The sequence below is a fragment of the Amblyomma maculatum genome, unplaced genomic scaffold (genome assembly GCF_055883805.1).
Source record: "Amblyomma maculatum isolate TAMU_Amacu unplaced genomic scaffold, ASM5588380v1 scaffold_34, whole genome shotgun sequence".
Taxonomy (NCBI): Eukaryota; Metazoa; Arthropoda; class Arachnida; order Ixodida; family Ixodidae; genus Amblyomma; species Amblyomma maculatum.
The window spans coordinates 911,148-983,236 of record NW_028146759.1 but is presented as its reverse complement, the minus strand read 5'-3'; the positions used below and the strand labels follow the sequence as shown (position 1 = coordinate 983,236).

The 72,089-nt window shown below is 46.2% G+C and overlaps 1 long non-coding RNA gene across 1 annotated transcript; it reads right to left on the bottom strand.

Moving 5' to 3' along the window:
- Positions 1–25,913: 25,913 nt before the first annotated feature.
- Positions 25,914–52,126, bottom strand: LOC146170858 (uncharacterized). The gene is made up of 2 exons (XR_014703093.1): positions 51,901–52,126; positions 25,914–27,262 (listed from the first exon to the last, which is right to left on the bottom strand). It is a non-coding gene; the product is annotated as an uncharacterized LOC146170858 (long non-coding RNA).
- Positions 52,127–72,089: the final 19,963 nt, after the last annotated feature.

Below are 72,089 nucleotides of genomic sequence, written 5' to 3'. Positions count from 1 at the left end.
CCGCATGTAAAGAGAATATCATAGACTACTCCTTCTGCGCATGGCACAAAACGCAGCTCATGTTTTACTTGACATCCTTTGCTAGTTTTTTGTTTTTGTTCTTTGCGTCTCCTATCCACCATAGCACAAATTTTCTACAGCCTATTGGGAGCCGAAAATAACACTTTAACCGCATATCTATTGCCAACTTGTTTGAGCCTGTGGGATAGCTTGTGCACGTAAGGTATTACAGCATAATTCTTTTTATTTTTAGTTCTTGTGCCCGATAGGTTCCGCCTACCAAATGACTAACTTTTACAGAACTTTATTGCATGCCAATATTATCACTTCCTTTGGGAAGCCTGCTAACCTTAATCTCCGAACCTGCTGATTGAAACTGCTGTCGATAGTGTGGACACGGGATTTTGTGATAGCCGAACCCAACACGACACAGCTATACTATATTCGAATGTGCTCAATTGTAATTTAATATTGGCTTTTCTGACATCTGTTGAAATGACCAGCATACATGGTCCCTTTTTTCTTCTAGTCTCATATCCAAGAACTGGAGCTGATTTCTTTCCGGTGTTTCATAGGTAAATTTACGACCAAACCCATTAGGGGTAAAGATATTTAAAACTTTTTCCACTTGCGTCTTTAGATCACAGCCTCCAACAAAAGCCAAATAATCGTCTACATATCTGAAGACTTGTTTTATGTCTTTGCCTAAACAGTTTTTGATAGCTTTGTCCACATAAGAAAGAAATATATTTCTTAGTACAGGTGCTACTTTTGATCCAATGCACACCCCCGTTTTTTGAATATACAAAATGCCATCCCATTCAAGAAAAGTGGATTTTAGATAAAAAGACACAAGCTCCAAAAAAGATCCTACAGAGACACCGCACTTCGAAATGAATGCCTCTTCATCATTGTCTTCTTCTATACACTTCTAGCAAATTGGAGGAGCCGATCATGGGGTAATGAATAGTACAAATCCTGTACATCTATACTAAACATCCCACACACACCTGGGTTACAGCATTTTAAATATTCTACCACTGCAACTGAATTTTGCACAAGAATCAGATCTTCTACAGAAAGTGAACATAAACAGCTTTGTAAACACTTTGAAACATCATCAATCAATCAATCAATTTTTATTTTCACCGAAACAAAAAATGCATGGCGAAAAAAGGGGGTGGGAGAAAAAAGCTGCACAATAGCAGCTTGACAAAGCTCCAACCACCCTGACAACAATGACAGCACTGTAACATTTCATCAGTGTACTAGGATCTGTACAAAACGAAAGTAAAAAGAAACATCTAGTTACACTAATGCTATTTTATAAATAACTGCTTTATGTCCCTTTTGTTAAGTTTCGTAGTGTATATGTCTTGCTTCGCAAAGTCATTGAGTGTGTGGGGGAGTGTGTATTCAACGCGTTGGCGGCCATAACCTGTGCCCGTGACGGGAACTTTCCATGGTAGTTTATGGCGATAAGGGTATAGGTATTCTTGCTTATGGAGATTGGCGAGTGAGAGGAATGTATCTAAATTGCCCTGCATTGCTGCAGTGTACTTGTATATGCTATCCGCTTTCATTATTTTGTGCTTGTAGAATAGAGGTTTAGTATGTTCGTTGAATGGAACACTTTCTATCGCCCTAACAGCCTTTTTTGTAGTAAGGTTAGTTTGTTTAAATTATGCGCACTAGTGTTTCCCCACACCAGTGCGCAGTAACTGAGCACGGAATGGAATAAGGAATTATATAAAAGCTGTTTAATTTTGGCAGGAAATAAATGTCGATTTCAATTGAGAATGCCAACTACCTTTCGCGCTTTTGAGCAAAGATGATTGACATGGTCGTTCCAATGCATGTGTTCAGAGAAAATAACGCTAAGTGTTTCCACAGATGTCTCTCTATCAATTATATATGGACCAATGATGATGGTTTCAGGCATTTTCAGACATGTACTGGGTGCGCGGAACAATACACATTTTGTTTTTGATTCATTTAATAAGAGGTTGTTTTTCTCAGTCCAATCCTGCAGCCGAAAACAAACTGAGCTTGAGAGTGCTAGAATATCGGTCACATTTTTTCCACTAAAAATATGTTACAATCATCAGCGTAGATGCCAAATTTGGACACATTATCTATTAGCACTATATCATTTATATAGAATAGAAAAAGGACTGGACCAAGAATGCTGCCCTGAGGCACACCACTTTGTATGGATCGTAATTGTGGCTTATGGTCCTTAATTTCAACGAACTGTGAGCGTAAGGATAAGTATGAACGAATTAGTCGAGTGCACTTGCCAAGGAAACCATATTTTTCTATCTTGTCTAACAGATTGTGATTAACACGATCAAAGGCTTTGCTGAAATCAATATAGATTCCCAAAGTCATTAGTTTCTTTTCTATGTTTTCCAAGATGATGTCTTTTTGGGTGAGCAAAGCATTTTCTGTGGAATGCTTTTTCCTGAATCCAAACTGACATTCAGTCAACAGACTGTGTTTTTGAGAAAAATTATCCATTCGAATGTTAATTGTTTTTTCTAGCCCTTTAGAAAATATTGGTAAAATGGATATTGGACGGTAGTTATTTATATTATTTCTGTCACCTCACTTATGAATTACGATAAGGCGCGCCAGTTGCATGTCCGTTGAGGACACACTATGCTGAGAGTGCTGAATTAAATATATGGGCTAACACAGGTGCAATGTGATCAATTACATATTTAATAGGCCTTATCTCTAAACCATCTGCGTCTGTGCTACGACTATGTTAAGGCTTTGGAACACAGTACTGACTTCGCTAGCACAGGTTGGCTGAAGAAATATGCTGTTATGATTTATCTGTATTTGCGTTGTTGATCCGCTATGCCCGATGTTTTCACCTATTTTGACAAAGAAATCTTTAAAACAGTCCGCAAGTTCGGTTCCATGTATGACTTTGTCGCTTATGACAAGGCTATCAATGCGCATGGTGCTCGTTGGGTTTAGTAATTTGTTTAGTTTCTTCCATACTAACACGATCAAAGGCTTTGCTGAAATCAATATAGATTCCCAAAGTGATTAGTTTCTTTTCTATGTTTTCCAAGATGATGTCTTTTTGGGTAAGCAAAGCATTTTCTGTGGAATGCTTTTTAATTTTAAAAGCTGTTTAATTTTTTAATTTTTTTTTTTAAAAGCTGTTTAATTTTGGCAGGAAATAAATGTCGATTTCAATTGAGAATGCCAACTACCTTTCGCGCTTTTAATTTTTTTTTTTTAATTTTTTAATTTTTTTTTTAAAAGCTGATTAATTTTGGCAGGAAATAAATGTCGATTTCAATTGAGAATGCCAACTTGTCCTCAACTGTCGTTCTACCGTAGACAGTCATCGTCAAAAATACGGTGGTAGTAGTACTTTGATTTCTCTTTTTCGGTGTTTAGTTTATTACGAAACGCTTTGTATTCCAGCCACTTTACCGGATCGCGTGTTTGTAAGAACCGCTGATAAAGTTTGTTCTTCTGGTTTATTTTCTGCATCAACTCCCGTATAATCCATGGGTTCCTAGCATTTCTAGGCTGACAATAAGGTTTCAGTGGGAACCAACCAGCATCTATTGCTTGGAATCTGGCTAAAGATACTTTATATGCTGTATTCGTGTCTGAAATAACAAAAATATCTGTCCAGTGAGTCTGTCTAATCATTTTCTTGAAATATTCCTAAGCTTCAGGTGATATGGAGCGATACATGCACGCTTGTGTCTGTTTGCAGGTGGGCTCTTTGCGCTGTACGAACAAAAATATGGGGAGGTGGTCGCTAATGTCGCAGGTTACAGCTCCTGACTTCACAATCATATCAGATGAGTTTGTATTGAATAAGTCCAGCAACGATGACGATGATGAAGTGATTCGTGTTGGTACGGAAAAGACATTATAAAAACCATTGCACTTCAGTAGTGATTGAAATTAATTTCCATGTGTAGGCGTTTCTGATAGATCTATGGTAAAATCCCCTCCAATTGTTAATGTATATGCAGAGTCATTTGTGTAAGAAAGAAAACGTTCAAAGAACTCGAAGAATTAGCGAATATTACCGGCAGGAGGGCGGTAAACTACTGCAAACAAATTTTTATCCTTTTTCATGCTAAGTATTTCATAGTATTCTATGACAAGACTATATTCATTTAGAATTTAACAATGCGATAATGTAAGTATCGACACGCCGCCTCCTCTCCTATATTTCCGATTTAAAAAGAAATGGTGATATTCAGGTAGCACAAAATAGTCAGACTTTTGGTTTTACCACGTCTCCTTAAAAAAAAGGACATCAAAGTTGCAATGACAAGATTTTAGCAATGCAGATATGTCATCCTTTTTTGACTCGATTGATCTTGCATTTAAATGGAGCAGTTTAAGACACTTCGATATGTTATTTTGTCTTATAAGTTCAGCGACGTCTTCGGGAGAAGTAAAAGCACTGGCCATTTCTGATATGTACATCGATAATCAACAGAGGACCCTCTTAAGCAGAAACATCACTTTTGCCATGTTGAAACATGTTGCCATGTTCCCCGTTCGGTAACAATGCAACGGAAAGGAATACCAGATTTATGTGTTTGTGCTGAAAAAATATATCTAGAACATTTCTTTCTGCTTTTATGATCGATGAACGTAGGCCTTCCAAATTTTTATCTTCCGCCATCTTTAACGCTTCGCGCTTCTACTTAAGCGCATTAGCGCGCGCAGGTTTGAAGTTCTTCACAATGAAATTATGTGCCTTTTCACTGAAACGTTTCTCAGGTAAAATAACAAAATATCCTTCTTTATCTGAAACGAGGACGCGCAATTGTTCAGATGTCAAGAAATTGACCAAGGTCGCGAAACCTGGCCTTTTTTCGGACCCCCCTTCAGTCCCCTTCAAGGCATTCACACACTCCACAACGCACCTCGATTGTTCTTCTTTCCGGGCTCGGTATGAGATGGTCCTCCCGAGAGATAGCTTCTCTTCTTTTGTCAGTGACGGTTCTACACAAAACTTCGGTCCTTGTTTGAGAATCCTCTGAAACGTTTTCGGTACGGGCTGTTCTCCTAAGACCAGAAGCTTTCCCTCGGTGCACGGCGACACTCTCTTGAAGGCCAACCATGGCCGGGCGGAGTACCACAGGAACTCGGTGTGTCTTTTCGCTCATTCGCACCACTCTCGGAAACACCGCACTCGATGCTTGTCTCTCCCACATGCCGCCCAGAGGCAGTCCTTGTAAAACCGATGCTGTGTCCACCACTCTGACGAGAGAATCCGGCAAATTCTGCGACTGTGGCCTCTAGATGGAAGGAGGCTACCGCACAACATCTGAACCTCGACAGGGCAAAGTGAGCGCCTAGCGTGCCACGAAGCCATCCTTGCTTTAAATGCACACTTAGCTATTAGGGAGGCCAGGGCAGCCTGGCTTCTCTTATTACAGTTCAGCACATTCGAAGATAGTCAAGTGCGGCATAGCTGTGTCGTGTTTGGGTTCGGCTATCACAAAATCCTGAGTCCACACTATCGACAGCTGTTTCAATCAGCAGGTTCGGAGATTAAGGTTAGCAGGCTTCCCAAAGGAAGTGATAATACTGGCCTGCAACAAGTAAAAATGAAAAGAATTATGCGGTAATACCGTATGTTCACAAGCTATCCCACCGGCTCAAACAAGTTGGCAATAGATATGGGGTTAAGGTGTTGATTTCGGCTCCCAATAGGATATGGAAAATTTGTGCTATGATGGTTAGGAGACGCCAAGAACAAAAACAAAAAACTAGCAAAGGATGTCAAGTAAAACATGAGCTGCGTTCTGTGCCATGCGCAGAAGGAGGAGTCTATGATATTCCCATTACATGCGGGAAGAGGTATATAGGGCAGACGGGGAAATGCATCAATACGCGCCTGTGCCAGCAGAAAACGTCTTTGAAAGGAGTTCCCTCATCCAACTTAGCACTACACTACAGAGGTTGTAATCTTAATGATCCCGATTCATCGAAGGTGTCGAAAAAAGAATGCACTCGTCTCCTTGTTAAAGCTAAGATTATTTTCAGGAATCAAAACAAATTGACCAGAGAACTCAGTGAAACCTATCACATCCATAAAAATAGTGACACGTGCGTTAACAAACCTTCAGTAATTATCAATGATTGTGAACTGTCATATTTGGATCCATAGCTGTATGTTTTGGTTTTTTGGTGGGAAGGGATAGCGCATGCGCTTCTGGTTGTCATGTGAGAATATATTTCCGTGTATGTTTCATTAAACCTTCAGTTGTTAGTCCGAGCGCTTGTCTTGCCTTCTCTTCTTGTTCCTTGTCCCCTGTTGCCGCGCCGGAAAAATTTCGAAGCTGAACCAATTAGCTCAAATCTCTGTGTTACTATAAAAAACCAGATGTTGGACATATATTTAGCCATCAAAAAAGCCGGCATACCTACTATGCTGGTCTTCCTATTGAATGGCTGTTCTATAGTGGCAACCCAACCGTATTTGTCGGCTATAGTGATATTTGCTGTCAGATGTTCACTGGCGTCTAATATTTTCATGCACCCACTTTTATTGGCACCGAAATATTTATAGCCAAGCCTACCACTGGCATGAATAATGCCAGAATCGGGATATATTTATTGCTTTCATGTCTTCTTGCCAATCCATTGCTTGGAGGCATTCTAATGCAGTCTAAGGCATTCTGTGTGCAAGCCATTGAAAAAATGCACCGAATGCAAGTAAACTAGAAATATATATTGCGAATGAGATTATTTTACTTAGTATTGAAGAGCGTGCATATGGTCCAGATGCTAGTGTAAGATCATGCGCGGAGGTTGTGACCAGTGCCAGGCTCACTGGAAGACCCAGTGGGAATATTGGGGAAGCAGCATCGTATCTAGGTCGCTGGTGAGTGTGTGTTTCCGAAAAGCGGCGAGTGTATTGTCGCAGAGCAGGGCAAGGGGCTAAATAATGGGCAGTTTCAGATGCCGTCTGAAAAAGCAACTGAACCAGATTTCTTTTTCAACCTATCCTGCAGTTGATTCCGCCGGCTGTCCATTTGATGCCCTGTATTTCAGGGATGTTGATGTCGTCCTTCTAATTAATACGACATCTGCAGAAACAAAGAAAAAATGAAGACAGGTACACTTTTTGCTGGGCTCCGAGCGCGTAGCTACCGTGTCACAAGCTCACAGCTCCGTCAGAAAGATCTCAGCAGCAGTCTACTTGTCACAACCTTTGCAGGCCCGGTAATATATGCTTATTCCTTTTCTTTCGCAGCGAAATTTCTAAGTTTGTAGTACCACTACAAGGGATTTTTTTGGCGTTTCAGTCCAGCACCGCAGAGGAAATGATAGAGCTATGGGAAGTGCGTAGTTCGGTATAAGCATCAATGAATGTTCTTGCAAAAAATGACCTCTTGTGCTGCATATAAAACTCATGCGTGTGCGACATTAATCAACATGTTCAATGGTAAATTCCTGCATTATTTCTGCTAATGCAAAAGCGGAGAGCTTTCTGGCTCTATAGCAACCATATCAAATTTAACGTCCGGCAACCGCAGACAATCTGTGATAACAAAAGGGAGGATATGCTGACGTAGTTTCTTGCAGGTGCATGGCAAAGCTCATGCGCAGCAACGAAATGTATGCCCATAAAACACGTTAACAGATTCTGTGAGGAAAAATTACGGCGTTGTTTCATGTAAATGGGGTACACTGAGTCAACTTGACTGCTAAGATGCATCGGACGACTGTTAGGCTTTAAAGAGGAGAAATGGCGCTAACGGAACGTACTATACGCTGGCCAGTAAAAAAAGCAGAATTGTAATTAGCTGGAGTGAAGTATTACCAGCAGTACACAAATACACGCAATGGTATTTTATATAAATCATCACCTGCTACCACTCGAAAGAGCCTCCTATTAATTAAAAGATAGTGTTCTTTCCCGCCGTGCTTCATCACAACAGCGATACTGATGATACTCAAGGTGTTTAATTGCACTCGCCGGAATAATGCACAACGTAATGGCAAGTGGTGATGACTCTGAGAGCAGAATTCAAGATCAGATGGACATCTCAAGCAAAAGAAGTGAAACGTTCATGCAGTAATGGATCAGTCTAAAAATTGCTTGTCATAAAACATGGAGTTAGAGGTAACAACATTCTATACACATACCCAGCATGCAGCCAGTCTTGATATGTCAAGGGTTCTGCACACATTCCTGCTTGTCAGCCGGTCAAGGTTAGGCAAGTAAGGAAGGCTAAACAAAGTCATTCGCTTAGCCAAAAGTATCCGAGGCAATACACCTGGTGCCAAATTATACAAACCAAAGCCGTTTACCATGTGAGCACATTAAATGCATATAAACAAGGAAATTCACACAAAAAAAAACTGACTAAAATGCAGACCTTTGCCAGGCATGAATAAAGACAAAGCAACGAATGATTTGGTAATGCATGATACTCCCTCAGTCTTGAATGCAATAATGCATACCTAGGCAATTTTCTATGTCCATAAATTGTAGTAGTACCTGAGCATACACGACATTGTTGAAACAGGTTGGTGTTGAGGGCAGTGCAAAGGGCGTCTTCTATTACCAAACCTTCAATTCTTTTCTTTCGCCCGAACATTGCTCGGTTTGAGACATAAAAGAAAGGTCTCCGTTTCGCTATTTGTCTTGATCTTCTTTGTGTGTGTGTGTGTGTGTGTGTGTGTGTGTGTGTGTGTGTGTGTGTGTGTGTGTGTGTGTGTGTGTGTGTGTGTGTGTGTGTGTGTGTGTGTGTGTGTGTGTGTGTGTGTGTGTGTGTGTGTGTGTGTGTGTGTGTGTGTGTGTGTGTGTGTGTGTGTGTGTGTGTGCGCGCGTGCGTGTGTGTGTGTGTTTGTTCATTTCACGTGCATTTAAACATGCTCAAGAAACAGTAGCACTTCGTTGATAGCAGTCTGCCTAACTTTGCGACTTGTCCTGCCTCTTGGTTCGGTATGCTTCATCACTAACTTGACCAGGCACACAAATTGACAGTGTGACAGAGCAAGGCCCACATTTTAACTTGCAACCTCGAACCAGAGTGCTTCCACCTGCTTTGGCCTGCACTGCTGGAGCTGTACACCATGTAACTCTAACTCCGCGCTACAACACTTTTTCCTTGGTTTTAAGCAATCAGCATTTAATAAAACTGTTAAAAAAACTGGCTAGGTTTCAAGCATGAAATGTCTGAACTGATTGAATTTAACCTATGTTCCACTTGTATTATGCACTTGCGGTGATTCTAACAAGCCCTGGTATTTGAACTCCTTACGAAGAATTTCTCAAACGAAAAAGAGGCTTTTTCTCGAAGCTAAAAGGACCGCGTTGGCGTACGGATCTAACAAATATTTTGCGTGCTTATAGGAATATACACGGCTTCTAAGATGTACAAAGAGAATTTTTTTCCACAGTGATCTCTATGGCATCCTACATTTTAACTCAAAGAAATTCTGGGGCTGTTATCACCCAAATTGAGGAACTCATACTGCATTACTCTTTTAAATGCGGATGGTTCACAGGTGGCTCCGGAACTTCAATCCGACGTAATGAGTTCTTATTTTACATCAGTCTTCACCCATGAGCATGCTTGGAATACACCAAATCTACAAAGTTTTAACTCCCCTCATATGGCCCCTATCGACATTACTATAGCTGGCATCTGTGCTCTGGTTGACAAACTAAAGTATTGCAGTGCCGCAGGGCCTGGCAACATCACTGCAAAATTATTAAAAGCTACAAAAAATATATCTTGTCATTTTCTAAAAATAATATTCGACCAGTCTATTTCTAATGGTTCAACGCAGTGACTGGAAATTGAACAAAATTGTTCCTGTGTTCAAGGCAGGTAACCGGAGCGACCTATCCACTCATGGTCCTATCTCATTAACCTGATTTCCATGTAAATTTCTGGAGCATATTATATACTCACAAATTGCGTCCCAGCTGAATTCTAACTCCTTCTTTTTCAGAAATCAGCATGGCTTTCGTCGCGGTTATTCATGTGAATCGCAATTATTCGAGTTTATCACGGACCTTCACCTAAATCTTGATTCTTTGTTCCAAACTGATGTTGTCTATCTAGACTTTTCAAAACCGTTCGACCGTGTTCCTCATCAACATCTTATGTCGCAACTTTCAGGTCTTCATCTTCATCCACTTGTTTTAGACTAGATTCACAACTTCCTCACGGCTCGATCCCAGTTCACCGTAATAAGCGATCTTCCTTCTAATACTACTTGTGTAACTTCCGATGTACCGCAAGGGTCTGTGTTGGGACCGCTGCTCTTCCTAATTTTTATTGATGACGTTCCCTCCAATATCTCGTCCGCCATGCGCCCCATCGCTGACGACTGCATTATGTACCGAGTATAATTACTAAGGACAATCAATCTGCCCTCCAGAATAATCTAAAGCTAATTGAAAACTGGTGCACATTGTGATTAATGAAACCTAATTCTAGGAAGTGCAGCTATATGCAAATTTCAAGGAAGCGCTCGACCTTTATTTACTCTTGCTGTTTGTTTTCTGAAGAGTTATCGCACCTAGCATCTTATCGTTACTTTTGCATCAATGTTAATAGCAAGCTCACTTGGGCAGACCATATCACAAAAATCACGCCCGACGCTTCACGCACACTTGGTTTTATTAGATGACCCTTTTCAACTTCCCCTCCTAAGATACGAAAATTAGCGTATGAAACATTTGTTAGCAGTAAGCTTGAATATGCATCCGCTATTCGGGATCCCCATTAGTCCTACCTAATAATCATGCTGGAAACGAGAACCGTGCAGTGCGCTTCATATTGTCAACTTACGATTTTCATTCCAGCGTAAGTTCAAGTAAATCATCACTTGGCCTCTCTTCTTTAACTCTCAGACGCAAAGTTGGGCACGTGTGTTTATTTCATAAGTTCTCCTATCTCCATGGTTCCCTCTTCAACTCCTCCTACTCGTACATCACGCCACCTGTTTAATTTCAATAGCGTCCAAAGACTTCATGATTCCACTAATGCTTTTAATAAGTCTTTCTTCCCAACCGCAATTGAAGAATGAAACCTGCTGCCCGAACCAATCACTAACGAGACTGACGTGACTAAGTTTAGGGCAATGTTGTTAAATTACCTTCTGGACTGACATGTTCTTTTGCTTCAATTTATGTTCATGTAAATTCTTTTCTTATCTTGACATTTTCTGTTACCCGCTGTGTTCTCACCCTGCTACCTGAACCTCTCGGCAATGTGATGCTCTTGGTATTAAGGCGATATTTACAACCCTTGTTCATGACTAGCGCATTATTTGCTTTTTTTATACTTTGTGTTATCGTGTAGTATTCATATTGACATTTGCGCTGTACCTATATTTTACGTACGCTCCCACCTTATGTATTATCACAACAGGGGCCCTTAAGCGTTAATAAATGATGGTGAGGATGAGGCACAATCTTACAGCTGCACTTGCCTTCCTGCCTGATCCCATTTTGCAGCAACAATACAAACGTTACATAATAATCGACAACTTGTAACTACCAACTGCGCATTCTTGCCCCATAGTGCTGACATGCTAACAAAATGACTTGGTGTATACTAGGATTTCCACAGTACATAAGCTTTACTGACTTGGTTTCTGATAGCGGCCTTTCAAGAGTATTTCCTTCAAATTTTTTTTAAGCCAGGGTCTGCTGTTTGGGTGTAGTATTCTGAATGCAGAATGTCCCTATGTGAAGGTATCCACAGTAGAGCTTCCAGTAAGATATCCATAATGCTGGCAACCAGAGGATCAAACTCAGATATCCCCTGCCCTATAGTAGCCGAGCGCCCTATACAACAAGCTTACAGCATGCCTTGGGGTTCAGGACTATGGGGGGATATACAATGTCTGAAAGCATCTGAAAGCACTAAAAGAGAATGAGCCACTGTTGTCATCGGTGTCATACTGTTTTCGTGATCGGGCTGATCAGTCTTGTCATTGACACCATTTCCATCCCATGAACTGTAACAGCTGTTCTGAGCAAGGACACTGTGATTTAGGATGAATTAATGCATTCATTGGAGGGCTTCCGTACAAGCTACCGTTTCGAAAACTTTTAACCACATGAGTCCCAACCCAATTAACATGCGCACAACACATTCATTATCCAGAATGTACCATTTTGAGATCATACAAGATTATTGCTTAGGAGTTCCATTCATATATATGGTAAACTAAGTGAATTGCAATAATAATACAGAGCACAGCGTAATTTCGAGTCGCTGTCTTTAAATGGCATTACTTGCACTAAACGGCTCCGCGTTCTCCATAGAACACTCCGCAACAATGCACTGTAGCTGATCTATAATTTGGATCGCACATACTATATGAATTAAATTGTGAGAGGGCAGTGCCGCAGAAGAATTGCGTTGCATACATAGTTGCGCCGCGAAAGGCTAAGAAACTGCTCCTCAAATATGCTTAGTTTCTTGCATTTATCGAAATTGTATGTTCGTCCCGCATTATATCCCAGCAGCCGCGAAAAACGGCTTAACTAAATACACACGTTACGACTGTCTGTAATTTGTGTATCGCTCGATCAAACGATGTCCCCTCGACGGCGGCTTGCCCAGTAACGGGACAATGTTTGCACCTCACTTAATGATTTAGAAAGGTCCTAACGTACACTAGCTGGCTATTCCCGCATACATCCATGTTGTCAGCGTAAGAGACTGGCATTTCTCAAATCTCGCTTCCACAAAAACTCGGTTAGAGCCGAAAAGCACGCGATTTAGTGACTGGTGCTCACCTTAGACCCACCAACAGCTGCAAGGTCGCTGTTTGCTGCGTTGTGGGTCTCGTTCATCGTTGCTGGTAGGCCGACGCCAAATGAACCCCACTGCCCCAGCTTGAGGCAGACGACGATTATGCATGACGCCATATACATTTTGGACGCGTAACTGTTGCCACGGTATCCGAGAATGAAGGAACTGTCGTCGCTTGGCGGTGATGATGACGTCAGCGTCTTCTCTCATTTGGGCTGGAAACGGAATGTCGCATCCGGGAGTGTGCGCACCTGGCACCAGAAGGCAAACTAGATTCCGGGTGAAACATCCTTGTCCTAAAAAGGGCAGAAGGCCCCATTCTAATTCCCGAAAGTTCAGCGATGCAGCGGCGCTAGCGCGAAAGGGAAAGGAGAGGCGCGGCCGCTCGATGGAAGCGCACTAGGTGCGGCTATAGTGCCTAGAATATATTGGCTAGTGTGCCGACCGAGGCCTCCCGGGTGGCACCATGAGCGATGAATACCGGCGGCCGCCGCCAGGAGCGCTGCAAACTGGGTGGGTACCAGCCGCGCTGTTTGCTGCCTACCGCGCTGTCACATCTTCGGCAAGAGGGCTGCTTGCACTGCATTTCAGCTCTCATTAACTCGCAACAGACCTCAGCTATAACTGAAGCCGCTGACTACAAGTTTCAAGGTGGGTGTTTTGTCTTGGACTGGAGGCGGCACACGTAATTAACGCTTCTTGCTGGCGAAGGCTTCTGCGAAGTTTGAGCATCTTAGTCCCGGACATCCCCTGCTCACAACGGGAAACGCTGAATTTCTATTCTAACAACAATTAAAGCATAGGCATTTATTTCTCTGGAACAAAGTGAAATGCTTCATTTTTATTGACATATGTTTTTTTTCGGCGCGCTGTACACTTGCTGGCAAGTAAACACGTACGCGCAGTTTTATTTACATATTGTATATGCCAACAACACAGGAAACAGTCACGCAACACTCCTCTTATGTATATGTAATAACAAACACAGGCACGTGATATGTTTCAGAATTGCATGAACCATTGTATAATGTTAACGTCTTGAAAATAACGATGCTAAAATAACCATCTTCTACAGGCTTCTGTTTCGCACCCCAGTTATGTAACCCCCCTTACATAATACTCCAATCGGAGCCCGTGAGGTATTTGAATAAAAAAGTAAATAAAAAAAACAGCAGAACACAAACGAGGAACCTTTACTTACAGCGGCTAAGGTACATCGCGGCCTGCGATTGCACAAGGTTTTGCTGAAGTCACCATCTTTTGAATAAAGAAGCTGACGAAGCTTTCTTTTTTTTTTTTTTTTTTTCTCAGATACACAATATGCACGAGACGCGGCCGGTTCATCGCGATGAAGCTCGTTGATAATGCCGCGCTTACGGTGAAACATGTGCCTAATATATAACAGCATCCATATGACATATGTGTAGCGCAAAAGGACAATCGAGGCACACAGAAAAGGTACACAACACAGGTGCAGTCTGTAGAGCCTGATTGTGTACACTCTTCGTGCTACACACTGCCATGGAGTACCGTTACTGACTCGCCCAGGTTTCCATCCTTGTGAATATAACTGCATGCTCTAAAAATGTTTCTCGCCAACAAAAGCAGTTGCCGTTTACCTTCCGTCATTTCTATCGATGCTTCGTTCCCATTGTACAGAATGCGTACTTACGTAGCATCAGATAGCGCAGTAATACGTACGCTCCTTGTTCTAGCGGTAGCCCCGTTTGCCAAAAAAGCAAGTCTTCTCTGTGCAGCACCGCTTTCTCTTTGGCATTTTTCTCTGCAGTTTAGTGAGAGGTACTGGGGAAACAACAATCGGGAACCGCGCTACACTACAGGCGACACAGTAAAAAAAGAAGGGATACAGGCGATCACAGAACGCGCGCACAAAACTAGAAAAAAAAAACGATCCAATCGTCGCCGAGCAGGTAGAAGTGCGGAACGACTCTCATGAGCAAACACCTACACCGTAAATAAACTACTGCACCTTCGTGAAAGCAAAAGACGCGCAGAAGTAGGTTTAACACGCACGCACAACACCAACAGATTGCCGTATTCTGAAGCGAGAAAACTGCGTCGCCTGCTCAGGCGGTACCCTCCGACAAGCAGCACCCTCTGCCGCTAACGATTGGCTTTCATTGCAAATAGCACCATCCTCGCCCATAGGGAAGCGCGGGCGCTGGTCACACTAGCCAGTTTATTCTAGGCACTGTAGTGCGGCCTGCTGCGTCGCCCGAAACCGGCGGGAGGCGCCTACTTCCCATCGCCGCCGCCGCGGCGCCACCGGTCGGACCGCCGCCGGGGCGCCACCGCTCGGAGACAGCCGCGCGCTGCCGCGCGCAGAGAGCTGCGCCTGGTTGCGCTTTGAGTGAGGCGTTGGCGTGGTAGGAGCCTGTTATTTTAAGGATATAAGAGCTCCACTTCATACAATTTGGCAACACGAATTCGTATATACTGTCATGTCTAGTGTGAGCAAGTCAGCACTTAGCGCTTGCTCGGCAAGGATGTATACTGGAGTGTACCCCGAAAAACTTAATGTGATAATTCAAGGCCACTCGATTGGAGTGCTCACATTACCGTGATGTTTCATTCAGATCAAGTTGTTTGTCAAATGAAAATGTCACCCGGCTGTGAACAATTCTGTTCAGCTGCCGTGGTAGCCTAATTAATAACCACCTAAATCACTATGTCGCGAATTCCGTATGTCATTTCACGTAATTTACTCATTCCTGCATACAGCTTTTATACACGAACTGATGTCAACCTGCTAGAAACTACTAGCGCTATCCAATAAAAAGAAATCGTACTGTGAGCAACCTCTGTGAAATTGCGACAGGTAACCAAGCAATGTTACGGTGAAAATATGAAGGTGTTTATTAGGTAAAATCTAGATGATAACATGGTATAGTCGACTTAGATTGAGATCTTAAACTTTGTACGCCAAAACGCTATCCGTCATGGCTTCCCGAATTTTGCATGACCTGTCAAAGTAAGCGCGCTTCATAGTGCCGGTCTGTCTCAAGGTGCTACGTATATGCGCAGAAAGCTTTTATTACTATTTTTTGGCTGCTCGCAAACCCATATAATTTTGCTGGTTTGTAATTTTAAATGGAAGAGCGCGCATCGAGTGTTCCTGTTGTGAAACTAATCCTTACTTGCGATCACAAGAATGTTCACGCTTCAGAGCGCAACTGCAGGAGATTCAGTGAGCAGCCGAGTACGCTTAATAAATGGCCACGCACACAAAAAAGGAAGAAAATTACCATCCGCAGACGGAAAACCTTTCTTTAGAGAGGTTTATGCCATAGCCATAAACGTCGCTCCACTGTTGAGTTGACATTTCCAGCCCAGCTCGCTATCAGTGGATGCAACAAGTTAACGATATCTTGCATAGCTCCTCAGCATGGGCACGACCATTATTTTCATAGATTAGCTGCAGGTATTGTGTACAGTGAGAAAACAATGCTTAAATCAAAAGTTTACTCAGCTTGCTACTTCGCCGGACCTCTTCACACTTCATTATCGTGTCAATGAAAGTGCTCGTAAGCTGAGAAAGCTTAATTTCTTCCTTTGCGGGGTACTTCAAGCCTCCATTGTCCTTGGTTTTCATTAACTTGTAACTGGCCAGTTGGCTCATATTTCCTACAACAGGCTCTTGCACAACTGACATGCCACTTCAAAACCATTACCAATGATCGCATAAATTAGGCAACAACTTGGTAGTGATAAACAAAACTGGGGGTTCTTAAGTCTCCTTGCGGAGCCTCGTTAGTGTACCCGCACTTTGCTACCTGCTTATTCACCGCATCCCTTAATTACTTCCTCTGTCGCATTTCATTATAACACAGCCTTAAGCCACCACGCATTATATATATGAAATAACACCCTACACATAAGTATATAAAGCACCCCTTTAGCGAAGCTGTAAAACGTGCCCTATAGGAGTATAGTGTTCCTGACTTGGGATCTAAAGGTCCCACTTTCAATTCCCATTTCACCCTTACATCTTATTGACTTTCTCTGGATTGGCACCTCCTGCCACTGAAGATGTCATGTGTTCTCATTGAGCCAAAGGTGTCTGGCCATATCACAAGCAAAAGTGCCTCTTGCCAGAGAGGTATTTTTCCGACTTTCCGCCGACAGAGCGGGCGCCGGATTTTCTGTGGAACGGGGCTTTTCAGTTTATCGCATCAAACATCGGCTCAAACAGTCTCAAGAGTATAAACAAATGATGTATGCACAGGCTACTTTGCTTGCAAGGCCACTCAGACTAGCGGCAAAATTTAGAACAAATTGTATGCTTATATGAAAATAACAACCATCGTACCTCTTTTTGATATGTCCTGGCAACATAATCTGCGAGAAAAGGTTCTGGTGCTACCTTATCGTGTTCATCTACTTCACACATCGTTAATAATCCTAGTTCACTGGCCACCTCCCTGGTAACTAGGTAAATAGGTTAAACAACATGACGGGAACACAGGAAAAGAGGACGACACAACTAGCGCAGTTGTGCCGCCTTCTCCTGTGATCCCGTTACGTTGTTTGCGCTGTTAACCTATAATTAATCACCAATGAGTCCAATCTGCTGCCCCTTGTAGCAAATTCAACGGCAGCTGGTAGAGGATTATGCTTCAGCATCTAGACTTTTTAACCTCAGAGCCGCTTTCATTCAAGGAAGCGAGTGCATTTCCACTCCTCGCTGCTGCCTTTACCTGAAGAGAGCTCAACAGATAAAATCAGAGGGTCTCTTAGATGTCTCTTAAGCAAAGGACGGTGAAAGCCTACCCTTCTCCTATCGTTTCCCTCTCATCGTTTGCCACAGTTGCAGTCATTTCAACTCGTCGTTTGATATATTGATCTTTTCCCAGTCATGATAAGTCTGCCTGCGTAGTCATTGTAGTCCTTCCACTCATAACTAATCAGGTTACTTATTTAGAATCAGTAGCGGTCATTTCAAGTCATCGTTTGACATATTGGTCATTTCGTAGTCATTAGTAGTAATGATGAGTCATGCCTAGCTATTATAGTCATTACCACACACCGCTAAGCATTTTTACTCATTTCTAATCAGTTGCAGTCATTACATGTCGTAGTTTGACATACCATTACAAATCATTTTAGCCATTATTAATCATTATTACTCATACCATTAGTATACCTCTATCAATGTCTATAGATTTTATTGATTACCTATAACCATCAATCATTTTCGTTCTTAGCTTCTCTCCTAGCATGTCCGCCTTTTGCGCCTGACACACCAGCACACAGATGCGACACACAGATTACAGGCACATCTTCTGCGCACAGATTTTCACTCCATGAGCCTAGAACGGCTTTCGCCTTAAAAAACAAACGCGTCCCACCTCAACGTTAACGTGCTTGCACACGTGCACACAAAAAAGTTTGCGTTGAACACACATATGCAAGGTGAACGCGTCCAGAAAGGAAGCAAATCGCGCGCTCAGAGCCGGTGATCCCGGCGGCGACGTGTCTCCGAACAGTGGCGCCCTCACCAGAAATAGCGGGCGCAACTGTAAACTCTCCAAAGACGCGCTTGCCCATTGACGGCGGCGCGACGCAGCAGGCCGCACCCAGTGCGCTTCCATCGAGCGGCCGTGGGAGAGGTAACGCATTTGCATTCTTCTCGCAAACCTACCTAATAGGCATGCTAATAAGCAACGAGCGAACGTAACTCCGGCGCCGACCGGAGCGCCTCTCGCGGCGAGGAGCGCACGCGCTGCAGGATACACATGCCGTCGCGCTACAATCCGCCTGCGGCGATAATGCTGCTGCATCCTTCGTTAGCAAAGGCAGTCGATTTTAAGCGTGAATCTTTTCCTTCTGGATTCCACAGGCATGAACGTAAATATTTATCTGTGAATACTGTTTGATAGCTTACACTAGTGATTTAAATGCGGCTGTCTCGCTTCACGCGCTACCTCAGGCAGGATACAGCTCTTGTCGGTTACTGGGGCATATGCTATGAAGGCAGCTGTATGTAATATGGAACTAAATTTCCTCCCCAAATATTAGTTTAGAATAGGGAAGAAGCATCTTCCCGTTACGGAGGAAAATGAAGATGCCCATCCTGTGTGTCATACAACCAAAACTCGGACCAATTGCTAGCTACGATTTTAAAATATTGGCAGTTTAATAATATGGGCGATCACTATATTATTATCAACTTTGTAGAAGAAAACAAAATCGTTTAAAATGTCTGCATCGCCCCACGTCTACCCCAGCAAATATGTTTGTTATGCATGCTGAAATTCTTTCCCATTCAATAGAAAACATATCCTGATTTCTGAAAAAAAGCACAAGGAGAAGACTGCTCTTGAACAAGATTTTATCTATAATATGCTATTAAGCCCGTCGTACGCGCTCTAAATTAACAGGTAGCAAACGTTTGGGGATCACCGGGAAATTGCGAAGAATGAAATAGTTAGGAAGCTTTTCCCAGTATATGTGTTTATTTCACCTTGCTTGTAAGAGCATCGCTATTTCATTACCTAATGGAAAAATATACAGATCTTACCAAAGTATTATCACCCGTCTATTTATCAGGTGAAAATATATTCAGGGGTGGAAGTGTGTGAAGGAAACTTAATACAGCCATAGTGCAGCTGCAATGAGCTGTGCGCAAACTTCGCATATTTAATTTCACCTGAATAAGATGTTAATGAGTGACTGCTTCCTCGATTTGCATTCTATTCTTTTTACGTCCAACAGTTCCGCCGATGAACATTTTCTATTCCTGCACAAACCCGCCAGATTTAGCTGGTTCGTAATCGAAATTTCGTGCCTTGAATGCCTAGCACAATAGCCGCACTATGTTTACAATTTTAGCGTACTATTCGGTCATTCGAGCTCCTATAGGTGGCGTGGCGGCAGCACGACATGGCGGTTAAGTCGGTGATAGCGCCGCTGCCGTATAGCGCATATTTTGACAAGCGGGCCGGCTTCTTGATGTTGTGGCGTCGTTCGTGTGAGATTTGACGTTTAGATAAGCAGAAGTAAGTCATATCAGTCATAAATACGAAGCTATCTATGAGTTTACGCACACTTGCTTTAAAATGACGTTCATTGATACGAGTGGGCGTGGATTCGCTAGCTCGCAAGTGAAAACTATCAGTATTGCCGCACGTACCAAACACACCACATTAAAGGGGGGCAATCTTTTTAAGCGCCAGTTTTTATTATAGCCGCCTTTTGGTTTGGTTTGGTTTGTCGGGTTTAACGTCCCAAAGCAACTCAGGCTATGAGAGACGCCGTAGTGAAGGACTCCGGTAATTTGGACCACCTGGGGTTCTTTAACGTGCGCTGACATCGCACAGCACACGGGCGCCTTGCTTTTCGCCTCCATCGAAAAGCTGCCGCCGAGGCCGGGATTCGATCCCGCGTCCTTGGGAACAGTAGTCGAGCGCCGTAACCACTGCGCCACCCCGACGGGGTTATAGTCGCCTTTTATTTTATTTTATGGCCTGTTTCAGCGCGGCAATTGAGTGTAAATATTGTTCACATGCTCATATATCGAGTATATGACAGCTTGTTTGTCTTCAGCGTATATTGTGAGGCAGTCTAAGAGGCGACTGTATATATGCTAATGTTAGAAACAGTAGCTAAACGACGATCTGAGCTTAAAAGAACATCTGAAATTAACACTCGATGTGGGCTCTTTGCCCTATCCCAAGAAAAGCGCGCGATCATTTAGCGAGAAAATATCTGCAAATAAATGATTGCGTTTGTTCCCATTGCTCACCCCGTCCAAAAAACTAAATTACAACCGAAAAGTTAGCGCACTTCAAATATATCGCTCCCACTGCTCACCCTGTCGAAAAAATAAAAATACATATGAAAAAATGTACACATTTCATATTGTTATGTCACCGCTGTATGGCTAGGAAGCCACCCTTACAAATCTTGTCCTTCATTTTTTTTTTTTTCAATTAACTTCGTGGTGATGAATCAGAATAAACTAAATCTGAACGATGACCGTAACGAACAGCTGCACGCGAAATATAGACGGTTATTAATGAGGGAAAGGGCTGTCTTTTGCACGTCCGCTTTAAGAGATATAGCCATATGTTTGATATCAGCTTGGTGTTTAAAGAGTGCAGCGCTTTCGCACCACTGCGATGGCATGATATTATTACCAAATTTGATGAGATTCGCGACCATGAATGCAGTGACGACGCGGATTTTCGCCTCAACGAAATGCGTCCTCAAGACCCACATGGGGCGCCAAGTCACAACGCCTAACAAACCTGCCCAGCGAACGGAAACTCTGATTTTTACACATTTGCTCCGTGGCAGGAACAACATATTTGCTTTGTCAAAGAGTTTATTGATTTGTACGTCTCGGAATAGCAAAAATATTCGTTTCTTGATCGCATCTTCACGCTACAAACCAATGCAATCGCCCGCGCCGCGATGAGCGACCACCGGCTCGCTGCTTCAAACAGAGGCCGCGCGGCGCCGCCACCATCGCTGAAACAACCGAATACTAAATACGGCCAAATCCAACCACGAATCTCAATTCATGAAGTGTCTGCTGAGCACATTTAGGAGAAAAACGCCGTCGAAACAGAGGGGATGTGAACTCGGGAATTTCTTGCTGGCAGCGCGGGTACGAAGTCTAATAGTTATTGCCTCAGCCATACACCCCATGTACAGATGCAACACACTCTCGCTCTGTTCATTGCACGTCATCGTATACATCAAGTTCCATCTGTACAGAAAAGCTTCCGTCCGTGCTACTCGATGAGATTAACTATAAAATGGCATCATTTTCGTTTTCTTTTCTTGCACTCAGTCTCAGGACGTCGAGAGTATTGTGGTATTGTGACAAAGTCTTAGCATGCTCGTGTATAAAAATGCTAAACACGCGTCAACTATATATGGCATCAGGCCTATGCGGCCAGTTACGCGGCCTGGCATCATTCCGTTCTCTCAATGGGACCATCCCAGATCTTCCAATGAGCACCGACATAGTTTAGGCACGTTTTAGCCAAAATCACAGTTTAAAACGCTGACAGTGGACCATGAATAGAAAATCGGGTAACGCGCACCATATAGACATCAAAATTTTGCCGCGTCGCCATACGTTAACTGATACGTGGCGCTGGCCGTACTATTCATGCGAGAACACTTTTTAAAAGCAGCCAGAACTGTAAGCGCATTAAATACAGGTGTTTATTAAAAGGAAGTGCGGCTGCGCGTTCATTGTCGGAGGCGAGCAATTTACTGTGTTTCCAGAGGAGCCGGAAATCACCTCCTTCACACCATATACGCGTCCTGCTTCAGATAAATGCGCCCCACTTTTAAATTACTTGCACAAAATAAAGGGACTCATAATTAAAGCATCTAAGGAATAAATCGCGGTCGGAATAGCCATTTGTTCGCATGATTTCTTTGGCAATGCCTTCGGTTTCGCCTTAGGCTACCAGCCTCCTACAACGGTTGCGCCGCAGCGATCCTGCAATAATCTCACCGCTCTTCGTAGGGGGGGGGGGGGGGGGGGGGGCGCTGGATTGCTAGGCGATCGCGGCGGTCCTAGCGGATGCCCGTTGCATATATAGGGCGCGTTTAACATTACATAATTATGCGCCGCCATTGCTATGGATGGGGTCTCTACGAGGTAAAGTACTGCACAGCCTTCTTCGAACCGCTTTACGTTTCTAGACGTTTTCAAGAAGACCGACATCCCCATTTGACACGAGAGGATGCGATTGCACCGAGACCTTTAGATATTGAGTCAGACATTTATTCTACAGGCCACACAGGCACGTTCAAGTGACCTGGATAAGACTCGGCTTCATATCTGTTGGATGGTCGTGCACATATTGTTGATCACGACTGTATGATAAAAAATATGCGGGGAGATAACAGAGGCGTAAATTAAGAGATTACTGACTGAGCTCATAGCGAAGCTCATGTTTGCTAAGAAGGACCCACAAGGGCAGCTACGGATGGGAGAAATTAATACCGCCGACACAGATGAGGCGCGGACAAATCTGAGATGTCACGTCAAAATTCCGGGGACCATGAGTGTGCTGAAGCATTCACAAGACAGACGAAAAGAGCAGATCCCAAAGCGAGTAAGGGCCGTCCAGTTGCATTCTGTGGAGACGGGTTGGTTGGCACGAATCCATGACGTCAAGCAACAAACAGTTTGAGGTCGAGATAAGTCGTATGAATTCACTGTCAAAGGCAGAGCTGTCACCTCAATTTATTTAAACATTTTCAAGGTTCTTAAGTATTCACCGTGAAGGTGGTGCGACATTAAAGAATATAAAAAAAACGGATTCATGCGGTTGCTTATATCGCATTTGTTATGACCTTGTTAAAACGTGCATGCAAACATTAGGTCGCGCTTTGGAAAGAGTGCAGGCAACGTACTTACAAAACCAACACCAGCGAAACATCCATTTACTCTTATAATGTTATCACTGCGTTGACATGACCCATGACGAAAGCTGCGCTGAGGTTAATAAGTCCAGATGCTGAAACGTAAGCTCTACTAGCTGCCTTTGAATTTGCTACCAGGTACAGCAGATTGGACTTGTTGGTGATTTATTATAGAGTAACAGCGCGAGCAACGTGACGGGAACACAGGAGAACAAGACACAACAGCGTTAGTTGTGTCATCCTCTTTTCGCGTGTTCCTGTAACGTTGTTTGCGCTGTTAACCTACGGTTAGTGGGGAGCTGGCCAATGAACTAGCATTTTTGCGATGTTTTGTGAAGCAGATGAACAGGTTAAGGTTCCACCAGAAGCTTTTCTTGTAGTTTAGTAAGCGAAGACACAGAAAAAGGTAGGAAGGAAACTTTTCATATAAGCCTACAATTTGTTCTAAATTTCGCCGCTGGTCTGAGTGGAATTTCAAGCAATCAAACATGTGCATACATTATTTGTTTATACTCTTGAGATTGTTTGAGCCGACGCGTTAAAGTGAAAAGCTCCATTCCACAGAAATTCCGGCGCCCCCTTTTTCAGCGAAAAGTCGAAAAAATGCCTCTGGCAAGATGCACTTTTGGTGGTGATATGGCCAGACACCTGTGGCGGAATGAGAACAGATGACATTTTCAAAGTGGCAGGAGCTGGCAACTCAGAGACAGTCAATAATATGTAAGGATGAAAATGGAAGTGAAAGCGGGACCCTTAGATTCCAAGCCAAGCACACTACTCCTATAATGCACACATCCACGTTTATACGGCTTCGGTAAAGAGGTGCAGTATATATGTGTCAGGTGCTATTTCATATAATGCTTTGGTTTACGACTGTATTCGAATTACTATGCGACAGAGGCGGTAATGAAGGGAAGTGGTGAATAAGCGGGAAGCAAAGTGCGGGTATGCTATCGAAGATCCGCGAGGCGAGTTACGAACCCCTAAGTTTGTTTATCACTACCGAGTGGTTGCTTTTTGCGATGTTTGGTAATGACTTTCAGGCGATACGTAAGACGTGCAAGAGTCTGTTGCAGGAAGCTTTAGTCAGCTGGGCCAGTTACAGATTAATGGAAAACATGGACAATGGAGGCTTGATGTACCCCGCAAAGGAAGTAATCAAGCTTTGTCAGCTTACGTGCACCTTCATCAACCGGATAATGAAGTCTCAAGAGGTCATGCGAAGCAGCAAGCTCTGTAGGCTTATTTCAGCATTGTTTCCTCACTGTACACAGTGCCTGCAGCTAATCTGTGAAAACAATGACCATGTCCTCGTTGAGGACGTATGCAAGATAGTTTTAAGTAAGTTTTGCATCCATTGATAGTGAACTGGGCGGGAAATGTCAACTGAACAGTGGAGCGATGTTTAAGGCCATAGCATAAACCTCTCTCAAGGAATGTTCTCCATCTATGAAAGTTAGTTTTCTTTTCCCTTTTCGTGTCCGTACAATAAAAGTACCTAGCTGCTCACTGAAGTTCAGCTGCAGTATCGCTCAGAAGCATTTCGCAATTTCGCGTATAGTAAATGTATTTTCCTAACTTATGACAGCTGATATCCTTGGTGTTCCATTGAAATGTGCTGAATACTATATTCTTGTGATCGCAGCTAGGAATTATTTTAACAAATTGAAGACTCGATGCGCGTTCTTCCAGTGAAAACTTCATATCACTAAAATTATATGGGATCGCGAGCAGCAAATAAAGTTAGAAATAAAAAGCTTTCGGCTCATATACGTTGCACCTTGAGGCAGACGGGCACTATGAAGTGCCCTTGCTTTGACCGGGAGCGCACAATGCTGCTAGCCAGGGTGGATAGTGTTCCGCCGTACAAAATTTAAGGTCTCAACTGAGTCGAAGATCCCAAGTTACCATCAAAATTTTACCTAATAAACGCCTTCCTATTTCCATTGTCGCCTTTGTCAGAGAATGAGACTAAAAGTTTGGCCATAAGTCGCACTTTCAAGAAGCTGCTCACAGTAGGACCACATTTGTTGTAATAGCGCTGGCAGCTGAGAACAGGCTGACCTCAATTATGATTGATAGGTAGAAATAAATGAAACGATTAAATGGTATGAAAATCACATGCGTGGATTTCGCGACATAGTGATTTAAAGTGTTATGCATTAGGCTACCGTGGCCGCTAATTGTTCACAGCCAGGTGACATCTTCATGTGAGAAACAATGTGACTCGAATGCAACACCACGGTAATGCGAGTACACCAATTGAGTGGCCATGAACTGCCGTTACATTATGTTTTCTGTGTACTGTACTGTATACATCCTTGCAGAACGGTGCTAAGTGCTGACATGCTTACACTAGACATGACAGAATATATGAATTCGTGTTGCGAAATTGTGTTAACCGGCGCTCTTACATCCTTAAAATAACAGGCTCCTACCGCGCCGGCGCCACACTCAAAGCGCAGCCAGGCGCAGCTCTCCATGCGCGGCTGTCCCCGAACGGTAGCACTGCGGCGACGAGAAGTAGGCGCCTCCCGTCTGTTTCGGGCGACGCAGCAGACCGCACCTAGTGCGCTTCTTATGAGAGGCCGTGGCAGTGGGTTGCTCTCTTCTTTCATTGCACAGCGTCAGAAGCAATAAATGCAGAATTTGAGAAATACCAAAGAAATCGTCTTTATTAAAAACAAATACAACAAAGCTTTTTGCACGTTAATCTTGGCGTTCAGACTGCATGTATTGGAGCCGACACCGCACGCGAAGTCTATCTGAATAGCATACTAACACAAACCCTGTTCTCTGCTGGTTGACATTTGTATATCCGTTATGCAAATATTCGCACCAGATGAGTCTTCCGCGCAAAGAATAACAAAGAAACAGCTCACTGTGCAGCACCTGCAACTCTACAACATTAAATGAAAATAGCAGAAAAGTGGGGCAAAAACGTATACGCGGAAAAGGTAAACGGTAAGCACTACACAAGAAAGCACAACCGCTCATCAGTCCTCGACTGCATTGACAAACGAGATGTGACTGCACTTGTGGTCTTGCCAAAGGAACTGACTCTGGTTCAGATAGAAAAGGCGAGGGCGTAGTGAAACAGCAGCTAATCGGTCGTCCTTCTCTTCTGAGAAGGAATAATGGTATGTGATTAGACCATAGTCACACCTCATCTCCGCTGTCAGGGCTTTAGCTAGTGAATGAGTTTCACATGCGTTGCTTCAGAAGAACGCTACCTCCAGACGGTCAAAATTATTTCCTGCACGTCAAACGCGAACTGGGAAACACGTTTATTGCTGGTGGCGACAACTGAATATAATGGATATATCGCTACCATTAAGTCGCTACCATTAAGTCTGTCAAAAAAAGTCGAGCCCTGGCAACTTAAGAAGAATATGCTGCACGTTCTTTACTTTCCCGTCTAACGGGCTCGGATGGGCAGGTCTGTCGAGCTTCTGCAGCTTTATCGGTGGATGCGCAGTATTCACGCGCAAGCGTAGGCCTTTCAAGTAGCCAAACATCTCGATTACAGTTGCCTCAATGCTCTGAAGAACGTGCCTGCTTTCTTGGTGCTGTCCTAAAGGTGCCACATTTGTTATTAGCCCCCCCAAAAGCTCCGTTCCACTCGGCCATACAATGTCGTTGGTGAGAAGTGCTCATGGACTGCTGTTCTTGGCGTGCTGCCCCCAAGGCGGCCGATAATGTTCCCGCGCTCTACGTAACTACGGTATGCGGAGTCTATAAAACGGCCGCTAACATGATGCCGATTTCCTTGAGCCTCAGTTCGTGCACTCGCGTCTGTGCACCAGCTTGTTCATAAGGGTGTCAAGGACAGGCGCAGTTGCCATTTCGCGAGCCTCAAGAGTTGGGGAGGGGTCATTCAAGGATGCCCTCATTTCACGCAGCCTGAAGAAGAGGTTCACCGGTGTCTTGTGCTGAGTCGGTCGGACCTATGGCGGTGCTGCACGGCGTTGCTGCATCCGGCTGCGCAGTGCTTCGGGCGGTCTCCCTTCAGCATGTGGGAGCCGCACTGTGAATGCGTGACGTGCAGGAACCTGAAATGTACCAGAGTGCGCTGTATCACAGCTGGCAGGTCGTTGACGACGCTGCATGCGTTGTCGGCATTCCAGCAGTGTCCTTGAAATAAAGCAAAATAAATTATTAGTTTTTTTTTTTTTGGCTAGTACTTGATGGTTGTTCCGTTTTTACAGTACATAACTGCGCTTGCTGGGCACTGCATGAGACCGGGCATAGAGTTTGCTCTACTCTGGAACTTAGTTCATGTCTTAACACAGACTACAATTAGTACAGGTTCCTTCATATTTTTCAGTGGAGTTCCTTATTGAAAGTGCAGGCAATTTTTACACCTCTCCTTCTCAAAACATCAGCAGGTATATTATATACATCATCCAAGTACGCGCTGGTAGAAACAAAAACAATTAAAAGCTTGCGCCATCATGAGCACCAGGGAGAACTCCTGCTGTGCGAGCCTGCTTGAGATAAAATCGCGCAATCATGCTCTATGTAGAAGCTGCCGAAGTCGATTCACTTGAAAGTAAGACATAGATTCCGTTACTGGAAGGGGGAGAAACTATGACACTATCCTACACTCCATAGGAATGCCCCTACAGAGCAGAGGTATTAAACTCGCAATGTCATGTGGCCTGCATTTAACACATTTTACATTTCGTCGCGCATGGGTCGAAAATCGTGAAGTAGAAAACAGTAGAAACACTGCAAATAAACAATGAAAACAAAGAATGAAAACCTAAATCGAAACTTCTTTTTCCTATACGACGCTCTCACATTATGCGTGGGAAAAAAAATTGGCACCCGGTCCTTCTATCTAAGCGCCGAAGTGCTATCACTTAAAGGCCAGCTGTAACAAAACGTTTCGCTCCACAAGGCAAGGATTTTCTTGTAGTGCGTCGAGAGAGCACTAAAAGCGAAATGTAGAATTTGTAACTGAAGCGAAGGAGTGTAGGTCTGCGCTCGAGGCTAATCGCTTGCAGGTGCGCGTCTCTGCATGCCGCCGCCACCCGCCTGTTTGCTTCTTGTATTGTGGACGCGGTCCTCCTCCTACAAGCGTGCCGCGTATGGGGAACGCCGACCGTACCATCGGCGCCGCATTTGCGGGCCCGTTTTAGCCCGAAGGTCATTCATGGGGAGAGGCGCCGCAGAACGTGCTGCCAGGTGCTCGCATGTATGGCACCCTTCGTACTGGCCGGTAACGAGCACCCAAATGACCCTTAAGCCTTTTTTTTACACTGCGACTTCGAGCAGTGCGAAAAGCAATCTCGTGTAACTTGTCTGCAGATGCGACAAAGAGCGCTCGAAGAAGCCTTTAGGATTTGACTCAGGCATTTTTCTCAGAGCAGGCAAGCCAAAAGCTCCCCTTTAATCCAGCGCCGGGCCTTCAGCATGGCGCCTGGTTGATCTTTCCCTTTCCATGTTGTGGCTCGTAGTGGTAAACACGGGTGGCACTGCGCAATGCACTGTAAAAAGGATTTAGCCAGCAGCGGCAGCGTGGATGGGGCGGCGGTGTGCGGGAGACAAGTGAGAAGCCTCCCGAGTGGAGAGGGTTCGACACCATCACCGGAGAAAGAATTTCTCCGTGCTCTGTGTTTGTTGTAATTTGTATTGCTAGTGGGGCCCCGGAGTTAGAGGCTAAGGCCAACCTACGGGGCTGTGCCCACCTAGCATAACTGTCCAATGACAGTTGATGTGTGGGGCTGGCCTCTGAAAATGACCGCCCCTATTTCTTTGTTTTGTGAAGGTGTAAAACGGGACGTGATCTAAGAGAGTTCAGTCCAGACTGAGCTGGGGCTCCATGCGTGGGCATGTAACGCGGCTGTTCTGCTTAGGCTCTAACCAGTTAGGTCGAAGAGTAAAGTAGCACAGAGTGTTCGTTTATATAAATTCTTTTTAACTTCCAGTTTTACTCTCTCTCTCTCTCTCTATATATATATATATATATATATATATATATATATCATGCTGTAAATATATGCTCTACCATCATCACCTTCAAGTACGCCTCCTGGTCTTCCCTACGCCGAACTACATAACAGGAAGGGTTTGGAGAACCTTCCGAAGAGGAACGAACAACAAATTCTAATGGTGTAGCTCGACAGGGTTCGGCACGTCTCATCTACAAGGTCAAGCATCGCACCGGCAACCACAGGCCATTCGACACGGAGCAGCGAGGAACCGTCAAGGGACGACTCTACCTCGGCTACCACCGACGCTGTTGGAGCGGACGCATCGTCCGGGCTCTAGGCGGCAGACAGCAAAATATCTGCACCGGGTAAGTGGGATTTCTTGCGTTTGTTGAAGTTGGCATGGTGGTTGGTTTGTGACGCTTATGGTTGAGACGAGGAGAATGCTAGCCGCTAAAGAAAGCGAATCTAATCGTGAGTGAATCGAGATCGAATCCTCAACAGGGGCAGCAATCGCTAGAGAGCGGAGTAGAAATGGCTACTGATCAGAGTGAGGTCGTGACTATTGAGGGTGATTACATTATGGAGAGCAGGTTACAGGTTGGTGAGCAGAAACCGAGATTGTCACCAGACGCGACAGCAGCTGAGACAGAGAGGATGGCTGTACACCGTATAGAGTTACAGGTAGAAATGGAGCTTCGAATGCGTGAAAATGAATCCCGAGAGCGACTAACCTTAAAGCAAATGGAGCTTGGGCTGTCGAATGGTCGACTGTCACCGCTTCGGTCGGGACGGAGCGATGAGCGAGGTATAGGCTCAGATTCAATAACACAATGTGCGAAAGTCCTGAATGGTTACAAAATGCCATGTGATTCTGATCTGCCACTGTGGTTTGAGGAGGTGGAGAAGCTGTTCGCTACATTCAGTGTGCCGTACAGTAGCCGAGTACATATAATTATGCCGGCACTGACAGAGCGAGTCTGATACTTGCTTCGTAACCTCGACGGAGCGGAATGTACGGACTATGAGGTCGTAAAAGCAGCGGTTCTAAGCGAACTAAAGCTCCCTCCTACCGAGTACGTTGAAAGGTTTGAAAGAAGGAGGAGACATCCCTTACAAAAATGAGTTTTGAAACTCTATTGTTGGACTATTGACCGCCTTTTGAATTTATTGAATTTCGATAGACATTCAACCCCAGCTGAGTGCAATCTTTACAGGGCCAACAGAATTTTCATTGTGTTCTACCCAATAGACTTTTTGTGCTATTTTTTCTATGTGCTTTTTGTTGTCAGTTTTCAACGTTCACGAACAATTAGCGTGTACTGTTCATGCTGACCCACGTTTTTAAGTAGTTTTAGGCACAAATGATAAGAGCATGATGTGACAATTTCGTTATGAATTTTTGGTCTCACTTGTAATCAACTATTGGCCACATTCTGCAAAGGGAAATATAAGAGCAGCATGCAGTTGCGTGCTCGTTCATGTTATATAAAAGTACATATTAACGGTGCACACTTAGCTCAAGCTTCGCAACACAGTAAAAATATGCCCTAAAAACTTCATGATGGCAAAGCCTCCACTAATGATGCAAATACATCGTTGAATGTCAATCAGAATCCGTAATGAATCAGCTTCTGTATGTCGCAGAAGGTAACTTTAGTGGTAGGACATATTTTATATTTATCATAAAACAAGTTCAGTGAGTCATCATACTAACAAACAGGATCCTAGATTGAACCTACCATGTAGGGCAGGACAGAGCTTTTTTAAACCAGTTGCAAAGTTCACTATATATATGCTTCAGGGTCTGACATTCTGCCCGAGCCTAGGTATTTTTGCCCGTAGCTTTTGCCGCAAAATGAGGTGCAGTCTGTATTGGAATTCTCCACCGCTGTATGTCTTTGGAGAATTTAACTGTTATTTTTTTCTTTTCCTTCCTTTCTTAAAGTGGACACCATGCTAAAATGAAGTCACTTTAAACATTGAGGGGTTCTAATAATGACGGATTGATCCCACGCATACTATAGAGTTAACACGCATAGCAAAAACATTCGCGTATGAAATAAAAAGAAAAAAAATAGGATTACACGCGTCTTCTATCGGCGACTCGTCTTTTCAAAGAAGCATTCGGCCACTGCCTTGCTACTGTCCACACCCATCTTTCCCCCGTGCCGCGAACGGCGCCAGCATGTCCGGAGGGTCGAGGGTTACTTCCTGTCGGCTGGGGGGCGGCTGGGGGGAAAAAGGGGGAGGGGGGAGGGGTTGCTCCCTCTGGGTCTCTGCTCTCTGCCTTCTCCGTGGTTTGTCTTCACGGAGATGACCTTGGCTGCAGCATAGCTGGAGTCGCGCAGCGGGGGCGGCGGCTCCCCCTTTTCACCGAAGCTGTTCTTCTGCGCCCCGTTTTCTTTGCACGCAGACGCGGGTACGCTGAGTGCGGCGATGTGCCAGTTCAGTTGGCGTTTTCCCGCCACCGTGGTCGCATCTTGCACTGTGAGCGAAGCACCGTATGTAGGTTTTTCACTGGTGATTATCACGAAGATCGTTTTGTTCAAATTGGAGCGCGAACGTACGCATTTAAGTCTTCGGAGGAATCCGCTCTTGGGTGGCAGCTTCTGCGCAAGGAGGACGTGTTTAAGAAGTTCAACAGTCGCAGGCGTTTTGGATTCTGGGCGAAAAGCCGGCGCGGGCGGAGGGAGCGTCTGCACTTTGGTGAGTGTTTTACTTTTTCCTATTCGTGTTTGTGCCAGTCTTGTACAGTGTGTGCTACGAGGTGAAGCACGCATGTAAATATTTCTAGCAGGCAAACCAGCCTCATCGGAAAAAAAAAGGAGGGGGAGAGGGAGAGAGAACGAGGCTTGTCTCTACGCGGACGCTGGGGCCGATGGAACGCCAGCTGGAATGGCGACATTTTCTTTCTTTTTTTTTTTTATCCGGTGACCGTTTTTGACGGATTGTTCGGCACAGTGCTGTACTCTTTCGATACGCTACTCGCGCTGAGACGGACACATTATCGAGATCATAATATGCCTCTGTCACACATTGTGGATTATTGAATCTGTGCAGCTCCACCATTTTTGCAGTGTTTGTTTTTGTTTCCACTCATTTTAGTGCCTATAGTTGGTAATTTTGCTTCAAGTTTTCTGGGTAGTAATGCTTGTGACTTGCACTTTGCTATTTATATTCACAATGGGATCTTTGACGGCAGCATATATTGTTTATCAGGGAGAAATGAACGATGTGGTAGTGCTGCCGAGCTGTGGAGGCGGCGGTCGATGCCGTCTAAGCAGTGAAAGACAGTGACAACTCATTTTAGACAAGAAATTTCTTGAGCTATGACGTAGAGCAGCGCACAAATGCCTTTGCTCTATTTTTAGGTTAGTATATACCGCAACTTAATTATGATTTATATTGTTTATTTCAGCATCACATGCGAGGAGTTCCCGGACGTATCAGCGTTTTACGCAAAGAACAGCCTGGCGTCATACTTTGCACATGAATTGAAATAAAGCAAATAAACAGCCCAGCTCATGTTATGGGTTCACCAAAGATGCGTATTTTTTCTTTCTCATTAACGCGCATTTTTTGTTCTGTGTTCCCTTTCCGCTGCTGATTAACAGAAAATGCTGCGTGATCAACGGTTAGCCAGGAGCAGGCACGAGGTGGTTTACATTAATGCAAAAGTAGCACAGCACATATCCTTGCTGCGGTCAGTCAACACATTCTATGTTCTGCTCGACCAATCAACAATTTAGTCAGTTTAGTGTAGGTTAATGAGTAAGTATAATGGGGCTTAAAAGATCAAGATCTGTTTTGTTCTTTTATGCCTCACTATGCTTATCATTAACCAGCACTGATCAGACAGGATTGTTGATTGGTCGGGCAGAACATAGAATGTGGTGACTTATCGCAGCTAGGAGATGTACTGTACTACTTTTGCATTAATGAAAATCACCTCGTGTCTGCTCCTGGCAAACCGATGGTCGTGTACTATTTTCTGTTGTTCAGGAGTGAAAAGGTAGCAGAAAATCAAAAAGCGTCACTTGCAGAGTTTCTGAAGCATTCGAGCCTGAAATCAACAGAATTTCAGTTGCGCGAATTCCAAAAGCGCTCTTAAGAAACACATGGGCCACTATTTCATAAGCGCTCAACAAGAGGTCAACACTGCATCATCCAAGATGTTGCCGATTATCAACAGACTTTCAACAGCGTGTATTGACACAACGCTTTCGAATTTCTATAGAAACCCTACATGCATTTTTGTAAGGGATGGGCTCAGTTTGCGTCGCGCGTGAAAACGTACCTAGCATACAACATTCAGGCTAGAGAGGTGGACTTAAAAGAGGCGCTGACCGATCTCACGGAGCTAGATCGCATTAAGGCAGGTCTCAGATCGGAGGGCATTGAATATGTGCGCCTTCGCGAAGGGCGAAGGAGAGTGTTGGATGAAGCCTAAAGGGCTATCAAAGGTTCTACAGATCTTTGAGCAGGCAAAAGGGAAAGGCCGGGCTACAAAGCAAGTTAAGGTGCCTGTGCAGCAAGCGGGCCAAAAACAGATTCATGCAGAAAAGCCCATAGTCAAATGCCACCTATGCCACGGGCAGGGGCACATTGCTAGGAATTGCCCACAAACAACCGGACACGAACCGCGCCTAAAACAACAAACTGCATAGGCACGGGCAGAGGGTACAGAAGATCGCGCTGGTCAATCAGACAGAGATAAAAGAACCAGCGGTAAACCAAAGTACGGATTTAACTGCTAGGGTTCAAGTGCAGATGCAAAGTTTGAAGGCAGCCCTATCGAAACTTCAGTTCGCGGACTTGGTGTGCGGAGACGCTCGCACAGAGGGAATGCTTGATACCGGCAGTGAAATAACAGTAGTACGAGAGAGCATACTACCACAGGCGCTGACGCAGCCATCAGAGACAGTGAAGCTAATGTCTGCTTTCTGCAGCTCAATTCAGGCGAAGTTGGGGACAATTCCTATAAAAATAGTTAGCCAGGATCAGTTGCTGATCACAAAATAGGCATAGTATGTGCCCTCACTGATGAGCTGACCAATGGGGTGAACTGTTTGCTGTCATTAGATGACTGGCAGCTGCTAATTGAGACCAGTGAGCGGCACGCACAAATACGAGTACTTAAGTCCGTGGTCCGCTGGTTGCAGAAGTTGCAAACGCAAAAAATCGAAATTCTAATGCACTGGTATGCGAAGTAAGCGCGGCAATGAATGTCGACAATCCACGAGAGGAAGCTGATTCAAGTGATAGAGAAGATGCAATTTCGTTGTCTAGCCAGTTTGAAAGACTTCGAACAGTGCAGGTCGGCAATGAGAGCTTGAGAAAGGCATGTGAGAATGTGCCTAGGCATGCTGAAACAGCTGGCCCACTGACTGCGCTGACAGAGCGAGGAGTTTCCAACTTGATATTGTGGTCGGATTAGGCACAGTGCGCATTATCCGAAGGACTCGCTCTGCAGAATAGTGGCGTTTTGGACTCCGCAACCTCCCGAGCCATACTGGCTGCTCACTGATGCATCAGCAACGGCTGTTGGGACTTGCTTGGCGCAGATGACGGAAAAGGGCAATGAAAGACCTATAGCGTTCGCAAGTCGTTCGTGGGGAGAGGCGCAGCAGAACGTGCTTCCGGGTGCTCGCATGTATGGCACCCTTCGTACTGGCCAGTAACGAGCACCAAAATGCTTCTTAAGCCGTTTTTTTACACTGCGAATTTGAGCAGTGCCAAAGGCAGTCTTGTGTAACTTGTCTGCAATGCGACAAAGAGCGCCCGAAGAAGCACTCAGGATTTGACTCGGGCACTGTTCTCAGAGCAGGCAAGCCAAAAGCTCCCCTTTAATCCGGCGCCAGGCCTTTAGCATGGCGGCTGATTGATCTTTCCCTTTACATGTCGTTGCTCGCAGTGGTAAACACGGGTGGCACGGGGAAATGCACTGTGGAAAGGATTTATCCAGCAGCGGCAGCGTGGATGGGGCAGCGGTGTGCGGGAAACAAGTGGGAAGGAAGTCTCCCGAGAGGAGAGGGTTCGACACCATCACTGGAGAGAGTTTTTTCGTGCTCTGTGTTTGTTGTAATTGAAATGGGTTTTACTGAAGGTTCAACGGAATAAATCCTCTGTAAGCTGCACGGCGAACAGCACAGGAACACAGTCCGTCTAGGCACAAACCAGGGAGCTCGAGCAGCGCAGCGGCACTTCGTTGTTCTCTTCCTCGTGTTTCGTGACATCCGCTCTTCGTTCACAATTTCCCCGGGAGCGAAGAGGAGCCACGCCACCCTGGCGACCTATGGCGAGGGCAAGACGAGCGGGTCGTAGTATGTTTTGAGGCGGCTCACGTGCACAGTTTCGCGGCCGCGATGACGCATGTCCGAAGAGGGAGTGAGTGGCTCCACGATATAATTTACAGGGGAGGTTTGGTGAACGATGCGGTAGGGGCCGTGGTATTCAGTTCGAAATTTCGATGACAATCCCGGTGAGGTGTCAGGAACCCAGAGCCAAACGAGGGACCCTGTAGGGAAAAAATGTGGCGTCTGATCTTTGTCGTGACGATGCTTTTGGCGGCCTTGAGATTCCGATGTTAAACTGCGGGCCAGCTGGCGACATTCCTCCGCATGCTTAGCAGCGTCAGAAAGAGGAGTCCACTCGGAGGAGTCGGGACGATATGGTAATATAGTGTCCGTCGTGGACAAAGCCTCACGCCCATAAAGGAGAAAGAAAGGGCTAAATCCGGTGGTTGACTGCGTGGCGGAGTTGTAAGCGTACGTCACAAAAGGAAGGACAGCGTCCCAGTTAGTCTGATCGGCGGCAACGTACATCGTGAGCATATTTCCGAGAGTAAGACTGAAGCGCTCAGTCAGTACGTTAGTTTGAGAGTGATAGGCTGTGGTGGTCCGATGTATGATGCGACATTCGGCCAGTAGAGCTTCCACGACATTTGAAAGGAAGACTCGGCCTCGGTCACTGAGCAGCTCACGCGGCGCGCCGTGGTGAAGAACAAAGCGATGGAGCAAGAACACGGCAACCTCACGGGCAGAAGCGGTAGGTAGGGCAGCGGTCTCCGCATATCGGGTTAGGTGGTTGATGCCGACGATAATCCAGCGGTTCCCAGAGACCGTGCAGGGAAGTGGCCCGTAAAGATCAACGCCAATGCGATCAAAAGGACGGGCCGGGCATGGAAGAGGTTGTAAGGGGCCAGAAGCACTAGGTGTGGATGGCTTCCGGCGCTGACAGGCGATGCAGGAGCGGACGTATTTGCGAATATAACCGTACATGCCGCGCCAATAGTAGCGTTGAGAAATTCTTTGAAACGTCTTGACTACACCAGGATGGGCACACTGAGGGTCGGCATGGAAAGAGGCGCAAATTTCATGTCGTAAATGGCGGGGAAAGACGAGAAGCCACCGTCAGCCATCAGTCATATAATTGCGGCGGTAGAAAAGACCGTCTCGTAGGGCAAAGTGTGGCGCTTGACGGCGTAAAGACCGAGAAGGCGCAGCGTTGGGAGAAGTGGAGACGATGTCGATAACAGATGCGAACCACGGATCTTTGCGCTGCTCCGCAGGCATATCAGCGATGGTTATAGACGAGAGGACGGGATCAGCCGCCGTGGAGCAAGCAGGTTGGCTGGATAGGGGAAAACGAGACAGAGCGTTGGCGTCCATGTGTTTACGGCCAGAACAATATACAACGCGAATGTCAAATTCCTGAAGGCGGAGGGCTCATCGTGCGAGGCGGCCGGACGGGTCTTTAAGAGAGGACAGCCAACATAACGTGTGGTGGTCCGTGACGACGTCAAACTGGCGACCGTACAGGTAGGGTCTGAATTTCGTTAGTGCCCACACAATTGCCAAACACTCCTTTTCTGTAACTGAGTAATTGCATTCAGCTTTAGAGAGAACACGACTCGCATAGGCGACGACATATTCGTGAAAGCCGTTTTTCCGTTGAGCCAAGACAGCTCCGAGGCCAACGCCACTAGCATCAGTAGGGGACTCGGTGGGTGCAGTCCGGTCGTAGTGTGAAGGATTGGTGGCGATGTCACAAGATGGCGCAATGCGGTGAACGCTTCGTCGCACTCGGCCGACCAGTCACTTAACTCACTGTTTCCTCCGAGTAGCTTCGTCAGGGGTGCAATAATAGAAGCAAAGTTCCGTACAAAGCGCCGAAAATACGAGCACAGACCAATGAAGCTTCGAAGTTGCTTGAGTGAGACCGGTTTAGGAAACTCTGCGACTGCGCGCAGCTTGGCCGGATCAGGACGAACACCTTCCTTAGAGACGATGTGACCTAAAATTGTCAACTGCTGGGCACCGAAGTGACAGTTCTTGAGATTTAATTGTAGGCCAGCGTCAGTAAGACAAACCAAAACTTGCCGGAACCGCTCTAGGTGCGTAGCGAACTCAGTGGAAAAGACAACAATGTCGTCCAAGTAGCAGAGGCAGATGTGCCAATTGAACTTCCGCAAGATGTTATCCATCATTCTCTCGAATGTGGCGGGCGCATTGCACAGACCGAAGGTCATCACATTAAATTCATAAAGGCCATCCGGCGCCACAAATGCGGTCTTCTCTCTGTCACAGGCGGCCATTGGTACTTGCCAGTAACCGGAACGTAAATCAAGAGACGAAAAGTACTCGGCACCTTGGAGGCAATCAAGAGCATCGTCTATAAGCGGAAGGGGGTAAATGTCCTTGTGGGTAATTTTGTTGAGGCGTCGGTAATGGATGCAAAAGCGAAACGAACCATCTTTCTTCTTTACTAGCACCACTGGTGAAGACCAGGGGCTTTGAGATGGACGGATCACACCACGTTGTAGCATGTCCTCAACTTGCTCATTTGTCACGCGACGCTCTGCCGCTGACACACGATAGGGGCGCTGTCGAAAAGGCGTGTTAGAGCCGGTCTGAATGTGATGCGCGGCTGTGGAAGTGCGGCCGAGAGGTGTGTGGGCAGCGTCGAACGCGGAGCGAAACGTCTGTAAAATGGCCACAAGCTGCGTCCGGTAGGTGGAAGGAAGGGCGTCATCGATGGCGGTTCGGAAGAAGTCGTCTGGCAACGAATCAGGCGTCGGATCGGACTGCAGAGCATCGATGTAGTTACCACGGTTGGTCTCAGAGGCATCCAGGTCAGAGAGAAGGTGGGCTGGTTCAAGAGAACCGGGAGATTCCCCACGTAGCAAAGTAATCGGGCACGGGGACGGATTGTAGATGAGTAGCTTCGTGAAGCCACCATGAACATCGAGAACAGCAGATGGCAGCGGCAGGTGCTTGCGGTGGATTAAGGATGCAGACGGCGTTAATAGAACACTAACGGCTGACACGGCAGGTCACGAAAGAGGCACAAGGGCACAAGCCTCTGGAGCTACGTCGACATCTTCAGCGATGGTGAGCTTTTGAGGACACACTGAACGGTTGTTGTCGTGCAGTATGTCGCACAGTGCAGAAAATTCCATTTCAGCTCGGGAGCAATCGATCACGGCGTTATTTTTAGACAAGAAGTCCCATCCAAGGATCACATCGTGAGAACAAGACGACAAAACCACGAACTCGACACTGTATAAAAGACCTTCAATGACGACACGCGCTGTACATGCTGCTAAAGGTGCAATCCGCTCTTCGCTGGCAGTGCGGAGCGACAAACCGTTAAATGGCGTTCTAACTTTACGTAATCGTCGGCAAAGTCGCTCATGAATAACAGACACTGCAGCACCTGTATCGACCAGCGCATGTACAGACAGACCATCGATAGAGATTACTATAATGTTCCTGGGCAAAGTATGAGGCCTTGAGCTTTTCGCCGAGCACGCAGTTCTCGCCTCATGAACCGCGGAACTTAGTTTCCCTTATCAGCAGGGGGTGATCGCCGGCGCATTGGTGACAGTGACCTGCGACGTGGAGAAAGAGAACGATGGGTCGTATACGAACGCCGTTCGGCGGCGTATGCAGGCGAAGAGGGAGCAGAACGAAGCAGCGGTGGGGAGTACTCCGACGATGCAGACTCGGGACGCGCAGCCATGCGGCGACGGCACCGACGGGCCACGTGTCCAGGGCAACCACAGTAGTAACAAATTGGGCGATTGTCCGAAGTGCGCCAAGGGTTGTAATAGCGCGGAGTCGCAGGATGAAGCAGAGCCGTTTGAGGAAGCGGTGGATGGCGTAGGACAGGCTGCACGGGTGGTAACGGCTCAGGCGGAGGCCGCGCAGCCACTGCCGCGTAGGTCAAAGGGGCTGAGACAGAAGGTTGTCTATATTGTACTGGTGCTCCGACGTATGTCAAGGGAGCGACAGCAGGAGCTTCAGGAAGCGTAAGAAGTGCTTCTGCGACTTTTTCGCGGATGACATGCTGCAACTTTAGCACCAACGGAGAGGAAGCGTCAGGACGATGGGGAACGAGGGACAGTTGACGGGCAACTTCTTCTCGAACGAACTGCTTGATTTGTTGCAGCAAGGGGGACTGTTCTGCGTCAACTGTTAAAGCTGCAAGAGGCTCCTGGTGTGAGAGCGAAGAAAGAGTGACTTGACGGCGCTTGCGTAATTCCTCAAAATTTTGGCATGCATTGATTACGTCGACCACGGTTGCTGGGTTTCTGGCCAGAAGCATCTGGCACGCGTCATCGTCGATTCCTTGTAAAATATGACCAATCTTGGCATGTTCTGTCATTGAAGCGTCCACGCGCTTGCACAGGTCTACAACATCTTCAATATAACGTGTAAAAGTTTCGCCCGGTAGCTGTGCACGGCCGCGCAAGCGTTGGTCAGCGCGCAGCTTGCGCACTGCAGGCCTGCCGAAGATATCAGAAAAAGTGGTCTTGAAAGCAGACCACGAGGGGATATCGGCCTCGTGGTTGCGGAGCCACAGGTTGGCAACGTCCGTTAGGTAGAATATCACGTTATTTAATTTGATACCGTCGTCCCATTTGTTGTGCGTACTGACCCGCTCATATGAGGACAGCCAGTCTTCCACGTCGTGGTCGCCGGTTCCGCTGAAGATAGGAGGGTCCCGTTGGCGCAAAGCTCCAGCGCAGAAGACGGGGGACGAGGAGGCGGTCGGACTAGGAGTGGTAGCATCGGTCATGGCTGTTGTCGGTAGTGTGCGGCTGCGAAGCTCCAGGGTGGACAGAAATCCTGACCTCCACCAAGTGAAATGGGTTTTACTGAAGGTTCAACGGAATAAAGTCCTCTGTAAGCTACACGGCGAACAGCACAGGAACACAGTCCGTCTAGGCACAAACCAGCGAGCTCGAGCAGCGCAGCGGCACTTCGTTGTTCTCTTCCTCGTGTTTCGTGACATCCGCTCTTCGTTCACTACATAATTTTTATTGCTAGTGGGACCCTGGGTTAGAGGCTAAGACCAACCCAAGGAGCTGTGCCTATCTAGCATATTTCCTTATTGGACAGTTCATGTGTGGGGCTGGCCTCTGAAAACGAACGCCCCTATTTCTGTTTTCGCAGGGGTCAAGTGGATGCAGCTAGCACAGAACCGGGTTAAGTGGAGAAATATTGGAGAGGCCTTCGCCCTGCAGTGGGTATAATCAGGCTGATGATGATTATGATGATGATTTCTGTGTTTTGTGAAGGTGTAAAACGGGACGTGATCCAAGAAAGTTCAGTCCAGTCTGAGCTGTGGCTCCATGCGTAGGCATGTAACGCGGCTGTTCTGCTTACGCTCTAACCAGTTAGGTCGACGAGTAAAGTAGCACAGGGTTTTCTTTTATGTAAATTCATTTCAACTTCCAGTTTTACTCTCTCCATATATATGTCATGCTGTAAATATATACTCTGCCATCATCACCAAGTATGCCTCCTTGTCCTCCCTACGCCGAACTTCATAACAGGTAGGGTTTAAGGAACTTTCCGAAAAGACAAGGAATGAACAACACAAGTTCTACTGCGAGTGTCTCAGGTATCACTTGCAAAAAGCGTGGTTCCTCAAATTGAACTGGAAAAAGGGCGGCGATAATATTAGCCGAAAGTGACGTAGAAACGGGCGCGAACAGACCCTGGGGCGCTATAGTGGAATATTGTGTGCTGGCTGCTTCTTGGAGGGAAAGAGAAACTTAACTACAAAAAGCATTGAGAGCTCTCGTGTGTGGGTCCTCATTGCAGAGCTCCTGCGGCCTTTGCTGCCCGGTTCGCTTGTTCAACCAGCCTAAACTAGTCTTCGGAGCCCGTGCTCACAGCGCAGCCTGCCATTGCTCCGTCGTGGAGTTGGTAATTATTGGCACTGAATTACTTTTACATGATAAAGTGAGGACTTCTCTCCGCACCACCGACATGTGTCGCAGTATACTGTTGGGCGTATGTTACCTTGTATATCGAGCGACTGGGATAAGATTCTGGTTGGAGCTGCCGCCATGAGACCGACTGTCATGAAAACGGTGCGCATATTATTAGGTCAGTGTGTCACGGAGAAAGCCCTCGCAGCATCTGCTTAGAAAAATCTAGCAGATTGCAGAAACGCCTCCTCTTCCTTGCAAAGGCAGCGCGTAGACTTGCACGCATTGGTGTCGCTGTCCTTCTCATAACTCGGAGGCGACGGTGACACAACCGGCCGAGAATGTGCCAGCCCTCTCGAGAACTTTCTACAGCCAATGACGACGAGCTGCACGGCAGGAGGATGAGTGGACGCTTAAAAAAGCGAAGTTACGTGTATATGCGCGGTGTAACAGGCAGGCGCGGCGCGCTTTATTTATTGAGGTCGCGTCACATGTGCCAGCCAGCTAGCGTTACTGCGTGTTAGAACGTGCTACTGCTCGGCTCGCGAGGTCAGTCTGCTTTTCGGCAAGCCCACGAAATCTTCGAGGGAGCGGGGCTCGCCTACATGGCGGCCACACCGTGAACCTGACAGTGCCCGCTGAAGAGTTTCGTGTTTGTTGACTGTCTCGTGAATCGTGCTGGGTTGTGATGCCTCTCTGCTTATTTTAAGACCCTCTTTAGTTGCATGTTTTGCATAGCCTTTGTGTGAATCTTGTCTGTGTAATTTAAGAGTTATTGTGAATTCCTCTGGAACGTCTATTGCTGTGTGTAGAGTTTTTTTTGTTACTTCTTACTCCAACCCTTCCCCTGACTTGAACAGACGAAACTGGGCACCAGACGGCCACCTTTGTCACTACAGGTAGTTTAGTTCCTGCTCAGCTTCCCACGCAAGTCGAAGACATCTCCTTCGAGTCGGGGACAGCTACCATTCCCTTCGCCCACAAACACACACACACATACTCTAAGGGTGCCTGAGAGTGTGCGCAGCATTAGCGGCGCATCGTTAATAATAATTATTAACGGGTGACACCGACTACTCCTATTTAACATCTTGTGAGGTCGGGAATACCGGCTTCTGGTCCCTGGAAGTGCGCCAAAATGTCGCCTTAGGTAGAGGTTCTCGCCTTGGTCCCTTTGACCTCTGACCTAACTCCAATTGCATCATCATCATCAGCCTGACTATACCCACTGCAGTGCGAAAACCACTCCCATATTCCTCCACTTAACCCGGTTCTGTACTAGTTGCATCCACTTGACCCCTGCGAACTTCTTATTCTCATCCGACCACCTACCTTTCTGCCGCCCCCTGCTCCGCTTTCCTTGCATTAGAATCGAGTTTGTTACCCTCAGCGACCATTGGTTAACCTCTCTTCGCACTACATGTCCTGCCCATGTCCATTTCTTCTTAATTTCCAATAGAATGTCGGTAACTTGAGTTATTTCTCTGACCCACTCTCAACGCTTCCTATCTCTTAACGTTACCCCTACTATTTTTCGTTCCATAGCCCTCTGGGTTGTCCTCAACTTAAGTAGAACTCTCTTGGTTAGCCTCCACGTTTCAGTCCCATAGGTGAGTAGAGGCAAGATGCAGCTGTTGTATACTTTCCTCTTGAGCGATACCGGTAAGCTGGTAGTCATAATCTGCTAGTGCTTGCCAAATGCGCTCCATCCCAATCTGATCCTTCTTATTGCCTTTTAATGGTCCGGATCTACGGTTACTACCTGTCCTAAGTAGACATATTCGCCTACTACTTCCAGTACTTCGCTACCTAATGTAAACTGCTGATCCTTCCCGAGACTGTTGCACATTACCTTTGTCTTCTGTATAGTGATTTTCAAGCCTACCTTTCTAGTTTTCCCGTCTAGGTCATCAATCATTATTTGCAGTTCATCCCCCGAGTTGCTTAGCAAGGCAATGTCATCAGCAAATTGCAGATTACTGAGGTATTCTTCATCTACCCTTATCCCTAACTGCTCCGATTACAAATCTCTGAATACTTCCTCTGAGCAAGCTGTGAATAGCACTGGGGAGATTGTGTCTCCTTGTCTAACTCCTTTTTATGGGAATGTTGTTACTTTCTTTATGCTGAACTATAGTTGCTGTGCAGCTCCTACATATATTTTCCAGCACTTTCACGTACGGCTCGTCTACCCCCTGATTTCGCAATGCCTGCATCACCGCCGAGGTTTCAACTGAGTCAAATGCTTTTTTGTGATCAATGAATGCTATGTATAAGGGCTGGTTATATTCCGAGCATTTTTCTATCACCTGGTTGATGGTATTGATATGATCGATAGTGGAGTACCATTTGTGAAACCCTGCTTGATCCTTTGCTTGATTGCAGTCGGAGGTTGTCCTGATTCTATTAGCGGTTACCTTAGTAAATACCTTGTACGTAACAGACAGTAAGCTGATTGCTGTGTAATTATTAAGGTCCTTGAGTCCCATTTCTTATGAATGAGGATAATGTTTGCATTCTTCCATGCCTCCGTTACCCTCGATGACACCAGGCACTGCGTATACAGGGTAGCCAGTTTTTCTAGCACGATATCCCCCCCTACCTTCAACAATCTGTAGTTATCTGATCCTCTCCAGCTGATTTCCCCCTTTTCATAGTTTCTAATGTTCTCTTGACCTCGTCTTTTGTCACTGGTGGAACGTGTGACTGTTTTCCCTACCGCCAATCTCATTACGGTCCTGACTACTATGGCTACTGTACAGATCTGTACAGAACTCCTCGGCTACATTGACTGTCTTCTCCATATTCGTGATGACGTTGCCTGCCTTGTCCCTTATCGCATACATCTGGTTTTAGCATATGCCCAATTTCTTTTTTACCGCTTTAAGGCTTCCCCCTTTCTTTACAGCATGCCCAATTTTCTACATGGAATACTTCCTTATATCGGCCATCTTTCGCTTATTGATTAACTTTGATATCTCGGCCAATTCTATCTGGTCTGTTGGATTGAAAGCTTTCATATTCTGGCGTTTCTTAATTAAATCTTTCGTTTCCATAGACAGCTTACCGGTATCCTCTCTAACTATCCTACCGCCTACTTCTACAGCACACTCAGTAATGATATATTTGAAATTATTGTTCATTGCTTCTAGGGTAATGTCGCCATCCTCGGCTAGAGCTAAATATCTATTCTGTAGCGAGATCCAGAACTCTTCTGCCCTCCCCCTCACCAGTAATTTGTTGATGGCTTTCTTTCTTACTAATCTGTTCCGTTCCTTTTTCAGATTTAGGCTAATTCGGGACCTCACCATCCTGTGGTCACTGCATAGCACTTTCTCGATTACCTCTACATTTTGCATAATGGCGGGGGTTGACCACAGTATGAAGTCAATTTCATTTTTAGTCTCCCCGTTAGTACTTTTCCATGTCCATTTCCGGTTCCTCCGTTTGCTGAAGAAGGTATTCATGATTCTAAGGTTATTGCGCTCTGCAAACCCAAGTAGTAACTCTCCACTGCTATTCCTAGCGGTATTCCTAGCAGCGGTGGCGTAGCGGCAGAACATCCGCCTCTCATGCAAGAGGACCGGGGCTATGCGGCTATGCAAAAAGTAAAGACGCAGTATACTGTACTAACGGGTGACTTCAATGCGAAGGTAGAGAAAAAGCATGCAGGAAACCAGGCAGTAGGTCCCAAAGCGACTCAATCTATAAGAGGCGCGTATGTTTCGTTTTATGATCTTAAAGCTTCACTTTGGATATGGCAGATGGAGCAATGGAAAGTCGATTATTGGTGAAAAGTTCAGATTCTTGAGTGCGTGCGAGACCTACTGCCTTGTCTCCTGCCTGCGTTTTTTCTACCTTGGCATTGAAGTCGCCCATTTGCATATCATCTGTGAGATCGGTCTGCAGGTTTCCAGCAATGACGTCGTGACCCGGAGCCCAAATCATGTTTTCCCACTTTCCTTTATGATTGCAGCCACGTTTTTGCCTAGCCTACCGTTGGTGAACTCCGGCCAACCGTCTTGTGAATCAGTAAGAATAACTAGAGAACGCCCGGACTTGTTGCCCTCTACGATTGCTAGATCAACAGCGGCCTCCTCAGCGTCAGGTGCAACTTGCAAATTTGTAACGAGACGCTGACTTCCGAAAATAGATCACAGCTACCACTGCATCTCTTCTCTTTGAATATAGCCGCATCTACATAGACGGTGTTCGTCTTGTTCTGATCGATCTTAAGGCTTCTCCCTGGCCCGGCGCATCACCTTAACTAATGACAGGATGCATGTAATTAGGAATTGGCGATACTGCAAACGTAGACCGGAACACGTCCGGGATTTTTGTCATCCGTTCAATCTCATGTATGTTGTCACGATAGTCCAGTCTCCGGAGAGAGCTCGTTCCGTCGCAGTGCGTTGTATGCTCATGTTCTGAGAGAGAAGTTGCGCTTCCCTGTTCTCATCGTATTTGTTTGTTAAGCCGAGGGCCATCAAATTATCGATTGCCGTTTTTATTGTCAGCCACAGCAAAATCTTATACGCCTTTCTGAATATCGCTTCTAGTTGATCTTCCTACGTCCGGTTCAGGTGTTGATAGGGAACGTGATTCTTTCACCCGCAATACAGGTTATTCAACCCGATAAGATTGTGTCTTGGTTATAACGCCGTCTTGCAATAACTCGGGGAAGTGTTCGCCATACCTGAAGATGACAACGGGTTTTAGGAAGGAACAGGAACACGCTAGCACGAGAATCGATTGAAGCTTTTCGCATTCATACGAAAGGGGCGCAATGCCTAAGCAGCCCTTCGGTTAAGCGCTTCTCCAGTGAATACAGCTTTTTGGATAGACTTATCTGATGGAAGTGTTGGGCTTTTTAAATGTCATTTGCACGAGTGCCCGTGTTTCGGGTTTCTGCGCATGGGAAGAATTGCATACATGTGTGTGCTTCTTCGTTGAATAAAATCCATTGAGAGTAGCGCTTGTCCCGTTCTGCTTGTCCCTTGTGTTCCTTTGTCGCGCTATAAATATCTCGGATTAAGCAGTATGAACCAACTCGCCCAACAAAACGTTTTGTTGGACACGTGGACCATACAAGGCGTTTAAGACAACACTTTCAAAAACTCCTAAAGCCAAGGAGGTAAATACAAAAACAATGCGCAGGAACAAGGTATGAGTCCCGGCAGAAAAACGATACCGCAGATATTTTCTAGTTATGAAAGTAATAAACTGAGTTTTCGTATTACTCTAAATAAACGCATTGCCGCTGGACATCATTCACTGCATATTAGCAATGGCAGGACATTCACAGCTGATGGAAGATTCAGCGGTGTTTCCTTCAAACGTTTTTAATTAGGAATGGTATGATTAGACTCTGCTAACCACATGCTGCCGGTGAAGTTTCCACCATGTTTCATGAGCGCCGGATAATTTCATTCAACAGATATATTAGTAGACAATCATAGGCCCGCAATTGGAAAGCGGTCGCTCGTACCTGGTTCGCATAGAACAGCATCTCATGACCAAATTCTAAGCGAGGAACAAATTTAATGCCTAGAATCAATTGCGAGTGTGACGAGCCCGCACTATACAACAAGACTCGATGACTCAGTAACCCCCTCTCGAAGCATTGACATACAAGAAAAAGGAGCTAGCACAGCGCGAGGCGGCCGCTGTAACCACAACCGGGAAATTACCTTTATTCGCGCATGCTGCGACCGCGCTTCATAAAGATGTAAATAATAATAAATAATGTTTTCACATGTCGAAGCGCCCTCCTGAAGATCACGACGCTTATTTCAGCCACACGCCTTATACCCATGGGGCCTATAAGATAAAGCAGGAGCGCCGACTAGAGATTCATCCCCACTCTCCAAGTGGATGCCGAACCAACCGTCAGGATGAATTCTGACGACTACGTGATCGTGGTCAAGCCAAGTACTAAGGTCGACCTCAAGACAGCGTTTCAATAGGGTGAGCTCGGCTATGCAATTTCTCAATACATCGGTAGGCAGCACATGAACGCCATCCCAATTTTTCCAAATTGGGAACAAAACTTCATCGTCTGTGGCACGCAGAACGCCGAGGTAGTTCAGAAGGTGTCACGGACTTCAAAGTTAACACCAGCAAAGGACCGCTATCGCTTCACGGATACCTCAAGCTCACTGGTGATGTGTGTCGCGGAATGATTGCTGTGCAAAACCTAAAAACCAGTGACTCTTTGAAACATAGTGTGCAGTGGCGTGGTGGAGAACTCGTCCATGTGCGCAATCTGGGGAACTCCGACGTAGCTGTGCCCACTTTCGCGGGACGTAACGTTCCGCGGCACGTACACTACAACGCAGAACTGACTCCCGTAAGGGGTTACAAGGAGACAGTGCCAGCGTGCTACTAGACAGTTTTAGTTTCACGTGCGTACAGAGTTACGTACGCAAACGTGAGAAGTCTACGTGCGCTGCGCGAATTTCGCCAGGACTACTTTTAGTTTCACGTACGTGGTGTACGTGAAGCAAAATGTATGGACCTTTCATACAAGCCTCGAAAAACTGTGCGTACGTGTTATGCCGCGCCATCTAGTACAGATGAACCAAACTAATTTTGTTCGGTCGAGCTGCCTTGAGCCGAGTCATGCTGCGGCCGTAGCCAAGAGTCGGTCGAATTGGAAATTGCTGTTCTCAACGTCGTTGCTCTACAGTGAACAATTAGCAAGACGCATACCTATATGCGTCCACCGAACAGCGTGTCGCATGCAGTCTTCGAATGGATTGCATTCTCTCACGTCGCGAAGCATATCCAGATCGTCGCTTTTGGAAAAGCGAATTCGCTGGGCAACAGAACTGATGCTTACAACTTCACGACCTTCCCCCTACAACGGATTGGCTCTGGTTGGCTGCCGGCTTGCATCTGGTACTCTAGCCACTTCTCGCTCAACTCTGGTCTGGCGTGACCTCGCGAGATCGTTGCTATGACGACGACAAACGCTTCTGCGTCAGGCTTAACAGCTGAAAAATCGTCCTTCTATCTAAAAACAAAAGGCTATTTGTCACTTGAAACTTTACGCGAGGGTAAGATTGGGTAAGCTTAAAGCGAATACAACAGTTTAGAACACGATATCGCGCTGAGGAATTAGCGGCGAAGCTGTTATTGCTGTGAAGCGGGCGGGCAGGGCTTCGCCATGTTGTCAACTCTACGTATGCCAGCAACGTGAAGATGCCAACGTGAAAATCCGAATCTCACGTACGTCTGTAAAACTCCCGCAGACTCTTCACGTCCTGCGCATGCGCACTGGTCACACGTAGGCGCTTCACGTACGTAAAGCTCCCACGTACGTGAAACTAAAACTGTCTACTGTTGTGGCACCCTGGGTCACCGGGCGGCCAATTGTCCCGCTCCTGTGAATGAAAGATGCGGACTTTGTGGACAAAACGTGGGGGCTGCTACTGAGGAGATGGCCCCCCACGAATGCAATCCAGTGTGCGTAATCTGTTGGGGAACCGCACCCCACCAGCTCTCGCGATGCACGGGTAAATTCATCAGGCCTCAACAGCCAAGGCCCATGACATCGCCCCCCCCCCTTTCCCCCGTAAAACAATAACGCCAACAAGAAACACAAAACCGCGGCGGAACACCACCAAATGGCATGATAGTGTTAGCTAGTCCCTTTGTAAGACAGCGGGATCAACGCCACCACCCGGAGACGCGGAGTTCCCAGCTGTAAAGACTCCTTATGGCGGCGCCGCCTGCAAACTATCTAAGGTAGGCAGCTGGGCGAGGGTCGCCTCCTCTTCTTCTTCCCCTCCCCCTCCCCCCTCACCAGCACCGCCGAGACGCAGGAAAATAAACACGAGCTCACCCTTTTGCGAGCTCAAAACGAAAAACTAGCCAGCGAGCTTAATTCGCTGCAAAAAAAAAATCACTACTCCACACTCCTCTAGCGACGAGGAAGAAAACATAACAGAAAGGGAGATTCCTAATAATATGGAGAGTTGTTTCGGAACCCTGGAGACCCGGGTCATCGCGTTTAAAACGCAGTTGGATGATCTTTCCAAAATTATCCATGACAAAATCGCGCGTCAGATGGACATTGTCATCACACAGGTGACACAAGCTATAACTCACATTATCCAAAAATGGATACAGGAAAATCCTCGCGTCCTTAAACGCGTGGGTGCAATGAGGAACATTAACGGCTCTTGAAAACAACAGTCATTCCTGATGAGTCTGACCTTTCTGTAGACTCCTGCATGTCTACGCCGGGCACTAGCGGACTGGGAGGTCTCAATAACGTAATCCCGCCCTCCGTATCCGCCCATTGCCCCCAACCCTAAGTCGAGAGCCAGAAGAACTCCGCCGCTTACACTAACGCAGTGGAATTGCAGAGTTCTCGAGAACAGCAAGAAGCATGCTGAACTCCGCCTCTACCTTGAGACCTGTGAATTCCTCGTTGCCGCGGGTGCCCTTCAGGAACCCGGCGCAGGCGTCAAGCTCACAACCTACACTACATTTCAACACAATCCGCCGACATGAATACTTGTTCACAGGCAATATACTGCACAGGTAGTCACACTCCCCACTACACCACCGTTCGCATACATGGTGGTGTCGGTACTGCCCCTTAGGTGGTCTGACCCTCCTGTACACATTCTAAACATTTATTGTCCCCCGGAACTTAAGAATGTTACGTTAACCGAAATTGTCACGCAAGCTATGCAGGTAGCGGTAAAGAACCCACTTCTGAGTGTCGGTGATTTTAATGCTCAGAGCAGGCTCTGGGGGTACCCTCGGGAGAACACACGTGGAAGGAAGCTTGTGGAACTTCTCTCTACACTCGGACTCACCCTCCACACTGACCCCACCAATCCAACACGTTTAGGAAATTGGATTCAGCGCGGATTCAACATCCGCCATGCCGACTGGCTGAACACAGAGGAAACTCTTGGTAGCGATCACTATATTTTCTACACAACCATCTACATGCGTTCACTGAAACGCCCACAAACACAAGCTTGTGTCCCGGATGTCTATCGTAGACCCCCTCAAGTCGGGATATGACACCTAGTACAAATCACTCACGTCTGCACTGAAACAACACGAAAGGCAGATACAGCTCCCGGAAACGCAAACGGACGTAGTCAACCACCTCCTCCATCTTCGGGAGGCCCGCCGCAGCCTCACCAAGACATTAAAAAAAACAGAACCACAAAAAACGTTTCATAAAACGCATCCTCGAACTCGCACATCACGCCGCGGAATATGCAGCTCAGCTAGCCGACACTCACTGGGTAGACAGGTGCAACACGGCTGCGCGCCAGATGTCTGGTCATAATACGTGGCGCTCACCGATCCAACAGAAACACGCACGGAAACCCAACGCCACTTACATAAAGTCATGCACAACTTTACAGGAACTACAACAGAGTTAGCGCACACGCAAAGGGACCGATACATGTGCACCACCAAGGACCCTCGGGTGGTTGCCTACTCGTATGCAGGCAAAGAGGACACGGAGCTGAACACTCCGTTCCAGCTCCACGACCACCGAGCGGCCTTAAGCAAGATTAAACGCGACACTGCACCCGGTCGCGACAAAGTTACGGTCAAGCTTTTGGCCAACCATCTCGAAGCAGCACATGTCGTGCTTCTCAGATACATAAATAGTATTTGGGACGGAGACACTCCCCTCCCTCTCAATTGGAAGTCGGCTCTCGTGACCTTTATCCCGAAAAAAGGCAAACTTATTCATGTGGAGAACGTTCGCCCCATCTCTTTCTCGTCTTTGTCGGCAAACTGATGGCGACATGTCACCCTCAGTTCGTCGACAGCTCCAATACGACATCTTAGATCCCGTCGAACGTCCTGAAAATGACAAGGTGGTCCTGCCCTTGGACCTTAAGGCGCATTAGACAATGTGAAGCGCGAAAATATGCTGTGTTTCGAGAAATTCGGTGAGTGTCACGCACCACTGCTATGGTGCGTGACACTCACCGAATTACTCGAAACACAGCATATTTTCTCGGACACCATGTTCGGTTTCCGCCCTCAAAAATCAGCACAGAATATACTTCTGCAGCTCCACCACGACATCTTAAATACTGTCGAACGTCCCCAAAACGACAAGGTGGTCCTGCCCTTGGACCTTAAGGCGCATTCGACAATGTGAAGCACGAAGTAATCCTCGATCATCTCAGTCACACCAACTGTGGTCACAAAACATGCCATTTCATTTGAAGGCCTCGCCTTCAAAAAAACGTGTCCGCGAGCCATGGTCTCGCCCGACGAGTGACAAATCCAGTCTCCTAAAAACACCGGTTTATTCCGGATAAACAAAAAAGCAAAACAAAGAAACATAAAGCGCTAGTGCGCTGAGAACAGGCTGTTCATGTGCGCGACAATTGAACACCAACGGAAAGCGGGAAGAATGTCAGGGTCTTACCGCGGCGATACCAAACACACTGCGGAGCGAATAAAACGAGCAATGGGCCAAAGCGCTAACGGCGACACAAGAAAGATTGCTCCACGCGGTACAGCAACTCACAGGAATACGCCTAGGCTGTTCCTGCAGACACTGCTTCCATCGTCGTGTCGGCGATCTTCTTTCAGTCGTCCGTGCACACCCTGGCCCATGACGCTCGCCGGTTGCCCCGCGTCGGCCTCTCCGCCGGGGCAAAAAAGCCACGCGCCTCGCTTCTGACGCGCTTATCTACCCTCGTCTGTCGCCGCTAACATCACGCCCCCCAAGATTATCTGCTTGCTCATGCGCACTCGCGCTGCCCGTGCAAACAATACAAATAGAAAAACGCGCGCGCCGTTTAAAACACCTAAAGGGGCTGCGGAGCCCCACACTCCCCCCCTCTCAAGACGGGACACCTCCCGAGATGTCAAAGAACGAAACGAAGAAGGGCACTGGGAGGAGTACAAAAACAATGCTGGTTCTGACGAGCTGCCCGCTTGAAGGAATCCGCTGGATTGTTGGCATTCATCAGACGATGGTCCAGATGGTTCACATCTGGTAGACCCGAGTGCCATTACGTACTTTCTGGCCGCTCGTAGTAGTTTCTCAGGTCGGTGACGTTGACTGGTCCGGTCTCCCGGCCACCCTGCACATGACGAAGCATGTAAGCGAGCCGCGAAAGACGCTTTATTTCTACAAAAGGACCAGTCCATCGAGGAGCGAGAGAGGCGGCAAATCCTTTTGTGGCATCACTTAGCGAGTGCGAGCGGCGGAGTACTTTATCCCCAACGTCGAACTGCAAAGGACGCCTGCCCTTATTGTACTGGCCGCAGTGCTCCAGGCGGGCGAGGTCCAAGTTCTCTCTGGCCTCCTTTAGAGTTCCAGCGAGACGACTGGAGAGATCCTGGGTGAACCTGGAATAACTGGGAATAAATAACTGGGAATAACTGGAATAAATGAGTAAGGGCATGTTCAATGGGAAATCGAAGCTCACGGCCAAGAAGAATACCGGCCGGCGTAAAACCAGTCGACCGGTTTACTGTGGTTCGTGTGGCGAAAGCCATCTCCTGCACTCGCAAATCCCAGTCTTTGTGACGTTCCGTGGAAGCCACGGGCATGTTTTTTAGGTTTCTGTTGACCCGCTCTGTGATGTTGGCCTGAGGATGGTAGGGCGTAGTCTTTTTGTGCTGCACGCCAAGAGCTTTGCAGTTGTCAGCAAATATCCTGCCTGTGAAATAAGTCGCATTATCAGTGGTTAGCTGCGCCAGGAAGCCGAACCGAGTGAATGCGTCTAGGGGTTTATCCCAGACTACTTTTGAGTCCAGTTTACGCAGCGAGTATAATTAAACCAATTTAGAAAAATGATCAGTACCAACTAGCAAGTAGCGATTTCCTTTCACAGATCTAGGATAAGGGCCCATTACGTCGCAAGCAACAATTTCACACGGGTAACGGCTCTCCACAGGTTGCAAGAAGCCCTGTGGTTTACCTCGCCTTGCCTTCGCTGTCTGGCATGTAAGACAAGTACGGACGTATGCCACGATATCCTTTCTCATGCGGGGCCAAGTCACGATGCGACCCAGCTTTTCATATGTTTTCTTGCCATCACTGTGGCCTGCAAGGCGTGTGTCGTGAAAATACTCTACAAAGAGCTTGCGCAGGCTCTTTGGTACGACAACACGAAATGGGGACTCACCATGATCTGTGTCGGCAGCGGGTATATATCTCACGAGAAGTCCATCCTCTGCTTCCAGGTAGCAGTCATAGCGGCCGGTAGGCGCTGTGCTTCCTGCAGGGTTGGCGCTGTCCAGGCCCTTTCGTATTTGGATGGACTGAGGATCGCTTAGCTGAGCTTGGAGCAGCTGTTTACGGGAAACCAGCGTTCCCCAGGCATCAGCGGCTTCTGCGATCACAAGGACTTGCGGTGCTTGCTCGCCATCTGCAGGTAACGGAGCTCGGGACAGGGCGTCGGCTGCCTTGTTGAAGGTGCCTTTCTTGTACTCCACCCTGTAATTATATTTCTGAAGAGCGAGCGCCCAGCGGGCTAGACGGCTGGCTGGGTTCAGCAGCTTTGACATCCAAGACAGTGCCTGATGATCGGTCTGAATTATAAACTCAGCCCCATCCAAATACATGTCAAACATTTTTAGCGCAAATACAATAGCCAAACACTCTTTCTTTGTTACCGTGTAGTTTCGTTCCGGCGATGAGAGAGTGCGACTTGCAAATGCCAAGGGGCAAAGCTTCCCTCCGTGATCCTGAAGTAAAACAGCACCTATTTCATACTCACTCGCATCAGTCTGCACTGTGAAGGGCCGGTTTAGGTCTGGGAGCCGCAGACAAGCACTATCGGCGATAGCTGTTGACAGCGCCCAAAACGATTCCTGCTCCTTGTCTGTCCAGGACCAACGGACGCCTTTCCGGAGAAGCTGATGAAGGGGTCTTCCCAGGTCCGCACAGTTTGGAATACAGTGGCGGTAGAAACCGACCATGCCCAAGAATCGCTGCAGGCTCTTGACGTTTGTTGGTGATGGCAGCTGCAATATGGCCCGCAGTTTCTCCTCGTCAGGCCGGACTGTGCCCTGTTCAGCAATGAAACCAAGCAGGTTGATTCTGCGTGAAACCAACTGCACTTTGCGTGGATTAATGGTGATGCCTGCGTCCTTCATTCGTTGCAAAACAGTGGTTAAATGGATCAGATGCTCATCTAGGCTTTCTGAAAACACCACGACGTCGTCCATGTATGCCATTGCATTGTTGAATTTCGCGTCTCCGAGCACTATATCCATCACGTGCTGAAAGGTAGAGGTGAATTGCATAAACCGAAAGACAGTCGAACAAACTCGAATAAGCCCCGATGGCAAGTAAATGCAGTTTTTTCGATGTCACTCTGGGCAATCGGAATCTGCAGAATACCCCTGCTACAGTCTAGAGTAGGGAAGAATTCCGCTTATCCAAGCGTATACATAACAGAGTCGACTGACGGAAAAGGGTACGAATCTCTGACTATTACAGCGTTCAGCCGCCGATAGTCGACACATAAGCGTGCTATGCTTTCTTTCTTAGGCGCAAGAACAACGGGGGAAGCACAAGGGCTCTTTGAGGGTCTCACTGCACCGGTAGCCACCATTTCATCCAGATCGGCATCCAAGAGTCCTCGCTTGTGGACGCTCAACGGCCTGGGATTGAAACGGATTGGGCGGGAGCTGCCGTGTCAATCCTGTGCGCCAGCACGTTAGTTTTTCCAGGAGCCTCCGTGAACATAGTGGCGAAGGGCTGAAGTGTCGCCTGGATTCTGGATCTTTCCGTTTGTGACCCTGTGAAAGACTGCAGGACAGTGAGAACACCACTTTCTGCCACTGCGATTGAGGGGGGATCCGTGACCAGAAGATTTGAGTGACGCTCTGTAATCTTTGTAATGAACTTGAGTGGTTCTGCATTAATGCCGTATCGGTAGCTGCCTGAATGTAGGTCGACAATGATTCCTGCCTTTGAGATGAAGTTACGGCCCAAAATTACCAGACAAGAGAGTCCGCGAAGATGCAGGAAGCGCTGCCTTATTTTGTGACCATTCACGGTAACTGTTAGGCGTGCTGCAGAGGTTGCTGACGCTAGCTGTGGCGACGCCATTCGGAGCTTTGTAGTCACTTCTCGTAACTGCAAATGTCTTGGATCGCATGCTCGCTTAACCTTATCGCCAAAAACAGAAACAGTGGAACCGGTGTCCAGTAGAGCGGGAACTTCTATCCCCGCTATTTTAACAGTCACCAACGGTGCATTATCAGGGCGGGCATCCTGGAGGCGGAACGTGGACGGCAAATCTGTTACCGTTTGGTCCTTGACGTCCTGGGGCCATGTTTCACGCTCCAGGGGGCCGCCAATCACCTCTGGTGCCGGGGCTGTCTGGGCCAGAGGAAACTGCTTTCCACGTCTCTTACGTCCCTAATGCTGACGTCTGCAGCCGCCCCGTACCCTGGCTGCAGGGTGATGAGACGACCAAAAAACCAGGCTCCGTGCTGGCCACGTTCCTACGCCCGCATTGTAGCAGGCGGCAACCGGAGGAGGCCCGGTCCGGCCTACCACCCCTCGCTCTCGGTCAGTCACCGGAGGAGGCCCGGTCCGGCCTGCCACCCCTTGCTTTCGGTCAGTCATCGGAGGAGGCCCGGTCCGGCCTGCCTCCCCTTTTTCTCGGTCAGTCACCGGAGGAGGCCCGGTCCGCGTATTTGGGTTTGCTCGGGACGGTGGATCTGCAAGAGAGAAAACGACAGAAAAGACGAAGAAAGTCGGCTGTTCCGACTAGCATCTACACCCCCAAAGGCGGCGCAAGAAGCTTGAGAGAGCAGAGCGCAGCGGCCCAGCGGCCCAGCCATTCAAGGCGTATGCTTTTTCAATGGGCGTTCATGTCGGCCGCCGCGAGGCGGCGTAAGCTTGAGAAAGCCGAGCCAGGCCGAGCGGCCCGGTTTTTGAAAGCGTATGGTTTTTCAATGGGCGTCATGTCGGCCGCGGTAGCACGCTGCTCCAGCTGGCTGACTTCCGAGTTTTCGATTTCCGTGTTTTTAACAGGTGGCGTGTGTTGTTTCGTGCGCTTTTGTGCACCTAATTAAGCGTAAATTCGTTATTCCAACCGAACCTGTGTTGCCATCGACGGATGAGTGTCCAGCTGGTGGACTTTACCAGCGATTTACGTGCTTTTAACTAGTGGTGTGTGTCGTTTAGTGCGCTTCTGCGCACCTAATTAAGCGCTTTTTTTATACCGGAAAGCTTTTCCAGCACCTGTGCTTGCTGCCATCGGCTGATGAATGCACTCCCCGAGGCGGTGCGATGCTTTGAGAGACCCCGCGGTCTAGCAATTCGAGGCGTATGCTTTTTCAATTTATTATTATTATTATTGTGTGTGTGGTGAGCATTAATTCTCTGAGAGATTACCGAGGTAATTGTTTTAGGTTAGTACTTAGGTACGTATACATTCCCTTTTAGCGTGCATTGTATGCATGTATTTTGAAGCTTCAAAACAGCACTGACAGTCCTTACGAAACGCAATTCTGTCTGCATACATGTACTTTCAATTATTTGAATGTAAGCGTGCCTTTATAATTATTAAAAATACAGCAGAGCGCGGCTATGCCGCGTACCTGTATTGTTTAAAACCAGTCATGCACGAACTGTTCCATCCTTTCGATGTTATCCCAATTAAGGCCATACGGGTCCCGTGGGCTTGGCGAAGCAGTGGGCTTGGCGAAGCAAAATCAACCATGTTGTTGACGAGACCTATGCCTTTCGTTATTCAGGTGCTTGCGCTCGTTGGTGTGCTTGCTGTCCCTGCTGGTTCGTCACCGTTGCTGCTACCCCTGGATCCAACGCCCCTCAAGCCGCCATCTTCTTGCATGCCCGCACTTTTCTGCCAGATGCTTCACCTTCTCCCCGACGATATCATCGTGGCGCTCCGATCTGTGACGTCACCTTCCGCACAACATATAAACAGCTGTCCCCGTCTCCTCGACATCAGTGGGCTTGGCGAAGCAAAATCAACCATGTTGTTGACGAGACCTATGCCTTTCGTTATTCAGGTGCTTGCGCTCGTTGGTGTGCTTGGTTCGTCACCGTTGCTGCTACCCCTGGATCCAACGCCCCTCAAGCCGCCATCTTCTTGCATGCCCGCACCTTTCTGCCAGATGCTTCACCTTCTCCCCGACGATATCATCGTGGCGCTCCGATCTGTGACGTCACCTTCCGCACAACATATAAACAGCTGTCCCCGTCTCCTCGACATCAGTGGGCTTGGCGAAGCAAAATCAACCATGTTGTTGACGAGACCTATGCCTTTCGTTATTCAGGTTAGTTATACATATTCCATCAAATCTAGTAACAGATTCATTGTTATCTTGCCAAGCCCACATACATGCTTGGGTATTATGCATGACTGCCTATATGTGTGCAAATTACTGCTCTGTGGCGACGTTGAGATGAACCCTGGACCGAGCTCTGGCCTTACTTTTGCAAATGTTTTAGAGGGACAGGCTGCAATACTTAAAGGCATTGGCGAACTAAAATCGCAGTTGTCTGTTTCCAATGCATCAATAGCTGCCCTCAGTGTTAAACTATGTGAAATAGAAAAAACTGTGGATTACATAAGCTCGTCCACGTGTAAAATTGATAGCCTAGACCGATCTTTACATCATGTCCAATCTGCCATAACACTGCATTCAGAGAAACTCGCTGACCTAGAAGATTACACCCGCCGTTCGAACTTGGTTATTTATGGAATCCCGGAAGATGAAAATGAAACAGTATCCCAGCTTAAAGATAAAGTAATCACCGATCTGTTTGAAAACAAGCTCGCTGTGCAATGCCATTCTGTTGGAAGAATTCATAGGCTAGGAAGGACGGGAGTAAACCGTCCTGTTATTTTGTATCTTCAGAACTATAGCGAAAAGCAAGCAGTGCTGAAGAACGCTAAAAAACTGAAGGGAACTAATGTTTTCATTGAAAATGACTATTCACGCTGCACACTTCGAAGGCGGAGATTACTTTGGGAAAGTGCTAAGGGCGAAAAAGACAGTGGGAAAAAGGTGTTTTTGCTGAATGATAAGCTGCGGATAGATAACGACATATTTGTATGGGACGACCAAAGTAACACTCGGGTAAAAATTTCGCGCTCACCTGTTTTAACGGAACACGCATGACCAGTCCCTTCATCTGCACCTGACTATCTGCGCCTTCTAAACATTAACGCTCGAAGTATAGTAAATAAATCTACTGAACTTGAAAGTATTCTTTTATGCTATGACCCTCATGTGGCCGTAATTACTGAAACGTGGCTTCACGAAGAAATAAGCGACCAAGACGTTGTCCCGGATTCATATTCCATTTTTAGACGAGACAGACCTTCTCGTGGTGGTGGGGTTGCTGTCATACTATCCAATGGCACAAAAGGTACATTGTTAGAGCAAATAGATGATCACGAAAGTCTGTGTCTTCGAGTTGACTGCTATGGAGATTCGTTTATATTGTTTGCGACGTACCGCCCTCCTTCCGCCAGCATTGATTTTCTAACTAAAATGCATGACCTTCTTATGATGTACAGCAGAAAGTGTATAATAATTGCCGGAGATCTTAACTTACCTGACTTCCCTTGGCCCAACCTTTCATCGAACTCACCTCATGAAGGCGTTGTCTCGGACATTATGTTGGCTTGTGATCTCACACAAGCTGTTAATATTCCAACGAGAGTACAGGGCACATCATCCTCAGTATTAGATCTGATTTTCCACAGCCGATCACTTAGTGATGTTAGTGTTGAAGTAGCAGATGGCATCTCCGATCACAAGTTAGTACTGTTTACATGCAACATGCGTATAGCTAATTGCCCACCAGTTCGGCGCAGGAAGACCGTTAGGGATTTTACCAGGGCTAACGATGAATCTGTTCTTGATTACCTCGAAATGGCCCTAGATAACTTTTCTGAGGGTGATGTGAATGACCTATGGAACAAATTTAAGTCCCATTGCCATTTTTGCATAGATAAGTAAAACTAAAACTGTTCGCCGAAAAACTCCGTGGATTACCCGCGAAATAATTCCTTTAATTCGCAAAGTCAAACGGCTTAGAAAACGCAAGGCTAGTAATTGTGTACTTCAAAACCTAAGGCGTGCATTGGCAGAAAAACTTCGTGTTAGCAAACAATATTTTTATTCCAATACATTAGCTGAATTCATCAAAAGTAACACTGCCAAATTTTGGCGCCACCTTAATCATGAAGGACGCAGAACCGTCGATCGTGTCAAGGTCGGCGAAAACGTTGTTCGCGACAGGTCACAAATAGCCAAGGAGTTCAATCATTTCTTTCAGTCAGTTTTTTCGAATCCCCGTCCCCACCCTAGTTCTTACAATAACACGACCAGCGTTAGCCCGGAATTCATAACATATGAAGGAATTTTTTCAATGCTTCTCAATTTGAAGCCAAAATCGTCTTGTGGCCCTGATGGCATCCCAAACGTATTCCTGCGACGTTAGGCTGAATCACTAGCACACTTTCTTGTTATTATATTTCGCTCATCACTTTCTACTGGCGATGTTCCATCTGACTGGAGGCTTGCCCGTGTTGTGCCTGTTTTCAAGAAAGGCAACCGCGATCAGTTAACCAACTACCGCCCGATATCTCTCACCAGCACTGCATGCAAACTTATGGAACATATTATTTCGAACTACATATCTGACTTCCTAGATAAGAACAACGTTCTCTCCCCATTTCAGCATGGTTTTCGCAAAGGGTTGTCGACAACTACTCAACTGGTTTCCACAATACATTCCTTTTCTTCGGTAGTCGATAATGCTGGCCAAATTGATGTAATATTTCTCGATTTTAGTAAAGCATTCGACATGGTTACGCATTCCGGTCTATTATATAAACTTGACGAGCTGGGTATACCTCAAACTGTGCTTAATTGGATTTCATCATATCTAGACATGCGCCAGCAGTTTGTCGATTTTGAAGGCCAATATTCAGACTGCCTTTCCGTAACCTCCGGTGTTCCGCAAGGAAGCGTGATAGGTCCTCTTCTTTTTTTAATTTATGTGAATGACTTGACTGCCTCTATCCATGAAAGTGTGAATATTCGTTTATTTGCGGACGACTGCCTGCTCTTCAGGGCTATTAATAATACAAGTGATCAAGTGGTTTTAAATAAAAGTATTAACGCTGTTTCTGACTGGTGTGAAAAGTGGGATATGAAACTTAACGTCAATAAAACCGTGTTCATGCGCATCACGAACAAAAAAATCGTACCATTCTTACCGATACACTATCAAAGACACCCTTATAACTGAAACCGACAGCTTCAAATATTTAGGAGTTACAATTAACAATCACTTGAACTGGTCCCCCCATATCCAGAACATCTATTCATCTGCCCGTCGCAAACTAGGCCAACTGAGACATAGGCTCAAGCACTGCACCTCCGATGTAAAGCGTCTAGCATACAATTGTTTAGTCCGTTCCAAGCTAGAATATGCCTGCGATGTCTGGGATCCTTATACAAAGCAGGATATTAATAAGTTAGAGCAAGTACAAAGATCAGCAGTACGCTTCATATATAACCGCTTCCGCAGACATGATTCACCATCACAGTTGATAAGATTAAATGAAATCGAATCATTAGCATCTCGGAGAAGGCTAGCAAGAATAAAATTGCTCTTCAACATCTATTATCGCACGCTCCGTATGAATCCTTCGTTGTATTTTCAACCCTCATCGGCCAGAGTTACGAGGCGTCATCATCCTCATAAACTAACTCCTGTATTTGCCCGCACAAACCAATTCAAATATTCATTTTTCCCAAGGACTTTAACCGAGTGGAATGGATTGCCTTCGCATGTGTTTGAAGGTCCAAATGTCCTCTCCGCAATTCAACAATTTTTGAAGCAATAACGTCTATTTTTTGTAATATATCAAAATGTGTTCTTGTTCTTTCCTTCTGCTCTCTTCTTTCCACGGAAAAATGTACTGTACATAGGTGTGTATAACGATGCTCGATTGTGCCCCGTTCCTGCCAGGGCCTTTTATGGCCTGCAGTATTGTATAAATAAATAAATAAAAATAAAAAATAAATAAATGTTTTTTTTGTTATTGTTTTATCTGGGTTCCATTTTCACGTGTCAGTATATTATGTACATTTGTTCCCAATCAGAGGGGCTTCCGTCTAACTGTCGGATTCATCCTCAACGTCGGTGGCTTAATTCCACCTGTTCTGCTTTTAGAAAGAACACCTGGTTTCAATTTCCTTACCAACTTTACTGCCCAGTCCCTGCACAGTCTTCTTCTAGCCATCCTTGCAGGACGAAGAAACACCCGAATGACAGGAAATTTTCATGTGGTCAAGTGGAATGAAGTTTGAGCTCTGTTCACAAGGCGTTTAGTTTTGAGGAGTCAGCACAACTATTATCCTTCAGTGCCAGCCATGTGTAGTGTGTTCTGACTGAAACGTCTTGTTTCCTGAACATAAGTGGAAGCGCTCATTTTTACAGCTTATTTCCAGCCTTCTTTGCATCAAGTTAAGAGGGCAACAATTCAAGATGGTACCTCTTTATCTGCTACACAGGATGGCAAAGTGAATATTTAGTCATTTATATATTTTGGTATATACAACATTCTTTAATTAAATAGGAGGTATTATTTTAAGGGGTGAAACAGAAATTTAATACCGGCAGTATGTTGCAGCATATGAATCCGTTTTGAAAAATAGAAAGTACACATTTATATACTGCATTTGCACAAACCAAGAACAAATGAAGGTGATGACAATTATGGGCATATACAGGTGAAAGAAGTGAAAGTTTATGGACCGCACTTATGCAGACATTATAAACCTGCTCACAATACAAAATGTGGTGCAAACACAGTGGCCTCAACATGTCCACAGACGAAAAAAAAAACGAACTAAAATTGGATTAAACAATTTACAGTTCGTTCTCATAACAGACTGGCAGTTATTTAATGAGCTTTTCAAGTAAATTGTTCAAATCGCAATAAAGATATTTTTCCATATAAGTAAATAGCAGAAATCTTTTTTTGCATAATAAATGATAAATAAGGGGGTTAAAACATTACCATGTAATACAATAAAACAATAAGTGCAAAAAGCATACAAAACATGCATATGCAAAGGTTTATAATTTGTAGTAACCTAACTAAACTGCATGACATGCACCTTTATCTTGGAACTTCAATCACCTAACTGTGTCCTGCATCAGATGTGCCTGCCTTGGGCCGACAAACTTCCAAACCACATTCACCTACCTGAGTTTCTGCTGCCTTTTGGCATTTTTCTTTCCTTAGAGTTCACTATTGCTTATTCCCTTAATAAAACATGCCTTGCCACTCGTCTTATTCTCAGGTTCAGCAACGGCATCAGTAACTCTCGTTTGTACCCAGACCCACCCTTACTGCCTCGTCTTCCTTGGCTGTACACCATGTCCTTCACTTCTACTATGCTGTCCCCAATTTACTTCCCATCTGTATTGGTATCCTCACAGTTTGTCCCATATGCAAGCACTCGTGATGCAACTATAATGTAGTTTCCTCCGAAGTGATGTACTGGTAAACTGATATTCATTACCTGATAATACCGGCCTAATGCTTTTCACTTTATTTTTTCCCCCTGACTTTATTTTTTCCTCTTTTGATCCAGATCTATTGCCATTACCTGCAACAATGCTGTGCTACATGTTATAAACGGTTCTTCCTTTTCGTTTCCTCAAATTCAATTCAGATTCATTGTTCTGCTTTACCTCTTTGGGTGCTCAGCCAGCTTTTTTAGTTCGTTTATTCATTTTAGTTATACACTTCAGGAGTGATGGACACAAGCTGTGCAGTATCACTAAACTAATAATAAAAAATGATTGTAGAGTATTTATCTACGGAGAGAAAATAAACAAGCACAGATGTTTAAACAACTCGAACTCAGAGCAGTGGAATATAGACAGCAGAGTAATGTGTTTTTAGTTATCCCATTTGTTTTCTAAATATATTTGGTCTCGTATGAATGTGCAAGCTGAAAGTGTTTTTTCAGTCATGTCAAAATGAAGAGCGAGTGTAAACAAGACGATATTTTACGCTGTAGTATGCTCACTTCATAAATATGGTCGTGATATACAGACCAACACGGCTGGTGAAGCAGACAACAGAAATAGATGGATTATGGTAACACTTTTGAAAATACTCAAGACAGGTATTATTAATCATGACAGTAATGACAGAGGTTCTACATATGAATCAACTATTGCCATGATCACATATTTACTTCACAATGATCAATACAAAACGTTCCCATGCTTATTTCGGTGTCAGTGGCTGTTGGCACTCTTAGTGTAATATGTGTATATATAGTCGTGCCTCGTTAATATGGACACTTTGGTTTCCGACCAAAACTGTCCATAAAGCGAGTCATCCATAATAACGAGTCATGAATAGAAACAAAAAGGATTTTATTGAGAAAATAGAGTTGTAATTAACGACTGCTTTTGTACATACCGGTGTGCACTGGACTCAAAATTCCACAGAACACCAGCAATTTTGAGTGCATTATAGTTGTCATTGTTGTCTTAAAAAATTTTAGTACAGTCTGAAGCGACTCGCTTACCATGACATCCGTGATGTTGGTCGAACTTTCGAGCACGAATTCTTCACTGGCCGATGAATCAGCCTCTGATTCTCTACTCACCGCCACTTCCAAAATGGCCTCTTCACTGAGCAAAGTAGCCGCTAAGTACCTGCTTGAGATTCTCTTGAGGCGAGGAAACAGCTGAGCTGTCGATACTAGTCCCTCGCAGCTTGGATTGACTGAGATGGCTTTTGCCGCTTGTATTCACACAACTCCCGCCTTGCCAAAAGCCAGACTCAAGTTGGGGCTACAGGCTTCTGATGCTGTGCACTTTTTTGCCTAGTTAACCTTTCTGCCTTTCCGTTTCGATTCTTTCTTTTTTTGCCTTGTACTGTTTCTGTAAGGAAACAAGGGAGTCAAGTTGGCAAGCTGCTATGCAGAGAGCTATCGAACATCCCATTTTCTTGGCGCCGTTTTTATGTGTTCCCATAAAGCAAACACTGCAAGCTGAAGTACAGTTTAGAACGACGGCTAGCCAACTACGACGGGCTCAGACCTTGTCAAGGCCGCATCGTTGACTCAAAGCGAAGCCGACATACGGACCGCCTAGTGTGCAAAGTTTGTCAGTTCGGCAGCGCAGCAGGGACGAAAACCAGGAGCATAAGAGGGAAGCGCGTCCAGAACGGGACGCCCGGTCCCGGTTGCGTGTTCGTACGTAGCCTTTCTTTTGTCGCTCTACTTGTCGCTCTCACCGAAAAGCGTTAACGGCTTCATGGAACACACATTGCGCTTTGGGAAAGAAAACTTCAGTTCCCACCGCCACTGTAGGCACTTGTCTTTCTTCCTGTCAATTCTTTCTTACGCTTTTACCGGCCTCTCTGTTCGCGTTCAGCAGAATTTATTGCAACCACATGTTGCTGTTTTCCAGACTGCGGCGGCACTTCCGCTGCACCCAGATCTCTCCTGGTTCCCCCCTTTCGGGGTCTTTCTTACGCTGACCCTCGGTTTTCTGTGTACGTTCCGCTCCGCTCTTGCGCCCCCTCCCTTAGTACGGCGACACGACGGCTTTCGTTCTTTCCAACCCCACAGGACTCGTTCAGGCATCCCGCCGTATCGGCTGTCGCGTAGGTTCGCGGGCGGCGCGCCCTTCTTTAACTTGCGTTCGGACTACTCTGCTTTTTTTTTCAAGCACTGTACATATTAACGAGACAAAAATACATGGGCTCAAGTGGGACGCGTGCATTCTTCCCCTGTCCATTGTCCGGACAGCGAGTTTCCATATTAACGAGGCATAAATACATTGAAAAGGTTTCGTCCCCAGAAAAAATTGTCCATAATTCGGGTTGTCCATATTAACGGGGCACGACTGTAGATATATATGTAGCAGAAATTCGTGCCACTTGACAGCGACTTGACTACCTACAGTCGCGCCGGCTCAACAACACCTGTGATCCGAGCCAAGCTCCCGAAGCCGATCTGCGCACCATCATCCGCTCTATTATACGGGAGGAGCTCCACAATGATATTTCGTCGGTGCTTGCTTTCTCACGCCCACCTGTTCACTCTCCTGAGTTGCATGGCATTATCAAGGAGGACCTTGCTTCATTCACTCGTCCCATGGCTACAGAACCACCAGCCCCTTCCTACGTCCCTACGTATGCTGAAGTTACTGCGACACCTCCTCGTCTTCCTGCCCATCACTGGCCTGTGCCACCCAGTTTCGCCGCCCTGTCCTCGCGACAACCGGTGTGAGGTAATTGGCGGCCTCTCCCACCTCTTCCAGTTTGTTTCCACTGCGGCATCCGCGGCACGTGTCTGTCGCCGATTACTGCGAGATGAGCGTGCGAGCTACAGGCAGTGGTTTTCAAAAATACACGGCCCACGGCTTCGGTAGGCGGAGCGGCTGCCGGGCTGCACCGCGGCGCTGCTATCTTTGCTCGGCGCTCGGCGCGAGGGTGCCATATATGTGACGATAGCTATGTCCCTCCCTCTCGCGTTGTCAAGTAACACGCCTTCTAAACACTTAGTGCGGCGTTCGTCTCTGTGTTTCGCCGCTGCCGCTCGCTACGAAAGAGGGCGTCTGGACACTGGATGTTCGTAGGACGTTCGGGTCATCTGGAAGATTTTGTGGGCAGGCCCACACCATGTGGTGCAGGTCTGCTTTCTCCCTCCCATATTTGCATTTGGGGCCTCCAGATGACACAAATACAGTGTCAACAATTGAGTGGTGGGAGGCTGCTCTATCCAGCTCTGGACTAGAGGCCCAACGAGCCCTCGTGACACGGGCGCGGATAGCAGCGGCAGCCGCTGGAGCCCTGGGTCTCGGCGCTCACCACGTGGGTGATTGGCCCGCGTTTGCAAATACTGGCGCCCTGCTACCTTCCTCCAACATACGTCGATAGGGGGCGTGCATCGAGATGCGAAAAACGAGTTCCGTGGCTCTCTCGCCGCGCCGTTATGCGGGCCTATGTCCACGAAGCGCTGAGATGCCGCGCTCTGCAGTGGCGAGATCTTGCTTCTCAGTCCGCTTCTCTGGTGCAGTTGTGGCGAAACTCAGTATGACTTTTCTAGAAAAGATTGCTCTCCTCAATGCAAACTCTTCGAAAGAAGAAATACCAAGTTTAATGGGAACAAGTGCTCTACCATTAGTATACTTGCACTGGACAAATCGGAGATCTTAAACATCTACTGTGAATTACCTCAGTGTGAATAAATTTGAACATTATGCTACATTTAATGATGTATCACTAGATAGCTTACGCCAAGTACGATTACACTGTGCTAACTGTTGGTACTAATGATCTGTCACTAGTTTGTAAGTTGAGAATAAATATTTTGCTACTAATTTGTTATCGCCATAGACATACTTCGCTACAATACACCACATTTAGCCTAATTCAGAACAAGATGCTGTAATCCTTACTGATCTTTCTTGATAGTGGGGTACAATTATACACAACATAGGCTATTCAAATATATATATATAACTTGAACATTTAGCATGGCACTCAATGTTTAATTGCAATTACCAGTTTAGCGGAAATTAAGTAACACCCATTATCAGTTATGTGCAGTAATACTCGGCATAAGATATCCAATGATATATAAATTCAGGTTGTAACGTAACATGTATAATTATTCGCAATTAACAAATAAGCAATAATTTAATAACACCTCTTAGTACATCTGTGCAATGATACTCAACATATGCTATCATGGGATGTATAGGCTGAGGTTGTAGTGTATTATGTATTTCTTTGAAATTAACAAATTAGTGATAAATAATTTACCCATATTATTAGTTCTGTGCAATAATACTCGACGTAAGCTACCCAATGATACGTATTTTGAGGTTTTAGTGTAACATATATATTTATTCGCAATTAATAAATTAACACTAAATAATTAACGCCTGTTATTAGTTCTGTGCAATAATATTCGATATAAGTGATTTAATGATACGTAACTTGAGGTAGTAGTGCAACATATATTTAATTGCAATTAACAAATTAGCGATAATAGTTTAGGCCTACCAATCATTATTTGCTATAATACTTCATACAAGTTTTCCAACCATGCATGACTTCATGGTGTAGCATATTTCATATTTAGTTGCAATTAACAAGAGAGATGATTAATTGAAAAGTACAATTAGCTAGTCCAGTGCAATCATACTCTGCACAGCTATCCAGCAATTTATGACTTGAAGGTATAGCGAAATAAATAATTGCAAATTACAAATTAGTGACAACTCATTAATACTAAGAATTAGTACAGTGTTATGATACTTGACAAGCTATCCAGTAATATATCATTAAATGCAGCATAATGTTCAAATTTAATCCCACTGACATAATTCACAGGAGACGTTTAGGGTCTACGATTTGTCAAGTGCAACTATTCTAGACAAAATTGCCAATTGTAGAACACTTGTTCCCATTAAACTTGGCATTTCTTCTTTCGAAGAGTTTGCATTGAGGAGAGCAGACTTTTCTAAAAACGTCATACTGAGTTTCGCCACAGCTGCAGAAGAGAAGTGGGATGAGTAGCAAAGTCTCGCCACTGCAGAGCGCGGCATCTGAACGCTCCGTGGACATAGGCCCGATAACAGCGCGGCGAGAAAGAGGCACTACACTCGTTTTTTCGCGTCTCGATGCACGTACGGCGATGAACGTATGTTAGGGGAAGGTAGCAGGCCGCCAGTATTTGCAAACGCGCGCCGAAACAGGTGATGCAAATATCCAGAGTCCAGACGCCCTCTTTCGTAGCGAGCGGCAGCTGCGAAACCATGAGGAAGAAAGGCGAAACGGACGAACGCCGCACATAGAGTCCCGAAGGCGTGTTACTTTGCAGCGCGAGAGGGAGGGAGAAAGCTGTCGTCACAAAGAGCACCCTCGTACCGGGCTCCGGGCAGAGATAGCAGCGCCGCGGTGCGGCCCGGCAGCCGCTCCGCGGACTGAAGCCGTGTGCCGTGTATTTTTGAAAATCACTGTACGTTTGACGTGACGACGCGTACCAGCTTGCGGCTCACCAATATTACACCGACAATGACCTCCGTCGACTCCCCCTGACCTGTCTATGACAGCACGGCCATCGCTTCTCCGCTCCCCATCACCCTTTCGGCGGACTTTGTCTCCCCTTCACCCCCCATCTTCAGCTTCTGCCTGCCGCACGGAAAACTAGCCTGTGCAGTTTCCGGAGGTAAAACTGCACCGTCTGCCGTCGCTCCAATTCCTCCACTGCTCCAATCGAACATGTCGACTCTATTCGTTGAAGGAAATGTACTGGAAGCTTTAATTGATACTGGTGCCGCTTTTTCCGTTATGAAGCTTGACTTGTGTTTAAAACTCCGAAAAGTGTGCACTCCTTACAACAGTCCTCCTTTACGTGCTGCAAATGGAGAGAATATTAACCCTTGTGAAGCGTGCACAGCCCGAGTCATCATTGACGGTATCTTGCACTTCATTGAGTTTGCTGTCGTATCCTCCTGTGTCCATCAACTCATCTTTGGCTGGGATGTCCTTCAAAACGCCTCAGCAGTCATTAAGTGTTTCGCTCCCACTCTTGAGTTCACTGAAGGCAGCGTTGTTGCCGATAGAGAACAACCTTTCTCCCGCTTAGTTATGGTTGCTGATAACGTCCTCTATCCGGACAACGAAGATATTCGTTCTGTGACTTCTGACGCCGTCACCGATGGTGACGTCCTGAGTACACCCAGCCCTCATCTCCTGTCAAGAGGTGTTATCATCATCGTGGCCCTTCTTAGATTCTGTAGCGGTTCTCTTCTCGCCGCCTTCAACACCACATCGGAGCCCATTCTTCTGTACCGCGGCTCTACTGTTGCATCAATTGCTTCCGCCCAGCCTGTCGCTCTTCTTCCCATTTCCACCTCTGATCGCTCTGATTCATCCCCTGCCTCGCTCAGTGCAGCACTTCGCCACACGATCAGCACCGACCTGACAGCAGACCAGACAGGCGCATTGCTCACTGTATTGAACAAGCACGCAGACCCGTTCGATGTCAATTTCGGCGCCTTGGGTCAACCCGCTGCAGTAACGCATCGCATCCACACTGACGGATCAGGCATAGTTAGGCGCCAGCCATATCGTATACCTTCAACTGAGCGCAAGGTTATTCAGGAAAATGTTCGTGACATGCTTGCACGCAACATCATATGCCCATTGTCCAGTTCTTGGTCATCGCCTGTTGTTGTTGTGCTAGCGCAAAAAAAAAAAAGCCGGTTCAGTTCTGTGTAGATTTCCGTGCTCTGAATAGAATCACTCACATGGAACCAAACAGTTTTTGGGATTTTGTGCGCAAGCAACGAAATGATAAGGTTAGTGCTGCTGTGATAAAGACGCGCGATGGCATCTGTTTTAAACCTCAAGATGTGTGCCAAGCTTTTGCTGATCACTCCAGCTCTTGTTTTGTGCGCCATGATAACGCACCAGCTCTTATCACTTCGGAAGACAGCGCTGACTGTTTGGCTTATGATAACGTTGCCGAGCATGAGGTTCTTTTGGCGATTCAGAAACTTAAGCCAAAACTTTCAACAGGAGTTGATGAAATTCCCAGCTTCGTAATCAAAGGATGCGCTGACATTTTTGGCCCTGTTTTAGCGCATTTGTTCAACTTATCATTGCGGACTGGTGTTTTTTCTTGTCATTGGAAATTGTCAGTAGTTGTTCCTGTATTCAAGTCTGGCGATGCTTGTGATGTGAACAACTTTCGACCTGTGTCACTGATTTGTTCTTTTGCGAAAGTTTTTGAAATGATTATGTTCGAACGCATAGGCTCATACTTCAAGCAGAAGATCTCAATTCTGCAGCACGGGTTTTTAAAAGGTCGATATGTGGAAACTAATTTATGCAGCTTTCTTGATTATACTGGCCCACATGTATTTAATCGCGGTCAGGTAGACGCAGTCTACTTTGACATGACTAAAGCTTTCGATACGGTTTCCCATGAGCTACTTCTGATGAAGATGGAAAGATACGGACTTTGCCCCATGTACTGTAGGTGGCTCAAAAGCTACCTTGGCAGCCGCCGTAACATGGTCCGATTTTCCGGCTGTGTGTCCAACGAATTTCTATCATCTTCGGGAGTGCCTCAAGGCTCCAACTTAGGACCTTTGTTGTTTTTAGTGTTTGTTAATGATTTGCCGTTACATGTCAAGGACTCGAGAATTTTGCTCTTCGCAGATGATTTCAAATTATTTCGTAATATTGAAGATATTGAGGACTGCCGCCAATTGCAAGCTGACATTAACAACATCGAGAAATGGTGTTTGTTGAATCGCTTAAAGTTGAATATTAAGAAGACTTCCGTCTTGTCTCTAACTAGGAAACGCGACGCAGTTGTGTTTGATTATACACTTTTGGCGGATCATATTTCTCGTGTGGCCCATGTACGAGACCTTGGTGTTGTTGTTGAGTCAAGGCTTGATTTTAGATTGCATGTAAATTCAATTGTGTTACGCGCATTGAGACATATCGGTCTTATCTCTAGCCTAACAAAAAAATTTCAACGGCACGAATGTCTACGCACTCTATACTGTGCCCTTGTGAGACCGCGTCTTGAGTTCGCGTCAGTGGCCTGGAATAACTTATCTGCCACCTATTGCGCAAAAATTGAAAATGTCCAGCGTAAGTTCATACGCATCTTTTATGACAGATATATTGGACGCCGCCGTTTCTACGACTATGATTCTCTCTTGGCAGACCTCAAAATGTGTACTCTTGGCGACAGGCGACTCATACGAGACATGCAGTTTTTGCAAAAAATTGTATGTGGTTTCATTAACTGTGAGGCCTTACCTGAATGTCACTGAATTTTCGTGTGCCGCATGCAAAGGCTGCAAAATGTTCTGACACATTTTATCCAGATTTGCACGCCAACTGTCCAATGACTCGTATACAAAGCTTGTATAACAAAAAGTTTATTGACACGGACATATTTGCCTATTTGTTGTTTTCATGCCTGGTTTTAAATGTTATTAAGTGTTCTGATGTACCTGACCTAGTGTGCGCTCCTTTAGGCCACTTGGCTGTTGAGGCACACTCAAATAAACATTATCTATCTATCTAAAAAAAAAGGATGTGTATCCCCTCCCTCGAATTGCCGACGCCCTCGACTGTTTACAAGGTGCCCAATTTTTTTCCAGCCTTGACTTAAGATCAGGCTAATGGCAGATCTCCATGCATGAAGATGATAAAAGGAAGACCGCTTTTGCAACACCCAACGGTTTATACGAATTCAATGTAATGCCATTTGGACTCTGCAACACTCCTGCTACGTTCGGGTGCATGATTGACAAAGTTCTCCGCGGCCTCAAATGGAAAACATGTCTGTGTTACTTAGGCGACATCATTTTCTGATCATTTTAGTCGTCTCGATAAAGTTTTGACAGCTCTTTCCAGTGCCGGCCTACAGCTAAACACGAAGGAATGCCATTTTGCATTAAAATCTATTAGTTCTTGGCCATCTCGTAGGCAGCGAAGGAAATAGGCCTGACCCTGAACAAAATCGCTGCAGCGCTGCACTTTCCCCACCCGACTAGGGTCAAAGATCTCCGCAGTTTCCTCGGCTTGGCATCATACTTCCACAGATTCACCCACAATTCAGCCTCTATTGCCTCACCTTTACATGCGCTTCTTCACACCGATATGCCTTTCG